Here is a 72089-nt window from a genome sequence, read left to right as displayed (position 1 = left end):
GTGGGTGGAAATTTAGGTCCCATGTCAACTTGCCTTAAAAATTCAAATAGTTTATGAACAATCAAGTATAAAAGGAGGCCTACCCCTCTCATTTGAAAGCTAATGATACCTAAGATCGAATTCTAAGATCTCAATTAAATTATTCCATTCAAGTGAGAAAGAAATCAAGCATCCATCAAGCATTAAAGGAGAAGTGAAGTAAAGTTCAAGCATTCAATACCTCATCCACGATTAAACTTCTATGAAGAAATTCTACATGACATCCTACAACCCTTGTGTGAGGATTCAAGAAAGCTTCATCAAGGTATACATTTTAATTACAAGCATTCAATTTCACATCTAGCCTTTCCCTCAAAAGGAAAGCATCTTGCTGCAAACCCCTATCCACAACCCCTTTTTCTCTCTTTCTATGTGCAATAAATTGACTCAGGAGCTATGATCGAATATTTGGACAAAATTAAAGACAATGAACAAATTTATATTTTGAAGGAGTAAAAAGTGAAGGACCACCTGGTAACCTACCACCATGGTCTTGAGATTTTTGCTTGAGATTTCAATAGTGGATCCAATGTGTCTCCTTGATCTGGAAAAGATCCCACTTGCTTGTCAAAGAGTTACAAGACCGGGGTGACCTACCACCATGGTCTCGACAATTCAAATTGAACTTTCAACATTAGGTTTTGATCCTCTTCTTCTGCTTAGATCCCTATTTGTGGCTTTGTCTAATGTCTGTAACATATTGTTTATTTTAATGCACTTCAATTGTCCACTGCTTATCCCTAAACTTCATAATACAAATCCAAATTCAACTAAAAGGGGATGACAAACAAACAAGCAAATCTAATTAGCATCTCAACCCTTTTCTTGATTGAATTGTGGCTAGATCTATTGGATTTGCCCCTCCTTTAATGTAATGGTTAACTAGGTAAGATTAGTGGTTTTATTATCTTAATAGGTGAAACCCTAATTTTACACCAAAACAATGGCATATAAGTTCAAGAAGTGAAACCTAGTGTCATAGCCAAGGGTGAGTAGGGTAGGTTGAAAAGATGCAGTGATAGTAAAGCACTTCAAACTTAATATAAAAGATATATCATGAGACATGAGGATGTAGAAAGAAGGTCAAATCTAAAAATAGAATGAAAATTCAAAAGAATGTAAATTTAAAAAACCTAATGTAATATAAAAACATCAAATATTGTTGAGATGTGTAGGATTGGATGGTTCACCAAAAGTATACAGGTAAATAAAATTTCCTTAGAGTTAAACGAGGCTAATTATAAATATAAGAAATTAAGCATAATCTACCTAATTTAACTAAATATAGAGTGGGACTTGGAAATAAGATGTGCAATGTATTCTAGGAGAGTAAATAAGAAATTAAGTAGCACATTGTCGATGATTAACGAATGATTGTAAACAAAGAAGATTCTATATTACATTGTGTATGCCAAAAATGAGGCCTATATGTTGGTGAAGTGTCTTGGTGTCTATGTTTGATCCACATCTTGTCAAAGGAAAAGTTTGTGAATTTGGGACAAAATTGTAGTTGTATATCTATATTATAAGTTTTAATTTGTCCATATAATAGTGAATCTTTGTTTTACAATTGGACACCTGATGGATAGGTGTTTCCATTTCTCTTCATTTATATCTAGTTATTTGGTGGTATTTACAAATACCTTAAGGGTTGTTAGTTATTCATAGGAAAGTAAGTTCTCCTAGATCAATCCTTAGAAAGTGAACAAAGATTATAAACAATAGGCAAGTGCTCTAAGCATGTGAATTTGTTACTCTCTTTAATGCATTAAATAATTTTTTTTACTATTAATGGCTTTGATGCATTCAAACAAAGTGGGTTTTATAAAAAGTGTAAAATAGGGTTCACTAGTTTATGCATGCAAACTAGGAATTAAACCCATTTCACATCACCACATTTGGAAGGATAATGAACTCAATAGGATTAACCTCGAACTTATTAGGAAAGGGTTGATCATAAGGTGAACTTAGTACTCCTTGATTGAGCTAAAGGAAATTAATGAAATGGTGTGAATTAAATGCGAGAACTAGGGTTGATGATGTAGAATTGACAAAAATCAATATGCACAAATAGTTTTAGAATAGATATGTAGACATGGAGCACAAATCTAGAAGTGGGAAGAAAAGAGAAACCCGTGGGTGAAATATCGACTCAAAAATCAAGGACAAAGATGTTAGGTGTCCTTGTCACAAAATCATCAGATGTAGATAACGAGAATATAATTATAATTAGGATGTTGTTACGAGCATCTCCCTAAAGTTTCATCGAAAAAGCATTGGACACAATTGCTAGGCACCCTTATCCCAATATTTTTATCTTCAGAGTATGGCCCTATGCATCTTTGTCTCCTCTTTATATATCTATAATTGTTGTATCTAGATCTTGTCACTTGCACACACAAGAGAGAAAATTGTGTTGGGTTTATAGGGGTTTTCCTAGGTCTAACCTTTAATGCAATAATTTAAAGGAATGTTTGAAGTAAAATGTTAGATCAACAATATGATATCTCAAGCTTGATGATGTTGATAATAGTGTTGATGCAATAACATGACATGACAAGACATAAAGAAGATCAATCGTGAACACATGCTTGGCTGAAGATTGTTGCAATTTGTTGCTCCATAATACTTAGATCTGAAGGAGTTATGCTCTTGAATGATGTAGGGTATGGTGGGATGAAATATTGTGTGTGTGATGTGGGTGGATATAAAAAATAATAGAAAGGATACTCTTATTGTAGCATCATAAAATTGCGACCTTGCAATTTTCAATCACATTTGGGTCTTCACATTGGCAAAACAAATCCCTAAGCTTAATTGGAGACCTGAGACATGATCACACTGCCCAAAGCTTGCATTTCCTCGCACCCCACACTCCCTATTTATGCTTCCTGTCCTAAATTAGGGAGGGACAGGGGCATGGCGCCCCTATCCTTGCCCTATTTTGGGCCCCCTTCATTCAAACTTTGCATTGGGCCTTGCATTTTGGAAGCGAGAAAAGTTTCCCTATGTTGGACTATAACGAAAAATTAGTCAATTAACCCTAATTGGTGAATATATAAGACACATTCTCTCTCCCATTTGCATAGTTCAATAAGTTCAAGAAGATACATACATGAAGAGGAAATTACGATCCTAAGTGAAATCAAGCATTCAAGCATTCAAGTGTCCATTCAAGCATCCATTGAGCATCTCAAGTCTCCTTTCAAGGCTAGGTGTTGCATTCAAGTCAAGGATTCAACCATTGAAGTGGAGATATCTGTTGACATTCAATTATACATATCCTTCAAACAACTCTATCAACATTTCAATTACATCCTCCCTTGAGGTGAATTCCATTTCAGTCATTTACTTTCATTACTTGCAAGTACTTTTCATCATTTGGTTAATTCCAAAATTGGGGTTTGACCTAAATGCAAACCCCCAATCCCAACAACATTTCTTCTCTTTTCTGTGTGTAGGTTGCAGGTGCACAACTGTATTTGTAGATTTGGACTCCATTCTTAGAGGCGGGAAAACCCTTTTTGGTGCGCAGATTTTTCGGAGGACCGTGTGCACTTTCAACACAGTCCTGACAAATTTTGCCCAGATTTGTAGGGGAGCTTCATTTTGGGCTTTTTACTGCTAATTCCAAGTGCACAACTTCATCCTGCATTTCTATCTCATCTTATAATAATTTCTTTGCCGCTTTTACACTTAGTCTTAAATCACATAATTCAACCTATTGCACTCTAAAAGAGGGGTTACTTTCACTTTTTAAATTCATTGTCAATTCACTTAGCATTCAATCTCTTGAGATTGGATCTAGTGAATTCTCCCCCCTCTTTTAAATATAATGTGTGTGAGAGGTTGAAGAGAATCTTTTGCGAAACTTTCACTCCTTTCCTTGAGGAGAGAAAAACTTTCCTCTTGATTTCTCCATCACCCTTTTTCACCACATTACATTTTGGTGAACTCGATGTCTTACATGCTTGACATTTCAAATCATTGCATATTTTTCATTTACAAGTTTAATTTTATTGCAAATTTACAAAACTTAATGGTTAATTCAATCAAAACCCTAGTTTTCAAAAAATGGAATTGAACTTGTGTCTTGTAAAAATTGTTATCTATTGTTTTAGATTTGAAAATTGCATTGATTGTCAAATTTAATTTCATCATTGTCTTGTTTAAATTGCAAATCAAATTTACAAAATTAAGAGGTTAATTGTCAAAACACTAATTTTTAAAAATTAATTTGAACTTGTGCAAAACTTGAATTTACATTTAATTTTCAGATTTAGGAATATTTTTAGATTTGTCTTCTTGCCTAAAATTCAAAATTTCAATTTCCCTCCCTTTTTCAAAATTCAAAATTTTAAAATTCAGTGGTTAGGTCCTAAAACCCTAATTTTCAAAATTAATTGGATTTTGTGCAAATTTCAATCAATTTCAGTTTTTTAAACATTCTTCAAGGTGCCCTTGTCCATTAGGTTTGGCCTTTTTCAAATTTGCAATTCAACTTCTTATCTTTTTCAAAACCCTATTAGGGTCCTATTTTCACATTCAAACCTCAATTTTGCCTATCTAAACTTCGTAAAATCAACCAATTTTTGGGGGTTAGCTCTAAAATCATCGTAACTCTCATCCCTAAATTTTTTTGAAAAAGTTGGGAGGACCGTGTGCACTTTCAACATGGTCCCTGGCTTTTTTCCCGAAATTTTGGGAGATTGTTATGACTGTATTTAATTGCTTAAATCTAGAAAACTACTAATTTTCTTGAATTTTGCTCTCTCTAAAATAAAAAATACTTCCCAATTTAAATATCACAACTTTCAAGAAAAAAATTGAAATTAAGTGGTTAATTTTAATCTGCCCTGAGTTTAAAAATTCAAATTTTAACAAAATTAATTTTGAAATTAAGTGGTGTTCAATTGGCCTTTATTTTAAATCTCAATTTCTTAAATTATTTTGGAAATTATGTCATTTCTCCTTTCAACAAAGTTCAAATTGTGTAATCATAATTTCCTTGAATTTTACATTATTCAATTTTGCAAACTTTGTTCCTAAAATTCAAACTTTAAATTTTCCCTCTAGTGCATGTGTTTTACCACTGTTAGTCCTACCTCTACTATCCTCATTAGACAAAGCATTATAGTTAAGGCTTCTCAAGGTTTAATTCTTGAGTAGATGGATCCTAAGTTGGGTGACTTCTTTAATGAAGATAATGCTAATTCTTCTCATTCTAAGAACATCCCTATCTACCCAATTGACGATTCTAATGATGAAGAAGAAGCTTTGACTAGAGTTTCCATAGATCAACTTTCAAAATTGGATAATCAATTTGACAACCTTCAACAATGGATGTCCCAAGAATACCCTAATAGTGAAGCCCTTCCATTAATTGAAGGCCTAAAGCGCATGATTCAAAGTGATAAGAATTGAATTGATATATTGCGTGGCATCACTCATATTGTTGATTCTAATGTCATGCCTATAAAGAGTTGTGCTGAGAACTTAGGTTATTCACAACCTTCTACACAAATAAATCATTCTATTCCTTTTACCACTCTGATGGCTAGTATTCCTACTTTCACTTCAAACATCATGGCTACATCAACTCAAAATGTCATACCTACAACCATTAGTCATGGGGGCAATCCCTCTTCTTCAACAAGCTCTTCATCCTCACCCATGCCTTCAATAAGTATTCCCCTTGTCTCTTACCCAATCAATGTGACGCAAGGGGGCAATTCATCCAATCATTCTATTCCTCCTTTTAGTGTCCCATTTCCTACTCAATCATCTCTTATGCCTACTTACCATAGTGTTCCTCCACCTTATTCTCAATCAATGCCTTCTTTCAACAACATCACACCACCTTCTTAATCAAACATGTCTAACATGAATTCTTCAACCGAAGCAACCATTAATAATCTTGCTCAAACCATGTCATCATTGCTACAACAATTCGCTTCTATGAGTTAATCCAAGTTTAGTGTGCCCACGTTTGGTGTTGCGAGCCCACCTTCTCTTGATATTGTTAGAGTCATCCTTCCTAAACATGTTGAAGTCCCTCAATTGGAACTCTATAATTAAAAAGGCAATCCTTTAACACATGTCAAGACATTCCAAACTTTGTGTACTAACTTTGCTTATGATCAAAGATTGCTTGCTAAATTGTTTAGTAGAACATTGATAGATAAGGATTTACAATGGTATTGCTCTTTGCCTTCCTATTCTATTAATTCTTTTCAACAATTAGCAAATGCTTTTATTCAAAAATTTAAAAACAACATAGGTCCTAAGATCACTTTGACTGATTTAATGCATTGTAAACAAGGTGTTAAAGAAAAAGTGACTGATTTCATTGGTAGATACAAGCATTTGTGTTCTCAAATTTAATTTCAAGTGCCTAATAATGATATTAAAAGAATTTTCATTTTTAATTTGCAAAAAGATATTAGAGAAAAACTTCTCCCTTTTGAGTTTACTTCCTTTCCGCAGTTGTGAGCAACACTTCACAATTATCAACTGACTGTGATTCAACTGGAGCAATCCACTCCTATGTGATGGTATGATGAAAGAATAAGTATCCGATGGAATACTGTGAGGGTGAGGTGGGGGGTGAATCAGTATATTGAAAAACTGATACAAAGTTCCCAAACTCAAATTCAATCTCACAAAGTAAACATATCTCAGTCAAGATCAATATTCATAAGAATACTTAACATCAACCGGTTTAACTGTTATGACAACTTAACATAAAACAACTTCAATCTTGTAAACATAAAAAATGCTTAATCATAACTCAACATATTCATCTCTCAATGCTTCTAGTTATCATGCCTTATCAGAAGTTAACCAAACCAACAAATAAGATCATAACCACAAAAACATTCACCACTTGACACAATTGTTTCTATGTGGAAAACCCAAATAGGTAAAAACCACGGTGAGATGAGACTCACAAGGATAGCAATCTAAACTCTTCTAAAGTTCTCCTTGTTAGGAGCCAAGCCTGTTAAAGCTTTACAATAATTCCTATTAAGAACTAATTCCGGTTAGGAATCACCCGGTTAAGGGATTTACAAATATGCCTTGATGAAAAACACAATACCCTGTTAGGAGTAACCTCATTGGAGGATTTAAGAATCCAAGCTAATGGACCACCTTGTTAGAGGATTTAATGAGTAACCAAGCTTGTTAGAGCTTACCTGGTTAAGGGAGTTCACTTCTGCTGTAATTGTTAGAAAATAACAGGTTTTCTTGATCTGTCTGAGTAGCACTACATTTGCTTGATCAGATCCTTCTAAGCTTCAATATGCCTTCACTCAAAGTGCAGATCCATTCACTGGTTAGGCAACTACACACTCAACAGGTTTCTATCAATCTTGCTAACAACCTTTACAAACAACTTCATTGACCTTAAATTCACATCAATTAGGTCGGTAACACAACAAAAACCTAATTCTCATCATCGAGATTACAAACAAGTTGGTACAATTTTGACCGTTAGAAATCATGACAATCTCTTCACATTCTTCAAGAAAATTCCAACCGCTCCACGATCACCGCTTCATTGGACTTTGTAACTCATCATGCGTTGTGCATTAGATGCAATCCACTTTGCTCCTTCCCTAGACAAAAACAAACATGCCAAAACAATTTGAACTTATCCTCATACAGTGATCACACGTGTCTCCATCATTACCGCTCATCAGATAATAAACCAACAAACTTGATCGGTTAGGGTTTAACAACTGATAGGGTTTACCGGTTACATTGTATAGAAAGGTTTAACCCTTTACACCGGTTTACTTGTTCAACTTAAAAACTTTACATACTGGTTTACAACATCTTCCACAAAGCTTTTCTTACCAGTTACAAGCCAATATAAAAAACAACAATATTAGCAATAACATGAAATACCATTACCGGTTCAATTGACATCAATGACAACATATCATTAATGCAATCTCTATGCAAAATGCCAACAAATTCAAAATGCCAACACTATGGCTTTGAGTGATAAGGGTGACAGTGCTCAACAACCATTTGTGAAGCTCAAACCAAGCAAATGATTCATCAAATTCAATGACAACATCAACAACAACAATGTGAATGCTACAACATGTGTGCCTCCTGTTTCTATTTTTTTTTTAAATAGAAAGATAATTTACTCCTTTGAATGAATCTTTACATATCATTATGTCTCAATTGTTACAAAGAAATGTTATCAAACTTCCTCCTATAAAACCAATTGACCCTTCTAAGGCAGCCTCACCTTACTTTGATAATAATTCTTTTTGTCAATTTCATCGTCAACCTAGTCATGACACTGAGAAGTGTTTTGCATTAAAAAGTAAGATTCAAGATTTGATTGATAATAATACTATATCTATGGTAGGTGTGAATGATAAGGGAAACAAATCAGTAGGCCCTCCTAATCAAAATCTTAATATTTTTACTGATCCTTTACCTTTTCATACCTCTAACGTGATTGAGACTGAACACACCTCTTTCTCTCCTTTTGATGTGACTACCACGGTTCAAAATTTGGTGAATATGGTAGAGAGAAAAATAAAACCTAAGGATATATGTATCACATTTGACCCTAGTGAGACCATTAGAGAACTTGATGGACCTCTATACATAGTTGCAAAGATTCAAGAAATGCTTTGTCGTGGTGTGCTTATCGATCCCTCTTGCATGGTTAATGTCATCACTGAGGAGTATCTTTTCCCTTTATGTTTGCATAAACAATATATGATGACACTAATGTGGTTGTTAAGTTATTTGATGGATTCTCTTGTCCTACCATTGGTTTTATCACACCTCCTATTGAGGTTCACACTAAATCTATGGATGTCAACTTTGTTATCATTCCTTCCTCTGAGAAATTTTGTGTAAAGTTGGGCTATCCTTGGCTATCTTCCATGAAGGCTATTGCTTCTCCAATCCATAAATGTTTGAAATTTACCCACAATGGAGAAATCATAACTATTAACCATAGCTTATTTCGACCAGCTGAAAGAAGCCCAGGTGTTCCTATTGATTTCTTTTGGCCTAAACAATTTTAATCTCTTCCGCCGAGAAGTGATGCTCTCTTTCAATCTTATCAAAAGTGGAAGAGAGATATTATCCTATCCTTAAGCCAACCTAGAACTCCAAAGCATGATATTTCCATCCTTCTTGAAGATGAGGTTCTTCCCTTGATGGATAGAACTAACCTTCCTCCTATGGAAGATTCCCAACCTATTCCAATGGATGAAACTACGCCTTCTCCTAAGAAGGATAACAATATTCCTCCTAAGGTTAGACCTGTACCTCCTCCTCATGATGGACTTGGTCTCCTTCCTACACTAAACATTCCTCCTTTATATGGTGCAGTTCCACCTCCTTTCTCTTATAGAGAGAAGAGACCTGCCTCTCCTCTTGTTCAACCTAAAAGACCTCAACCTAAAACTTCAACTATCAAAGATGAGAGTATTCTTGCTTCAACAAATATTCCTCCTCCTTCTTAGTCTTCCGCTAAGACTCGACGAAATCATTGTGCAAGAGATCTTTGACAAAAGCATCATGCTTGAGCTCGTGAAGTTGTTCCTCAAAATATTCAATCTCCCAAAACTCCAACAATTGACATTATTCCCTTTTCTCCTAAACAAGATGTTGAACCTACATCTCCAAATCATAAGTTGCAAAAAACATGTGATGGTTTTACTCCCATTTGTGTTCGCGCACCTCTTTCTATAAATCTTGATGAAGAAATAGGTGAAAATATTATTCATGATGGCAATACAACTCCTAATGCTTCTGATAGTGACTATGAATATGTTGATGTGGACAAACATTTATCTGTAGAGTTTTCAAAAGCCTTAATCCTAGCTCCTAGAAACGAACAAAGTGACTTAGCATATGAGCATAGTCCTTGTTTGGATCTTGTGATAGCTCCATCTGTTGTGCTCGATGTCGCTCCTCTAGCATGTTTCCCGCCTTCCTGAAATAGTGATCAACAAGATCAGGAGGTGGATGACATGCTAGATTAGCTTCATTAGCACCGTAGATCCTCTACCTCTCTCTCTTTTCTTGCTCTTTTGTGACCATTCCTCTATGTGTATCCATGTTCTTCTATGTTCCCTAGTAATGTCTACTTGAGGACGATGCAAATCATTGAGATCTCTTCTGGTCTCTTTCACGTTGACTCAAAAGACACCTTCTATTCCCTTTCTTCCAAGGTAGTTTCCTTTCTTTGGGGAATGATGACTATTCTATGCATATATATATGATATACATGAGTTATCATACAACATACTAACCTCGAGGAAAGAGGAACTACCTCGTGATTTATGTTTGTGTTTATTATCCTTGGGTTTATTCCTCAATTGGGGGCTAAATCCTTGTGATAACGTACTCTCTCTCTTGGGTGTATCCTACCTTAAATAAATCACTCCCGATAAGGTGTGTGTGATTGCTTTAATGTGGGGGCATACACTCCACTCATATTTTCCTTCTTGATACTCCAAGTTAATTAGTGAACTTGGCTTTAGTTTGTAATTTTTGGTATCCTTGCTTTTCATGACTCATAGTGAGGGAAACCTTTCTACATGAAGTCATGGTCCTTCCCTCTTGATCTTCCCTTTTCCTTTGTCATTTGATGTCGTAAGATCCTTAATCCATTGGGGGCTTGGTGTATCTTGACTCCTTGACGTGGTGAAAGTCTTTTGATCTTGTATCCTTGTACTTTACCGGTAGTATTGGCGTATGCTTATACTCCCGCTAAAGTGGGGGCTAAATGTTGCATCTTAAAATTGCGACCTTACAATTTTTAACCATATTTGGGTCTTCACATTGGTGAAACAAATCCCTAAGCCTGATTAGAGACCTGAGACATGCTCACACTACTCGAAGCTTGCATTTCCTCGCACCCTGCACTCCCTGTTGCTGCTTCCTGTCCTAAATTAAGGTAGGACAGGGGTGTGGTGCCCCTGTCCTTGCCCTATTTTGGGCCCCCTCCATTGAAACTTTGCATTGGGCTTTGCATTTTGGAAGTGCGAAAAGTTTCCCTATGTCGGCCTATAACAAAAAATGAGTCAATTAACCCTAATTGGTGAATATATAAGACACATTCTCTCTCCCATTTGCATAAGTCTAGAAGTTCAAGAAGATACATACATGAAAAGGAAATTGAGATCCTAAGTGAAATCAAGCATTCAAGCATTCAAGTGTCCATTCAAGCATCCATTAAGCTTCTCAAGTCTCCTTTCAAGGATAGGTGTTGCATTCAAGTCAAGGATTCAACCATTGAAGTGGAGATCTCTCTTGACATTCAATTCTACATATGCTTCAAACAACTCTATCAACATTTCAATTATATCCTCCCTTGAGGTGAATTCCATTTCAGTCATTTACTTTCATTACATGCAAGTACTTTTGATCATTTGGTTAATTCCAAAACTGGGGTTTGACCTAAAGGAAAACCCCCAATCCCAAAAACATTTCTTCTCTTTTTTGTGTGTAGGTTGCAAGTGCGTAGTTGTATTTGCAGATCTGAACTCCCTTCTCAGAGGCGGAAAAACCCTTTTTGACGCGCGGTTTTTTCGGAGGACTGTGTGCACTTTAAACACGGTCCCGATAACTTTTACCCAAATTTGTAGGGGAGATTTGTCTCAGCCTTTTACTGCCAATTCTAGGTGCACAACTTCATTCCATATATCTATCTCAACTTATAATCATTTCTTTGTTGCTTTTACACTTAGTCTTAAATCACATAATTCAACCTATTGCATTCTAAAAGAGGGGTTACTTTCACTTTCTAAATTCATTGTCAATTCACTTAGCATTCAATCTCTTGAGATTGAATCTAGTGAATTCTCTCCACTCTTTTAAATATAATGTGTGTGAGAGGTTGAAGATAATCTTTTGCGAAACTTTCATTCCTTTCCTTGAGGAGAGAAAATATTTTCTCTTGATTTCTCCATCACCCTTTTTCACCACATTACACTTATATATGGTTCCCAAGGCATTTCATAAATTAGGTTGACCTCCAATAGTCATACTGAAATATTGGGATCGAGGATCAATTTGCGAGAACCAAGGCACCGACATATTAAAAAATGGGTACAATCTGGGGTTACAGGAATGCTTAGCACCCTTGTCCACCTAGAACAAGGTGAATCAAAGGTGGTTCAAGTGCACTCAAGATTAAGACAAACACCCAAATAACCATGTGATCATATGATGACAGTTTGATAATGAGAAGGCTAGAAATAGGCTTGGACAAGAGCCAGGAGAATACACACTAAAGCAAGGGAAAAAAAGGGAGTATAAAATTGTAAAGGGTTACAATTTATGACACCTCATTGAGCCACCATTTTAGTGGGGGTATGAACTTACACTTATACTTAAGGTACAGGGGGGGGAGAGAGAGAGAGAGAGAGAGAGAGAGAGAGAGAGAGAGAGAGAGAGAGAGAGAGAGATGAACAACTGAGAGTAAAATTACAAAGAGATAAGGCATCAGTACATTCAAGGGAACAAGCCCCCAAGCTTAGGATCCTAACTCACACAATCAAATACAAGGATAGACAAAACAAAGAAAAAACAAAGAAAAGCTAGACAAAGGCAAAACAAAAGAAACACAAAAAAATAGTGTTTTACTAGAACAAAGGTTTCAAGTCAATTATCTGAAGAGACCTTGATGATCAAAATGTCTCAACCACTAATATCATTCTTGGAATGCTATTTCAAGAGCACAAGTGGTCATATGGAAAGAGCAAGAGCATACATCAATTGATATGATAGGAAACCATGATCCAACAAATAGCAAGGTGTGTTATGCTATGGGTTCATGGGGGAAATAGAAAGGAAACATGGATTCCATGGTCTAGAAAGTTGTGTTAGGCTAGGTGATCCATGCAAAAGAGAGAGGGAAGGAACATGGATTTCACAAGCTAGCGAGCTGTATTATGCCAGGTGATTCATGGAAGAGCACATATTCTACAAGACATTAAGTTGTGTTATGTTGTGTGATCCATGTCAAAAAGGAAGGGGAGTCAAAAGGTCTAGCAAGGTGTGTTATGCTATTTGAATCATCTTGGAAAAGGAAGATTACCAAACAAAACACGCTATTTACAATGCAACTGACTACAAAATGGGTGTTGCAATGCCACTAGGACAAGGGTTTGGAAGATCAAACAAGGATAACCAAACAAATACTTGATTTTAAGGAAATCCTACTGTAAAATGGGTGTTTTAGTGACATTTGGACAAGGGTCCACAAGATCAAACAAGGATAGCCAAACAAAGCATTGTTTGTAAGGAAATGCTATTGCAAAATGGGTGTTACAGTGACACAAGGACAAGGGTCTGCAAGACCAATTAAGGATAACCAAATAAAGCATTTTAGTAAGGAAATCTTAGTACAAAATGGGTGTTACAGTGACACCATGACAAGGTTCCACAAGATTGAACAAGGATTAGGGATGCCACACATATTCCCCCCCCCCTTCAGATGTCAACATATTAGCCCTATGTTGATGTCCTAAGGTAGAAAAGAACAAGGATAAACACCTTAATCACCAAGGGGATATCCTTTAAGCAATAATATACACAAACTCCAAGCTAAAGAGTCCTAACTCTTTCAAGAAAGGAAGAGATAGTTGTAAAAGAGATATCTTGCAACAAGTGTGAAGGGATCTGTCACAACTTGATTGAGACCCTAGTTGGATTTACTTGATGTGTCAGACACTGTTATTGTTGGTATTTTGCATATGATGGTTTGATTAATTTTTTTTAATAATGTTGGATGGTATTTAATGACATTAATGGTGGTTAGTTATTTATGATGATGCTATGATTAATATCAGTATTTAATGATGAAAATGTTTTATTAAATTTTTATGTGATAATGATAATAATATCATGATCTGACAACTTTTGTTGAGTATAAGTTGGTTGCAGGTTAACCGTTGAAGGCAGACATATAACCGAGGAGGAGCTTTCTAGCTTGTTGACATTGATCTAAGTAATGGAACCTTGTGCAAAAATAATAATTAGATAATTAATTTGGGGAATTAATATAAATTGATTAGAGAATTAAATGAATAAAATATAATTAATCAAAAATAAATAATCAAAGGTTGATCCGATCAAAAAAAAATAATCAAAGGTTGAAATTAATTGAGTAATTAAATTTTAAAAAAAATTAATTAAATTAGTGGACTAATTAAAATATGATAAATAAGAGATAAATTAAAGAAAATAATTCCTTGAGGAGAATATTCAATGGTTTGGTTTATAAAAATAAATTAGTATTAAAGTAATAATTATAATAGAAATAAATTAAATAGAAGTAATCAATTTATTAAATTGATAAAATGTAAATATTAATATTGACATGCGTAATATTAATATTTAGAAGAAATTATATATTAAGAATATAAATGACATGCAAATTGGTGTTGCATGAAATTAGTTAATTATGCGCAATTAGTAGATTTTCAAGAAAGATTAAAACATGCAATTGAGTTTGTAAATAAATTAGAATTATTGTTAATTTACAAAGTGTTAGAGTATTCGGGTATTTACTTGATTAATTAAACAATATTTGTTTAATTATTTAAGTTCCCTTTATCTCTTTTACACTTAAGCTAACTTTAGGTGCATATAATTAATTATTATGTGCAAACCTAGGTTTTCCCTTTTAGGGTTTCTTGACCTATTAAAGGTTGAGTTCTTTCTTTTCATTGTATGAAGAAGGATTATTATTGAGCTCTCATCGTTTGGAGCATATTTTTCCTGTGTATTCTTTCCTTCTTTGATTTGCTTCATTACTTCTCCTTGTAACAGGTTTTTCAGCTATCAAAGATTATTTGGGCTCATGTGGTGTTGTATTTTCTCAACTCCTATATGGTATCAGAGCTTTAGATCTGCAGCTACCTGTTCTTGTTTTGAGATTTTTGGCTTTGGAAGCAGATCTGGGGTTTCAGAAAGTTTTTTATGCACCTAGGGTTTGACCTTTTTTTTCTGAGCACTTTGGACCTAAATGGACCTCACCATCGTGCTCAGAAGGCTTGAAAACCCCTATGGTCATATAAAATTCAACCTATTTTGGTTCCTGAGCCTCTGGGTGAATTTTTTTCTCCGATCCAGGCCGTACGACCCTGACACGCAGATCGAGAAAAAAATTTGGAAATTTTTTTTTGCCTTTTTATGGCATGCAGGCCAGAATTTTGATTTTTTTAAAAAATCTTCAAAAAAAATTAAAAAATCAAAATAGGGCACAAGAAAATTTTTTTTGGGAAAAAAAAAAAAGGGTTTTTTGGGGGCCCTCATGGTACACAGGGTATTGTGGGGCCCTTGCCTTGTTGCAGGCTCTACCGTCCAACCCCCTGTCAGCCTCAGGCCCTGCGTCACCGGCTCTTTCTGGCCCCCTGCGCTCCAGCCCCCTTCGCCGGCACTGGCCTTCGACTCACTACCGGCCACTGGCTCCGGCCCCCGCAGCTGCTGGCCCTGCCACCCCACCGGCCTGCCGTCGCCGCAGCCCCCAGCCTCCACCTGCAGCCGCCTTCCACTCCCCCACCGCCGCTTCTCGGCCACTGTTGCAGCACCTCCATCGCCGCAGCTCACCACCGCCAAGCCTCGGCCTCCGCTCCGCCCGACCCCCTAGCGCCGCCCGGCCACTGAGCTCAGCCGCTGGCCATCGGAGCTCCGCCTGTCCACCACCAGAGTGCCATCGGAGCACCGCTCTCTGGCCACCGGACCGCCCACTAGCCACCAGACCCCTTTTTTGGCTTTTTCAGGGGGGGGTTTGGTTTTTGGGCCCTATCTTGGACATACAAAGTCATTTTTTTGGAAATGAATAGGCGTCAGAAAGCTGGTTCCGAGGTCGACCTCATGGTGTTGGTAATTTTTTCCAATTTTGCTGTTTGACTATTTTTTTTCCAGTCAAAGTGAGGTCTAGTTTTTGCACTCCGGGAGCCATAAAATGAGCATCCGACCTCCATTTTTTGAAAATTTTATATTTTCGGAAAGCGTGTGCTGTGTACTTTCCAACCATCTAAGTGTTATATCTAGATTCGACTCCATGCATATCTTATTCAATTTTTTTCTTTTCAGCACTCTGGTGGATATCATGGTTGTTTCAGGTCTTGGGATCTCTTCTCTGAGTAGGATGTCTCTTTTTTTGTTCATGTTTCTATTTCCAGTCTTCTTATCATTGTAGCTTGTATTTATGCAAACGCACTGAGATAAAGTGCCATCATGCATTGTTTACTTGGAATCTTGCATATCTTGTGTCTTGTTGTACATGCACTATTGATCAAGTGCCATGAGGGGGTTGATGTTTGCCTTTTGTTTGCCATCTTCCTTTGTCCAGTGAGTGTTCCTTCCATGACATTCGCCTCATGATGATGTGTCTCAGCACCTTTGATGTTCTTGGTTCTTCGTCATGCAGTTTTTTTTGGCAGTCCTTTTCAGTGTTCCTGTCCCTCTCCCACTTCCGCATTATAGGGAGGTTTATCCTGTTGGTTCTACTGCTTCCATGGTTCGATTGATCAGCTCTTCAGGCTTTGGTTTCTCATGCCATCTGTATCTTCGAGTTCAATTGTTTGCCTTGTTTTCCTTCTGATTCGAGTAGTGTCATTTGAGGGCACTCATACAGATTATAGTCTTCTCTACCTGGTCATGTTCTATTTCAGTGGAGGTTCTTCAGATCAGCAGTTATTCTTTGACAGAGTTTGCAGGTTCTTCATGCTTCAGTGATATTCTTTTTCATCTCTTTTTGGAGTAGAGTTTTGTTCCCACGTGGTTTTCTCTATTTCTCCAGTTCATAGAGATTTCATTATATTTGGGTACCTGATCAAGCCTTGTTGCCGAGACCCATCTTTATTGCTTTCAGTAGCTGTTATAGGTTTTAGCTTCTCCCTAAGTCTAGCTTAAGGGGGGGTGTTAGAGTATTCGGGTATTTACTTGATTAATTAAATAATATTTGTTTAATTATTTAAGTTCCCTTTATCTCTTTTACACTTAAGCTAACTTTAGATGCATATAATTAATTATTATGTGCAAACCTAGGTTTTCCCTTTTCGGGTTTCTTGACCTATTAAAGGTTGAGTTCTTTCTTTTCATTGTATGAAGAAGGATTATTATTGAGCTCTCATTGTTTGGAGCATATTTTTCCTGTGTATTATTTCCTTCTGTGATTTGCTTCATTGCTTCTCCTTGTAACAGGTTTTTCAGCTATCAGAGATTATTTGGGCTCCTATGGTGTTGTATTTTCTCAACTCCTATACAAAGTATTAGTTGAGAGATAAAAAAGGAGACGTGCAAAATTATATATTTTAGTAATTAAATTGCATTTTCAATTAAAATAAATTATGAATACAATGGTCATGCATTTGACTTCTAAAAATTAGTTAAATTCGGTATTTCCTAAATTTATAAAATTAATCTATTTTTCAAAAACTTAATACAATTAGTTAAATTTAGAAAAACTAAATGCATGAGATATGCACATGAATTTTTGATTTATTTAGAATCTTATTTTTGAGAGTTCTATGATTAGAACTTAACTTTTATTTAAAACTGGAATCATCCATCATAATTGTAAATTAAAAAAAATTAGAATTTATTCCTTCATAACTTAGCCTACATGTTTATAAATATAGGGAAGATTTTCTTATTCCACATCAAGTTGGCTGGAAATCTCAATTTCTCTCTACAAAATTTGGAAGCCATTGTGTGAAGAAGGACGTCTTTCAATTGTGAGCGTATCTCTCCCCATCTTCTCTCACGACATGTTTAATAGAGTCTTCATTTAACTATTTATTTATGTCTGCAAATAAACTTAATTGATTTCATGATCTGAAATCTTTAATTCTGAGTGTATGTCGAAGCATAGGAAAATAAGAGTAGCGACGAAATTGGAATATGCTTTGTCTGCCATAAATTTCTGTGTGGTGCTATCCCTCTTCTCTCCTGCATGCTACCACACCTTCTCCATGTGTTTGGGTTTGAAGACAATAACAAATCGAGGAAAGATGGGCGATGAAATTCTACAGCCACATTAACCTATCTCTGCAATCCATTGCCTTTTAAGTTCATAAATTTCAAGACAAAATAGAAATTTTTATTGCTGCATTCAACATTTATAGATAATTTCCTTTGACTTATGAATTCTGTCACACGTATCTTCAAAAATAGAAACTGGGTTTTAAGGAAATTTATTAGGTTTTTGCATTTCAAAAAATTCTAATTTTTGTGAAAATTTTAGCAAAATTGGGATCTGGGTTTTTAAGAAACGACTAAAACAGTACAACTATATCATAACTTAATATGATATGTGCTCATCACTGAAAGTTGACTTTTAATTTTGTGATCTTGTAATTCCTTAAATTTTAAAAATATAGGGTTAAAGATTGGCTGTGAAACAAATTTTAAATTAAGTATTGATGTGTAAAATTATTAATAAAATAAATAAAGTTATAATTAGGAAAATATGTATTAAAAATTAAAATAATTTTATTTGAATTCTAATAAACTAACATTTTAAAAATTTGAAAATTTGATATATATATATAGACACACACACACACACACACACACACAATCTCTGATATATATATATATATATATATATATATATATATATACACACACACACACACACACACACACACACACACACACACACACAATCTCTGATATTAATCTGGAAGGGATTAATTTGTTTCTTGTCTATGAGGGATGTTTAAGGAATATGGTGCTTGTTATGGGCTAATCAGGGAAGGGTGAATTTTTTCACATCCCCAATAGGGTAATGATAGCCATCATAATCATATTTATATGTTTTTCTCCTTGCCATAACACATGTAGTTAAGTTCAACAGGGTGGTTGTTAGTTCTACATGAATGCATATGGTTCCATTCTTGCCAGTTGGTACCGACTTGCTAGGGAGCTTCATCGTGAGGGATGAGAGCTTATGGGCATCCAGGAAATGTAAGCTTCATTGGCTGGGCAGATAAAATGCCTGGGTCATATGTTTGTCATCCGGTTTGTAGGTGGAAGATTGTCTAGAGCAACGATGGCGACACATTCGGAGACAAAGAAACAATGAATCAAAGGTTTCAGATAAAAAATTGTAATAATACATGATGTATATTGTATTGTAAAATTGACTAGAATGGTCGCATGTAAAAGTATGTAAAAGACCTATAAGGTCCATGATGTAAAAGTGACAGAAGATCGCCATGCAATGTAACTAACAGAAAGAAAAGAAGATAAAGAGCTACTAACATACTAACCCACTAACATGCATGGATTGCTTTCTTTAGACTAGTTTAGTTTTACTTTTCTACATGCATGCATGGTTATGTTTAATTAGTTGATTTAATTATGCATTTTGCATGTTAATTTAACTCGCAATAATTTCATGCATGTGATTACTTCTACACATGCACACGCTTAATTCGAATCGATGACATTTACGATTTATGCATGTTACTTATTCATCATGTGCATGTAAACTTTATTTTTTGCTACGTCAACTTTTAGTTGCCTATTAATCATGATCTGCATGTGAGTTTCACATGTTAATTGCATGAATGTTAAAAATTCACTTAATTTTTGCATGTCAGTTATCATGTTCGTCGCATATGCATTAATGTTAAATTAATTCCGAGTTACTATAATGGTTAAACTAAGGTTAGGACAAGCAGGTCCTTACAGGATCCTTTTGAGGGATGCATGATGAAAGGAGGAAGAGATCTTTGGTGAAAGACATCTAGCTCTAAGAGGACATCTTTAACAAAAATAACATCTTTTGACCATAGGGGAGGGGAAGGAGACCAAGAATGCACACCTCCCTATTTATAGGAAATGGAGATTCTTGATGAAGAATTGCTTTCAACACCAAGGAGAGATCATTTATAAAAACAAACAATTTCAACCAAGAATGAGGTCCTAACAAAAGAAACACACCCCCAAGTAAGGATGAATAGTTATATGGAAGAAATGATATTGTTGTAAAAGATGAAACTTACAAAGGGAAAAGTGAATCCTTAGAAAAGAGAGAAGAAAAGATGGAAAACTATTCTTTTCCCCCCAAGCATGGAGACAAGAATAAATAGGCTATTATGTTATTAGCCAAATATGATTTCACATGAAATTGTACCACCATGAATGACTTAAAGATCCCCAAAAGGTGAGCTAGTAATGTCACATAGTGAGGAGCAACATAATAGGTGAAAGGAGTGCTAAGGCACTACTTGTGGATTAATAAAAAGAATGAGATCATGGGTAATATGAATGAGGGATCTATCATGTAGATCTTGAACAAATTATTTAAAAGCTCTACAATCACCAAGAGAATAAGAATAACTATGATGAATGACGCAAGATTGGATCTATCACTTGGCTTAAGATTCTTTGTGAAGTATTTGGAAATGAACTTAATATTTTTGTCATATTTAAGTTTCCAAAAGATTCTCTTTGCTATTTTCAAATGATCATCAACATGGATTGGCTTCATCTCTTGTTGTGTAGAAGAATTAGGATTTGGTGAAAGGATTGATAAGGAAGGGGGAGAAATTCCTACACCTTCTCTAATGCATTGTGAAGGACGTTCTATAGGGACTTCGATTCCTTGTCCCATCTTTCCTAGACATTGTCCACTATAGCCTTGTTTAGAAATCATTTCATGGCCAACATCATAACGTGTTTTCAATTGTGAAGGGGAAGGTGTTTAATTATAGACCTCATTGAATTTTTTTGTGTAAGTACATCTTTACTTATGTTATATTAGGAGATAAATCATGAATAAAATACATAACATCATCTTCCTTCAAAACATGTTGATGATTTAGACAAGCTCTAGAAAAATAAGGAGGATATAGAGTGATATATGTACTAATATTAACATGCTTACTATGTCCCTCTTGTAGCAAAGTACCTTGATGAGAAGAGGCTTCATCATTACTCTTTAGTGTTGCATTCCATTGGTGAGATCATTGATAGGAGCATTAATTATTTCCTCATAAATAAAAGATACTCTAGGAGAGGTACAAGTATGATTCATTTCAACATCATCTCTAGGAGGATTTTACTTGAAATAACATCTTTAATGAAATCCAAATATTTCATGATTTTCTTTAAAAACATCATCACATAACAACATGAAACATATATGAAAGCTTAGAGAAATGATTTAAATGTAAGGAAAATCTTCAAAATCCTCATAATACAATACATAAAAGTAATATGCATGAATGCAAGTAACATGAAGTGAAAGAAGCCATTATCCAACATATTATTTTGATAATGATAGCTAATAAGCAATGTAATCACACGTGAAATAGAAAATCAAACAAATTTTGTAAATTCTATTAGGAAAAAATAGATCTGAAAATACCAAATCATAAATATGCAAAATGTTAGAAGTGTTGGGCTCACAAAAAATGTAAAAGGTGTAAAATAGGGTTCACTAGTTATTGCACACAAGATAGGAATTAAACCTATTTCACAACATCACATTTGGAAGGAGAATGAATTCAATAGGCTTACCCTTAAACTTATTAGGAAAGGGTTGAGCAAAAGGTTAATTTAGTACTCCTTGATTGAGTTGAGGGTGATTATTGAAATGATGTGAATTGAATGTAAGAACTAGGGTTGATTGTGTAGAATTGACAAAGGTCAATATGCACAGACAATTTCAGAATAGATATGCAAACATCAAGCGCAAATCTGCAAGTGGGAAGCAAAGAGGAATTTGGCGCTGAAGTATGGGCTCAAAACTATGGGACACATATGCTAGCCATCCTTGTCCCAAAATCATCAGATGCAGACAACAAAAATAGTTTTGAAATCAGGATTTCGTTCTGAGAGTCTCCTTGAAGTTTCATTGAAAAAGCGTCGACACTAATGCTAGGCAACCTTGTCCTATTGTTTTTATCTCTTCAAAATATGGTCATGTGTGTCTTTGTCTCCTCTTTTTAGATCTATATTTGTTGTCTCTAGATCTTGTCACTTGCACACACGAGAGAGAAAATTGTGTTGGATTTATAGGGGTTTGCCTAGGTCAAACCTCTTGTTCTCCATTTTGAAAACTCTCGTTTCTTCTCTTTAAAAGTGAAAGCTATTGCCTCTGTGCTGCATTGGAAGAGAACAACAAATTTTTTGAAACAAAGACAACAATATAAGGTTCCAAATGAGGAAACCTCCTACACTTTAAGCCTTTAAAAGCTTGGGCAGGTGAACCCTTTTAAGACTATTTTCTTACAAAAATAGCAAAAGGTTTACAGAAAACCAGTGTAAATTCCTGTAAACTTTCCTTTTTGACTGGTACACCTAAAACATAAATGGAAATTTGATTTGATCTTTTGAAAAGGATCACAAAATGCACCCAAAAAAACCACAGGTAAACCAGTGCCTTATCTGGGCAATAGAGTCATCTACAACAGATTACAACCTGACAAAAGAAACTTGTACACAAATCACAAGTTCCTGATCTATTAACTCTGAATATGCTTGACATATACATAGTCCTAATCTGAACCAGACTTCATCATCAAATCCACGCCAAAAATATTGATATTAATGACTTTGTTCAAAGTATATTTGTATTTTCCTCCTTGAGGAAAAGACTAAAAACAACTCCATTAGATGCCTAGCAAATCATTCAAATAAACAATCCTTGATTATTTAAATAGAATAAACACCAGTACAATGACATAGAGACAATACGAGTTTGAGTTTAAATTCTTTGGACTGTATATTTCATTCCTTTGTCAAAAGGTTACAAGTACATCATATCTGACTCAAAATTATTAAGAAAATGGCCTGTATTAATTTCGCCAGAGTTTTGCTACAAAATTTGCTTCCCTTTTCTAGGTAGCCTTGGTATCCTTTTATAGAAATCAGGATGCAACAAGCTTCAGACTACCTAGAAGAAAACTCTTACCCTAACTGTCATTTACTCCAAAAGTTACATTGCTGTGCCGTTGTAGTTGAGGGAGAAACCTAACATTCTTTCTAGGATGCGTGCTTCATTAATTCACTGGGCATTCATTTGGAAAATGGACGAAAGGGTAAGTTCCTATTACCCAAAATCAGTTACAACCACTGACAACTTCATAATGCCAGTGTATTATCTCGTGCCAGAGCATTGATGGGTTTTACCTAGGAAAACACACAGCCGTGCACCATTATGTTCTCTGCAAATCTCCCTCGATATCTCTCACCAACTTTTCACTTCAAAACAACGTCGGATGGAACTTGCACACCTCTGCCATTAATTCTTTTAAATTTTGACGCCAACGGACCAGGAAGGCCTTCCTTCTGAACACTTTTCCTTAAGTCACTATGTCGCGGCTTTTAAAGTTTGGACATGTTTCTATTGCGGTATAGCGACAACCATCCAATCATGAAAAACTAACACACCCTTTAACTTTCTTGAGTAACTCACTCCAAATAGGCCCCACCACTTGGTCTCTGATCCGTTGAAAACTTAACCACTACCACTAGTTGTCCGCCGTAACTGCTCGCCCTAACTACTGGTATTAACCTTTGTCTGGGCCCGTCGCTAGTGGTTTGTCACCATGTCACAAGGAATAACCATCGCGCACCTTCATGTTGCGGTATAGCGACCACCGTCGATCTACATCAGACCTGCCCGGTCATAAACCATTCTAACCTTCAAAGCGGGCCCCTTATCTATGTCACTCATTTGCAGACCCCTACCATGTGTCACCTCTGGATTGCCTTTGGATCCACCTACTCGCCACTTGGACCTGCCATTGGACTTGGGCCTACCTTAGTTCTTCTTCTACGCTCTGCCACGTGGCACATCTCGATTCGTTATGAGCCCACCTGGATGGCCACCTCAACTGCCACCTTGCCAGTCACTATGTCACAGTGAATAACTATCGAGCACCTTCATCTCGCGGTATAACGATGATCGTTGATCTGCCTTCAACCTGCTCGATCCTTAACACCTAGGCCGCTCATAATTTCTGCACGTGCTTTGTTGCCAAGTCGTGGTGAGTATTCGACAAGCATATTTCTATCACAGTATAGCGACCGCCGTTGGATCTCTTCGCCCAACCATCAGATCTGTTCAACTTGCTCGACCTTTACCTCTTCGTCCATCTATGCCACATGTCAATCTTTGATTTTCCACCTGATCCACCTGAGCATGGCCTCATCTGCCACTTCAGCGCCACTAGACCCACTGTTTCACTTTGGTTTATTCAACATCAGTCTTTCAGCCAAACTTCCTCCTTCGACGAGTCGTTCACATGTCTCATCGAACTTGCAATTTCATCGATGGCTTTTTTTAATTGGCGGGACCAATTCGGATTTCTTCAATGTACCTTATGTCGATGGAACCGATGCCTTCGATGAAACCATTTAGAGATCCATCGCGGCCAAGATTTGTTTGACATTCATTTGATGACATGCCACCTGTTCTGCCGCGTGTCACCGCTGGACCTTCCACCTCACTAGTCGCCAAGTTGCGGCGATTAACAGTCGAGCACTTTCGCATAGCGGTATAGCGATGGCCGTCCGATCATCTGGAACCTGCTCGCCCGTTAATTTTCCTTTTTACTGCAAACTTTGGCCGCCTTGAGATGCGCGCGCACGCAGGGTCCACTGGGCCACGAGCCACTTCTTGCCAAAAGCCCATAAGCTTTGATACTAAGGATACATGCAGCTGTGCATTTAAATACTAAAATGCTCCTCCCTGCGGCCAATGTGGGATAAATGGTCTACGCTTGGGCCTTTCCATTGGGTCATCGGGATAACATGAAACTAGGGCTACCGATGACCTATGACTTACTCCTGTCTGTCCAATTTTCTATCAAGTGTCGACGTAGGGGAGAACCTTGCCTGCCGATACCTGATACAACTGCTCCATGCCTATGCTTGCTCGTCGGGGTAAGTCTTGCCAATAAGGCAAAAATTCAAAAACTGCCACAAACAACCTCAAATTCACCAAAATTTTATGAGTCCCAACAAAAGCCCTAGTTTAGAATTAACCTTTAATGAAAGAATTGGAAGGAAAGCATTGGAGTAAAATGTTGGATCTATAATATTATATCCCAGTTTTGCTGATGTTGATAATGGTGATGATGCAATGGTCTTTGAATATGTTCACAAGTGTTGATGCAATAACATGACATGATAAGATATAAAGAAGATCAATCATGAACACATGCTTGTATGAAGAATGTTGCAACTTGTTGTTTTATAGTGCTTAGTTTTGAAGGAATTCTGCTCTTGAATGATGTAGGCTATGGTGGGATGAAATATTGTGTGTGTGTGTGGATAGGAAAATGAATTGAAAGGATGCTCTTATATAGGGTTCCCAAGGTATTTCATAAATTAGGTTGACCTCTAATGATGATATTGAAATATCAGGATCGAGGATCAATTGGCAAGAACCGGGGTACCAACATATTAAAAAATGGGTCCAATATGGGGGGATGAGGATGCCTAACATCCTAGTCCATTGGGATAAGGACACCTAACACCCTTGGTAAATCAAAGGTGGTTCAGTGCATTTAAGCTTGGGATAGAGATCAAGATCACCATTTGATTATATGACGACAATTTGACAATGCAAAGGCTATAAATAGGCTTGGAAAAGATCTAGGAGAACATACACGAAAGCAAGGGTACAAAAGGGAGTGTAAACTTGTAAAGAGTTACAATTTATCACACTATAGTTTTTAATAATTTCTTTAATGATTAGAATGGATTCATTGAATGCCTTTAAATATTTATTATATGGCATCAAATTATGCCAAACAAGTGTTTCATCAAATCAAAGTGGGCAAGTGAATAGAACCAACTTACCAAATTAGAATTTGAAATTTAAAATAAAAAAGAACAAGTTCATGATTGTAAGATCGCCCCCTTAACCACATAACTATTCCAATATAGATAATTGCTAAAATTTGGATTATAAATAGATAAAATAAATATATAAAAATATGTATATGAAAAAATAGAATAAAACTAGATTTATAAATAAGATAAAACTAAACTTATGTGTGAGAAAATGCATAAAAATATAGGAGAATGAATCTCACTTGTACAATTTTACAATTTAGAATGGCATGGGTGTGCAATTTTTAACATTCAAGGATAATCGGTTTAAGTAAATACAAATTGCACCACGAACGAAAAACCTGCTCCATGAAAAATTAGAACAAAAAGCAACCATTAGTTTGGCACAGGGGAATCGTATCGACAAATGGATATGGATACACAACCTGCTCATACGCTGTGGCTATTGCGATGGCTGTCGCAATTAACCCATCCACTTGTATTGTGTGTTCCAGATTTCCACATAATATTCACAGCCATGGAATTGCTAGTAAGAAGAAGTTGAGGGTAATTTCATCATCAGACGTTGCTCCCTCAGCAAACAGAGAAGCAATTTCAGCAAGGGATAATCTTCTGAATCTAATTTCAGGCGAGGAGCGTGGTTTAAAAACGCAAAAAAGCCCATCAAAACGCTCCCAAATAATAAATGCAATTGATGCTCTGGCTGCATTTGGAACAGACACAGTTACTACAGATTCTAAGCTTTCCGGGACATGGAGAATGATGTGGACTACAGAGAAGGAACAACTATTTATTATTGAGAAAGCCCATCTGTTTGGAACCCAAGTTGGAGACATTCTGCAGGTCATAGATGTTAACAGAAGCACCTTGAACAATGTCATCACTTTCCCGCCATCAGGTTCTTTTGTTGTTGACTCCACCATTCAAATTGTTTCTTCACAGCGAGTAAATTTCAGGCAAGTGTTGCTTAGTAGACCCATTTCAGTACCTCCATCCACAGGGACTCAAATCTTATGGGCTTCTTTTTGAGCAGTTGGTTATGTTTTAAAAAAATATATGGATTAGTTTAGAGGCTAATATTCGTTAATACCTTGTTTTTTATAATTCAAAATCCTTAATTTAACAACAATTTTTTTCCATAATTACGATCATTTCTTATTATTGACCTCTCATTTTTTTCTTTTTATTTAAAATTTGAAAAGAACTGAAAATAAGTATAGAAAATCAAGTCTTAAGACAAGATCACTAGCTCTATGTGTGGTTTTCGGCTTGTAATTAAGACAAGTCTACAATGCTGCTACAACGCTGAGAGCATTCTTTAGGATAAGGATTGATTGAACAAACCAAAAGTATAAATGTAATTCAATTGTTTGGGATTTAATTGGGAAAAAGTTAGGCAGAATTAAAAAAATTGGTTTTCCATCCAACATGAAGTCATGAACTATGGTAGAAAGGAGCTTGTATTATGTAATATGTATCCCTAAGTTTTTGAAAATATTCTCAACTAAAATAAAGATGCAAAGCAACTTCTTTTCACTTTTTGATCACCCAAATCCTGGAGTGGGCAAGGTGAGAGCATAAGCTGTCAAGATTATAATTAAACAGAAAGCAGTAATAGAAAGAAAAGCATTAGGTGGCAAGCCAACCAAAACCACTTATTCAGTGGGATGCATATGTAATACTCAAATAAGTAAACATTCATTTATTCAGTGGGAATTGCAATAGCACCTCTGCTTTTTAGTGGAAAAGTTAATGGGCACATCCACTTGTTCAGTGGGAAAGCTTATACAATATTGAAATGTTAAACCAAACTTCTTCCACTTATTCAGTGGCGAGCAATTACAATCAAATCACTTATTCAGTAGGACAAGTATCAGCAATAAACCTAAGAACAATCTCACTAGTGGTACTACCATCCAGTGTTACAATTTAGAATGTATGAAAAAAAACTTTTGCCAGTGTGACCATCCGAAGCCTTACAATGTCAATACATTTGCATCATAAACATCATAATAAAGGAATAGTTGCTGATAACAAGTGTTGATTAAAAACTTAACTGCTGTAACACCCTGAATAAGAGCCAAATATCTCGAACAAGCCCATCCGATCTTAGAAACACAACAACAAATACTTTGAATCATCATGTAGTATGTTGTTGCAGGTCTATTGGTACTTGCTTAATGCTGTACTATTGATAAATCAGATTGCAATAACTGCTGGTGAAGCTCTGCAAACTCAAAAAAGGCAGAATACTAACACACCCAAACACTCCAGCAAGTTATAACTGATATGTCTCAAACACTTCAACTAAACACCTTCAATTCACCTTCATGTCTCAGAAAAGGATTAGGGAATCAACAAACACTAAAATCAGTCATAGACTGAACAACAACAGTGTACTATGCTGCTGGAGTAGCAGGTACAACAAGTTCGTTGGCCTTCACAGATAATCATTCAATCTTTTCCCCACTACAAAATACCTTGAAACCATCATTAGATCGCTAGGTGCCTCAATTCAAAGATAAATGAATAGCAGATAGGGGCGATTGATCTCCTCATTTACACCCCTCATTATGAACTGGTATGGCCTCCTAAGATTAGGTACGACCCTCCCCAAGTTTCATTAAACTCTTCAAATCTGTTTATCTAGCACTCATAAATATTTTCAGTGATCAACAACGAATAATAGCAAAATATTTCACTCACAATGGAACTCATAAAGAAATGGCTAGGAAAAGGTGTACGGCTTACCAGCTAGAAATAACTAGCATGAGTCTCTGGTTGCCCTTCAAGGAAATAACTTCAACCAAAAACCTTCACAAATCTTTACCAATCTGAAACTCTAAAACACGTCAAAAACATCCATGAATGAATCTGGAAAACTGAAGCTTCGATTTGTAACAATGGTGATCCCTAAATGAAATCATACTCACTAGCTGGGAGGGTTTTCATCCCTAAAACCAGTAATCTTGAGAGGATTTTGTTTTAAAAAAGATTTGGAAGCTCTCAGGTTCATTCCAACAGCATAATAATTCAACATTCACATGTTTAATCTCAAAATGAGCCCCAACATCTCCTTATATAGCTTTTTGGAGAGAAATAATCAATTTAAAATTATAATAACTCCTTAATTTTCCCTCACAAAGACCTTTTCAGAGAATTAATATTACTTTTCAGGAGAGAAGATCCCCAAACCTAAGCGTTCAACTTAAAATATAACTTAACACTTTTCCAATGAGCTATTACACTATGTTGTCCTTTTAATATTTCCCAACATTAGACAACTTAAGCGAACGAATTAAATCATAGTTTGAGGACTTGGCAAGTACTTGGCAGGACTTGCCAACTCATGAGTACTGATGTTGGCTGAGTCAAGTCAACTAGGACTCATGAGCCGAGTCCTGGTGAGTCTCAATGAGTACTCGGTCGAGTTCCAAGCTTTGACTCGTGAGTCCTGGGCTTGAACTATAGGGTCTACCTGTAGTTGCAACCAATAGTCTTAAAACGAAAAAAAAACTTAATTTTTTTTCATTTTTACCTCAATCTCGTCCATTTCACGGAGCTGAACAATGAGAGAGCAAGGGAAGGAGTAGAGAAGACAAGCATTTTTTATTGAAATACTCACAAGTAATTTTCTTTTTTTTGTTTTTTGTTTTCTTGATTTGAAAATAAATAATACTTGAAAAGGTAGGGAAAATGATGTCAATTTTTTTTCCATTTCCCTTCATCCCATATTTCTTAACATTTTTAGTTTATTATTGGATTCTATTTTTTTAAAATGAATGTTTATCATTTTTCTTGTTGCTGATTTTTTGCAAAACCATACTGATTGTTTTGTTTTCATGTTAAAACAACAATGTCAACTTCAAGCTCAACACAAATGAGTGGTAGAAAAGATGCTGCATGGAAGTATGGGATACTAGGAGCTATCAACGACCACGTCACGAGTGCTGAATGCAAGCAATTGATGACACGTGAAGATATGCAATAAGGCGTCCGAAGATATTTCTAGAGAGATGAATGCCCTACTTGCTGAGTACGAGATGAAAAAACTAGAAAAGCAAAAGACAAAGGAAGCAATAGTAGCAGTGTTGAGTCATAATGTATCTAGTTCTATGCCTACAGATTCCTTTGTTGGCTCAAGACCAAGCTTTCTTCATCCACATTCATCTATTGGTGAGAGTCCCGAGGGTTCTTTTTTTACTTCTAGCTAGTGTTGAATTTATGGTGCTCGATTAACCACGGGCACTGATTTGCCCTCCCAGCCATAGACAGTACACGATTGTCTCCCCCGAGCACTGCTTATTCTCAATATAGCAGATTGTGTGTTATATCTCTATCTCATTCAAGAGAGAAGATTAATCTTCCTTTATACCTTTTGTGGTGCCCCTTCATGAAGGGACGCCACTCTTCCAAGTGGCACCAAATATAATATTATATATATTATTAATATAATATAATAATTATTATATTGTCATATAATATAATAATTATACAATATAATTATATTATCACATAATAATATAATTATATTATCTCATAATAATATTATCACAATAAATATAATATAATTATATTATCACAATATAATCACAATAATAATATAATAATTTAATTATCAATTTAATTACTATATTATCAATAATTATTAATATAATTATCATATCACAATAATTATATTATCACAACCTTTATGTTGTCTATGTTGGCCTGAAGGAATCCGACCATAGCATCAACACTCCCTCTAAGCCAATTAGGCTGATTAGGCCACTTACATATTTGTCTTCCTTAGGCTGGAAGTGATGACTGACGCTGCCAATCTTCAACACTCCCTCTCAGCTAGGGAGGATACTTCCAGCTACACAAGACATATCACCTCATCGAGATGTCAACCACAATGGCTACTCTCATAGGGTAGATCCAACATGGACAAGAGAGGCATATATTAAATATGGAAAGTTGAATGACTACTTGCATATTTATGAGTTGGCCCTTTGAAGGATCCGACCTTAGCTATAACATCATCAACAGCTAGATTCCTTCATCATCACCGAATTTCTTTGTTCCACAATTTTCTAGGAGCACAACCTTCACTTGAAGGTACCGCTTGGAATAAAGAAAAACACCACGAGGCTAGGATGGTAGCAACAAATTTTTAGTACTATAATAATTTACCCTTCAATGTGGCAAACAACCCATATTGACAAGGTTTGGTGAATGCATTGATAGTTGTAGGTAAGGGGTTTAAAACTCCAATAGCTAAAGATTTGAGTGGGCCATTGCTACAGGAAGCCATAAAAAATACATGGCTTTTGGTTGATGATCAAAATTAAGTATGGTAGAGAAAAAGGTTGCAGCATCTTATCAAATGGATGGATAGATGGATGAAACAGGACTCTTTTTGACTTTTTAGTGACTTCTAATGGCGCATTGGTGTTCTTGAAGCATATAGATGCCTTTCATGAAGTAAGAAATGTTGAGACTTCCTGCAATCTATTAGATGGGGTGATCCAGGAGATTGGGGTTGAGAATGTTGTCCAAATTATCATGGACAACGCAGCTGCATATGTAGCTGTAGACAAACTACTTATGGAGAGGCATCCTACAATTTCATGGACTCCTTGTGCTACACATTGCTTGGATTTGTTGTTAGAGGACATTGGGAAGATTAGATGGGTCAAAAATGTGGTTGAAGATGCTAAATAGATTACCAAATTTAACTGCAACAATACTTGGGTCCTTTCTTTGATGAGAAAACACACAATTGGCAAGGACCTTGTGTTATCATGAGTGACATGATTTGCTAGCCACTTCCTCACTTTGAAAAGCATTCTTGCCGCAATTCCTCATCTCAAGAAAATGTTTGTATATGATGCTTGGTTGGAGTCTCCATTTTCCAAAAAAGTTGAAGGGGAGAAGATTGCAAGAACAATTTTTGGTGACACATTCATAAAAAATGGAGAGTTAATCAGGGTAAGTAACAAATACAAACATAAACTTTATACAAAATAATCTATTTGCTGTTTTTTTGTAGGGGTTAATTTTGCAATAATTTAAAATTTGTTTTCAATTTTTCAGGTGATAGAACCTTTGGTTAGGGTTCTTCATATAGTGGATTGAGAGGGCATGCCAATAGGTTTCTTTTATGAGGCCATGGATAAGGCCAAATAGGCCATCCTGCATTACTATGGTGAAAACAAAAAAAAAAATGAAATCATTTGGCGCATCATTTATCTTAGATTGACAAACCAATTCCACTAGTCGATGCATGCCTCGGTCTACTACCAGAATTTTACTTCTCTAATACATTTAAGGCTGATGAGGAGGTCATGGAAGGTGTTATTACATGCATGGATAACATGGTGCCAAATCATGATATGAGAGATAAAATTCTTGATGAGTTGGAGGTAAGATTTACTATATCTTATTTATGAATGTGGTAATGTTGACTATCTAGAAATATCCATTTTACGTACATAATAATTATTTTTCTATATTTGATCTATCTATTCAAGGTCTACGAGGGTGTGGAGGGGAGACTCTTTTCTTCAGCTCAAGCAATTCAAAGGAGAGAAAAACAACAACCAAGTTAAAATTTTAGTTCAAATCTACATTGAGGTTGATGAGATTCAAATTCTTGCAAGTTATCATTATGTGTCACAAGCCATCTTCAAGTTCTCCACGTTGGTGTTGTTGAAGGTTAAGTTTAATACACAAAGAGTCCAAAAGTTCAAAACACACTAGCCTTGTACAATGATTGGTGGGGCTCATGTGGAATATTTTGTTGAGTTTCACTGAGCCTATCATGGGTATGCCAAGGTTCATTGATATAGATCAGCCATGGTTGGGCCAAATATGTGACAATATTGACTCCATGATAGAAAAATAAGGGGCATAATAGTAGTTAAAGAGAAAGACCCCTTAGAAACATTTTACAAACATCCACAAAAAAATATATCTAAATGGTGGAACAATATGACCATCCTTTTGTCTCTTCAAGTGTTTTCTTCTTGTAAGCACTATAGCACAAGATGCCATATTTGCCTAGGATGTTGCCACCATATGGAGACACTGAAGTTAGTGAAAGGTACAAGGTAACATTCACATTCACAATACTCTTTTGTGATCCAAATGTAGAAGAAATAGTTGTGGGTGGTTTTGGATAACTTATAGCTTCAATGACTCACAACTTTAGTGCTCTTTGAGACAAGTAGGACATACATGGTGGTACTTCCATGTCCAAGGATTTGTTTCCTGCAGCTTCTTACCATCAAAACTCCATCACATGTATGCATTTCATTTAAAAAAAAATTTATTAGCCTTTCTTTGGCAACTATAATTGTAAGTGTTGCATTGGCTTTGTCTTTCGTCTTTACAAATCGCGAGTTGCTATTAAGCTAAGTGGAACTGAAGTACATATCCCTTTATCCACTCAAATGCAATAAGTTGGCTGCAAACATGGCAAAGGAGTTAGTGTTTATGCATTCTAACTTGCATCTTCTTTCACACGAGAAAGTGGAGTTCACGAAGGGTTAATGAGGCTATACCCTGCTCCTATATACTTTAAATCCACAACTTTCCTTAGTCTCAATTGAAGATGAGAGGCACAAAGTTGCTATGCAGGATTTGCATAGTGGATATAGTGGGAGTGGCATTGAATTAGTTTGTGCTTCAAATGAACCAATTGATGACAGTGACACTCTTGATGAAGAGCTATGTGATGATTATTGATTTGTATCAATTTTCCATGTGCAATTGCTCTAATACTAAGTTACTAGGTTCGCCCTCTTGGCCCCCTGGTCCTGGTTTGGTTCGGTCCTGGTCTGACCTGCCTGTGGTCCAGACAGGGTCCGTGTTCCATAGGCGTGGTTCGAGCTAGGACGAATCCGGGCAGACCAAGGCGGAACCAGGTCGAACCCGGGCAACTGATGGCCAAAAAATGTCTTTTTTTTGAAATCCGTCTCTTAAAAAATGAAAATAAAACCCTATAAGTGACTTTTAAAACATAAACTTGGCTCATTTCTCCTCATTTGTGTTGCAAACAAAAATTTTTTGCTAGCAGGTTGAAGAAAGGGTTTACTAAGTTTGGCTTCCAAAATCAAATAGGAGAAGTTGAAGACTGATTTTTGAAGCTTCAACAAGTGTTGCAGCATCATTTCCACACATTTGCAAGATCCCATTGGCTGAAATAGGTAGGTTTTTGAACATTTTTTTCAACTATTTTTGTTTCACAAATTGTCAAATGTGAAACATTAATTGTTTTAAGTTATTTTTTTTTTGTTTTGAATTTGTTCATATTATTTCTTGCCATAGGAACTAGAATGGCATCTACCTTTTCGTCCATTGGCACAAATGAACAATCAATCTCAAAACAAAGAAATGATCCAAATTCTCCCCTATGGAAGTATGTTGACATTATAAGACCGCTTCCAGGAGGTGGGGGATTCCGTTGGAAATGCCAAGGATGTGGTGTAGAATGTAATAGTTCATATTTTCGGGTCGCAGGCCATTTATGTGGAATATCAGGAAGATGCATCAAAAAATGCCTTGGAAAAGAGGGTAAACCTATACCAGATGAGATGGTGATGACATATATTAGAGAGCATGGGACAGGAGAAGAGAGAGAAGCCCACAAATTGAATCAAACTGCACAAAAAAAACAAAGGGAATGCAAGCCCCATCTAATCCCAATGTTGTAGTAGAAAACCACCCCTTCTTTTCCATAGCTGAACCTCAAAGTGAAGCACCCTTGACACACAAAAGAGCAAAGGGGCCTTTAGAAACCGCATTTCAAAATGAGAGTCGAGACATTGCTGACCAAGATGTAGCAAGGTGCATATATGCAAATGGGTTGGCTTTCAATGTCCTCATATTGGAAGAAAATGTTGAGAAGTGTTAATGAAGCTCCAAGAGGTTATAAGGGCCTGGGTAATGAGAAGGTACGTGGAACCCTATTGGAAAAAGAGGTGAAGGGGGTTGAAGATGCATTGAAACCCATAAGGGATTCATGGGCTGAGACAGGTGTATCGATTGTTTCAGATAGGTGGAAAGATTCTAAAAATCGTCCCTTGATCAATGTCATAGTGATGTCCCCTAAAGGGGTAATGTTTTTGAAAGCTGTGGATTGTGAGGGCCAAGTAAAATATGGCCAATTTATTACAAATATTCTCATCTCCACCATTGAGTCAGTGGGACCCCGCAATGTTGTCCAAGTCATCACGGACAATGCAAAAAATTGTAGAGCTGCTTGTTTGCTGGTTGAGGAGTGCTATGATCACATCTTTTGGACACCTTGTGCAGTCCATTCACTCAATCTTATGCTACAAAAGATTGGGAATAAAATTAAATGGATCAGAGATGTGTATGCAGAGGCTGAGGACATCCAGATGTTCATCACAAAGCACCACATGTCTCAAGGGATTTTTAGATCCTTTTCGAATTTGGAGCTATTAAATGTAAGAGAAATAGTAATTTAATTTTACATTTTCTGATTTTTAAAATTTTCAATGTTCATAATATCATTGTGTAAGCTATTTTGTGTATTCTTCTTTAAAGTTTGTCTTTATTTTTTAATTATTTTGGCAATAATTTGTGTTATAGGTTGTTGAGACTTGTTTTGCATCAAACACAATTGTCTTGAGACGACTTTCGAAAGTTAAAGTGGCACTTTGCAATATGGTGATCAACACAAATTGGACTGTATGGAAGCAAAGTAGTAGTGAGAGGGCAGCGAAAATTAGGGACCGGATATTGAATGAGTCATGGTGGGATCTTGTGGCATATCTCCTTAGTTTCACTGAGCTCATTATGAGCATGATTTGCTATACCGACATGGATAGGTCTTGCATTGGTGAGATTTATGATGGCATTGATTCAATGCTTGAAAAAATGAAGTGCGTTATAAATGCAAGAGAGAATGACCCCGAGGAGAAGTTCTTCAAACAAGTGGAAGCAAATGTTGTAGAAAGGTGGAATAAGATGACCACTCCTTTGCATCTTCTTGCCTATGCCTTGACACCAAAGTACTATAGCAATCAATTTCTTGATAAACTAGGAAGGATTCCACCATGGAGAGATCTAGAAGTATCTGATGGGTACAAGGCAGCATTCCTTAGACTCTATCCTGATGATGATTTGCGAGATATTGTTACAAATGAGTTCATAGAATTTGCAAATGGAAATGGTCTAAGTGTTGATGCTCTTCATCATAGATCCAAGAAGGATGCTCATAGTTGGTGGTACTTCCATGGCACGTACTTCCATGGCACATGCTTCCAAAACCTACAACCCCTTGCTGTCAAAGTTTTATCACAAGTAAGTTTAATTAATTAAAATTTATCACAAGTTTATTTATAGTTTACTTTGTCTTCATAGGTTGCTAGTTCATCTACTTCAGAAAGAAATGGGAGCACATACTCTTTCATCCACTCAGTAAAGCACAATAGGTTGCTATCAAAAAGAGTGGAGAATTTAGTATATGTGCATTCCAACCTACATCTTCTTTCACACAAGCAATGTGACTACAACCAAGGGGAAACGAAGATGTGGGATATAGAGCCAAAGCATACTGATTTGGATGCTTCTGCTTCTCAGCTTGTTGCATTTGATGACTTGGATAGCGAGTGCAAGTGGCATTGGCATTGGTCCATCTAATGTCAATGTTAATGATGAGGAGGACGAGGAGGAGGAGAATGAGGATGATGAATTAGAGAATCCATTTGATGATTAAACTTTAAATTGTTGAAAGTTGAAACAATGATACTTGAATATTTTGTCATTTTGATATTAAACTTGATGTATATGATTTTATTATGGTATGATCATGATGCTATGATTACAAGTTTATGTTGGTTTTGTTGTTTATATGATGCTTAAGAGCACAAAATATAAGTGAACATGTATGACGAGCTCTCAAAAGCAGCATCCAAAAAATCTCTAGTGTCCATAGAAGTGCCAATTCAAAATTGTTTGCAAATGCTGGGATAAAGAAAATTCGTATGGAAGAGGGGCAGTGCTGAAATCTCAAGAATATTTAACATAAAAAATCCACGAGATATTAAAAATTGAAAACATTTCAAAAACTTTTTGAACATTTAATCTGTTATTCTGCTACAAAATCTTACTAAGCTCACAAATCAAAATTTGAAATTTTCTCTTCTAATTCTTTTACGAAATCTTATTCTTATCTTTATCGTCTACTTAACATGACGATCTTATATTATAAACATAGTTTTATTTAATCTTAACTTCTATTTTATTTCCTCCCAAAAACTCTTTGTTGTTGTTCCTCTTTTAAGTTAGGATTAGTATTTTTAAACCTTTTTCTTTTTCAGTAGTAAGGATTGCTACTCCTCCTTTTAGCATTCTGTTGTGGTTGTTTGACAATATATATTTCAACATGATCCCTCTTGATGTCAAATGCTTGTGTCTCCAACTATGTCTTCAATTTTGGGTGTATTATCTTTCTTATTCTTTTAGCCATGATATCTGCCAGTTGTTTTTTTGACTTGCAAAACTTAATTTTAGCTTTCTTGTCTTCTACTAACTCTCCTATAATGCCTATGTAATTGTGCTTTAGTTCTATGTGTTTTGTCTTTGCATGAATACTAGATTTTTAGTTAATTGTGTTGCTTTATCATTGTTACACAATATTAGTGTAGGATTTCTTTGTTCTCCTAGATCTTCCAAAACTCTTCATAACCGAACTTCTTGTGTACATGTTTCTGTTAATGCAACATACTTTGCTTTTGTAATGGACATTGAAACAGTATTCTGCTTCTTTCAATTCCATGTAATCAATCTATTTCTTAATGTAAAACAATGTCATGAAGTGCTCTTTCTATTATATTATGATCTTGCCAGACCTGCATCTCATAACCAAACAATTTGAATCTTCAACTAAATAGTAATTGATTCCATGATATTTTGTTCCTTTCGAAAACCTTAGTATTTGTTTGTGCTTTTAAATGTCTTTTTGTAGGTTCACTCATATAGTTTGAAGTCAATGATACTGCAAACATAATATCTGGTTTTGTAGTTGTCAAACACATTAAATTGCCAACAATACCCTTGCATTTCCTTTCATCTATTTTTGGAGATCCATCTTCTTATCATTTTTTCTCCAAGTGCAATTGGTGCATGATTGCATCAACTCCTTAACAATCTAACATATTAAACTTCTATATATCTTGCACATATTTAGCTTGAAAAATAAAGATCTTACCATGAGATTGGTATACCTTGATTGCATTAGTCCTGAATTAGTCATTTCATATTCTTTCATCATTGCCTCTTTGAATCATTTCTTCATTCTGTTTGAGCTGCTTGCAGAGATTAAGTCATCAACATATAGACATGCATAAATTGTTTCATTACCTTACTTGAAATATCATGTAGGTTCATTATTTTTTCTCACATATTCATTTGCTGAGAACCATGTAACAATTCTTGAATACCATGCTCTTGGTGCTTTTTTCAGACCACATAAGGCTTTCTTTAACTTGTAAATATATCCTTCTTTTCCTTCTTCAAATACTTGTGGGCCGAACCATATATAATTCCTCTTCAATGTGTCCATTTAAAAATGTACTTGTCACTTTTAATTGTACTTTCCATTCATTTTGTGTTGCTAATGATCATATCAATCTCATAGTGGTATGTCTTGTAACAGATGCATAGGTCTTTTCATACTCTATACTATACTTGCACATATCCTTTTGCAACCAATCTAGTTTTGTTTATTTCAACAATATTTACCATCACTCTTGTACTTTGTCTTGTAGAGCTATTTTGTTCCTACCACTTTTTTGTTTTTTGGTAGCTTTATAAGCTCCCAACTTTTGTTTCTTTCAATAGCATTTCTCATCAATTATTTCTTTAAGCTATTCTTTCTTCTCAACTACTTTAAACTTAGTAGGTTCCATTTCAATAGTTGAATACGAACACATAATTAATCAACTCATCGTCTTCATTACTTTCTTTAACTTGACTTCTTGTCAATCTTCTTACAAGATTCTAATTTAACATTAGATTTGGAGGATGAGTTTGAACTACTTTCTTACTTTTTGTAATAACATGGCTTGAACTTGATGTAGATCTTGAACTTTCAATTTTGTCTTCTTGATCCCAAACTATTCCTTGACTTATTGTTTCTTTTTCTTTCTTTAAATGATCTGCATAAACTTTGCTTTCTACGCTGTAACTTGTAAATATGCGTTCCTTACTTTTTGTATCCAATTTCTTTCTTTTCTCATCATCGATGTGAACATAAGCTAAGTAGTGTGCTTTGCTTCTGGATTCTGTTGTATAAGATTTATTTGCATCAACGTTTCAGATCGCACTCCATGATCCATCATTAGGATGAGAGAGCTGCTGTAGAAAGAAATCCTGAAGATGGATCATGGAGTGTGATCTGAAATGTTGATGCAAATAAATCTCACACAGCAGAATCCAGAAGCAAAGCACACTATTTATTATGGACTGTGGAAATCTAATGTCTCTCATAAGCTAAGTAACCAAATATTTTCAAGTGTGTCACTATAGGCATTTTTCCACACCAAGCTTCATACAATGTCCTATTTCTTACCACAATAGTTGAGCTCCTATTCATGATGTGAACAATAGTGTTAATTGCTTCAACCCAAAATATTATCCATACTCTTTACTTCTAGAATGCTTTTTGCTAACTCTTTTATTGTTTCCTTCTTACTTTTTGCGACTGCATTTTGCTGCAGTGTTTAAGGTGCTGTTAACTGTCTCTTGATTCCATTTCTTGCACAAAATTTGTTAGATTTTCCTAAACTATCCTCTATTTGTTCTTAAACACTTTATGTATCTTCTACTTTCTTTTTCTACCATAGCTTTAAGTTTAAACATTATGAAAGCTTATAAAGATTCACTCATATTCTTAAAAAAATAAACCCATATATATCTAGTAGAATCATCAATAAATGTAATCATGTAGTGGTTCATACCTATGCTTGCCTTGGATATAGGACCACACAAATATGAATGAATAAGCTCCAATGGCTGATTTTCTCTCCATGCGCTTTCAGGAAACCTATACATGTGGTGTTTCCAAGTGCAACCTTTGCACACTTCCTTTCCTCGTGCTTGAATCTTTGGTAATTCATGCACCATATTTATTTCATACAACATGTACAGTCCTTGAAAATTAAGGTGTCCATACCTTTGGTTCTATAACCAACTTGCCTCTCAATACTAGCATAGCATAACTTTAGTTCTTAATTGGAACATTCGATTATGTCATCTTTGTGATAACAATCATTTTTCCTCCTTGTCTCTTATCATAGATAATACAAACTTAATAATCAAGTACAAGTTTAAATCCCTTCTCAACTAGTAGATCAACACTCGCTAGATTATGCCTTAGTTGCGGTGAGTGGTATGCATCAACACTGTTTTCTTTTCTTTGTTGATTGCTAAATTCAATTTTCCTTTTCTACAAACTTTAAGTACTTTATTATCACTCAATCTGTCTTCACTTTAAATTTTTTCACCAATCTTTGAAAATGCTTCTCTACAACTCGTCATATGATTAGAACAACTTGAATATAGAAATCACTCCTCATTACTTGTGTTTTCAACTTCATTGCATGAAAGAGACTAGTGTGGTGGATCTCATCTTTAACTTTCTTTGGACTTTCATTTGTATTCTATGTGTTCTTGCACTTAATTTGATCTTATTCTTCTGAATTATTGAATCTATGCCTCTCTCTATATGATCAAGTCTCTTGCAGGAGGAACACTGTATTAGTGGCCTTCTAGCACTAAATCTATCATTGCCTCTTGAGAGCCTCTAGGGTTAGAACCAAACTTCGATATGAGTTCCCTCTCATACTGGCTTAAGGAAAACTAGTATTTGGTCCTTGTTAGTATTGACTTTTCCTTTGACCAAGTGCTTGATCTAGGCTTCCCATACACTTTACCTTCTCTTCATGATAGGTAATGATCCCAACAAATCTTCAATCCTTTAAGTATCTAAATCTTGCACTCTTCTAAAGTAATAACAATGTGCATCCATTTGGGTGCAAGACCTATCAAGATCTTCTTCACAACCACATCATCTTTCATTATTTCACCTTATGTTCTCATCTTATTCACTACACCTATTACTCTAACAGAATAATCATCAATTTTTTCATAATCTTTTATTCTTAAATTCTCAAAATTCATGCTTAAGGTTCAAAGCTTTGCAAACATTCCTCTATACCTTGATGTGAACTTTCTAAAGTTGCCCATGCTTCCTTTGTTGTCTTGCAATTCACAATTTTTGGATTAATACTCGGATCTATAGCACTTTTAAATACGGGCATCCATTTTCTCTTCTTTCTTTGCTCTTTCATCTTTTGCATTCAGTGCGTTCCAATCTTGAGGTTCAACACATCTACTTGCTATTATATGTCATACTTATTTCCATATTAATAATCTTTACAACAGATCTCTCTTTCAATAATCAAAATTCTCACCTTTTAACTATGTAACTTAATAATCTTTCCAACAGATCTCTTTCTATAATCAAAATTCTCACCTTTAAACCATGTAACTGGCACTGTTGCATTGTTTGTTGGCATTATAACAAACCAAACAAAGCTGAGAATTTCTCTCAGATTAATTGAATCTTGGGCTCTAGTGAAAGAGTCTCAGATCTGAACTTGTCTGGTGTCTAATTTGCATTGATAAACACTTTTACTAAACTTGCTCTGATACCATTGTTATGATAAATCGTATGGAATAGGGGGCAGTGTTGAAATCTCAAGAAACCATAAACATGTAAAGCCCATAAGATCTTAAAATCTTTCAAATTTTTTTTGGAACAATATTCTGTTTTCATATCAAATCAAATAATGTTTGATCTCCTATTCTGTTCAAACATCTTGGTGAGCTTACAAATCAAATGTGAACTTTTCTTATAATTCTGTCATGAAATCCCTTTCTATCTCTGCTATCAACCTACTTAACAATTATATAAAACCACCCTACTTAAAACAATGATCTTACACTCTAAACATAGTCTCTTTTAAAAAAGCAAAAATTCGTTCCCAATTTTAAATTCCTATTTTTATCCCTCCTTTAAACTCTCTGCTGTTCCTATTTTAAATCGGGGTCACTATTGTTTTCAGCAGTCAGGATTCCATTCTGTTATGGTTCTGTCGCGGTTGTTTAGGCTGTGCCTGTTTGCAATCAGATTGTCCAACAAAAACATGCACTCATGCGTTAAATTAGATCATTGGCAGCCTGCTTCTTTCCTAATACAGTTCTATACATTGAGAACCAAATAAATTGAATGTTAAAATCCCATATTTGAAGAAAAAAATGCTATTTTGCAAAGTTTAGTTTGGATATTAAAGGGGGCCGACAGACTATTTTTTAAAAGGAAATAATGAGGGGCATTTGTTTTGAATCTTGTCCTATATTTTCTATCTATGTTGATCTCTTCTTTTGGAGTCAAACTATTGACTTATCTATATAAATGGTTTGCAGGTTCACAAGTGCAGTTCTCCAAGGTGCAAACTGGAAGATTCCCCTGCCTCCTTTTGGTCAGGGCTGGTAAGTTTCTGTGACATACTCATTCAATCATTACTATTTTTGGCATTCAAATTTCTAATTTCAGTTAGACTGTCAGTGTGGAGGTGGTGTTAATTATTAACATTTTTATAACATAATTTAAATATTCCTGGGAAGTGAAATGGGCATGAATTTATAGTCACGAATTGAAACTACTATATTTCGTGTTAAACTACTGAAAGCTTGCAGAAGTAGAAAACTAATGAGAACTTGTTTTCTTAAATATCTGTTAAAAGGAGTTGTGTTTCTGTGACACATCCTCCAATATTGTTGTGTTGCATCGACAATCCATGTAAATGGAAGTATTTTTAAACTATTCGAAGTAATCAAATAAATAGAAAATAATTGTATTTTATAAGTTAAAACCATTCAGCGGAATCAAATAAATAGAGAACTATGAAAACTCAATTTATTCACCAGGAACTAACTAGTTCCCTTTTCATAATAGGAAATTACTTTTGTAGAAAAAATGCAGTCAATATCTTGTGGTTTGAATTTTTCTATTTAAATAGAATTTATGATTTTTTCTATTTTTCAGTGTCTGAAGCTCTTACCAGAATGCAGAGGGGAAACTGATATAAGTTTATGAAAGTTGAATCTCAAAAGCAAAGTGCAGCTACGTTCTTCTGGAGACTCTGAAACAAGAATCCTTTGCGTAAATGTCCAAATTTACACAAAGATTTGAAATCTACAAAGACACTTGGAATTATTTATTATATGATTCCTAGTAATATAATAAGAACTCTTGAAAATGTTAATATCTATAGACAAGGGGTTTAATGAGTAAAATTAAATTATAATATTATATTGTGTGCTTAGTGTTACCTAGAAAGAGAAACAGAAAGGAATGAAAAAAATATCAACTGTCCTCAAATGACAAAAAAGAGATTGGTAGGCTGGCAAATACATAAGTACAAGATCTGGAGGAGTTGCAAAGTCCTTCCTGACCTTTATGAAGGATTGAATTTCTATAGGGTTCAAAAGTGGTCAATATCATATAAAAAATTAATGCTGCAAAGTTGTGAAGCACAAGATACCATGCCATGGTTATCAACATCCTTGCCAATTGATATCATTCTCTAAAAGCCTATTTGAGGATGCCATCTAGAGAAACATTTGTTGTTATGAAGTTGTTATGTAAGCTTGGAAGAAGTTTAAGTAGTCCTTGATGATGAAGATGAATCCTGACTAACAACCATGGGTGGACTCCTCTTTGAGGAGGGATCAAAGAATTGATTAATGCAGTGTCATCTAGAAACATGGAGCACATTGCAATGGTCATAGAACTGTACATTTGCCTGCTCAGGGTTTGCTGTTGGCTTATCCCTGTCCAGAAGGCATATTTCATAATCCCATAAGTTAATGGCTGGAAGTACTTAAGATTGGATAGGATGAGATAGGTTTTCAAATATTGCTTAATATTAAGAGTTAAAGAATGACTTAGCTACATCTCAAAATAAGGAATTAAATTGCCTCTGTTTCCATTCGTAAATTCAATATGGGAAAGTGAAATGGATGAATACTAGATATTATAGTAATTATAAACAAAGTAAAGTGCATCGAAATATTGAGCAAAGGATTGTTCAAGTTGTTCCAAGAATCACAAGTAGACAATATGTAGTAGCTCATAATATGCTGGAATATGAAGGACTTGATAGTACGCAGTAAAATAAAATAACAGTCACAAACAAAGTAAAAATGCCTCCATAGATTGATAACCAAATATCTGAATATGTTCCACAAAGAAGAATGCTTAAGAACCCTTCCAACATTATATAATCTCATGCACCTTTACATTCTTTGAGGCAGTGATTGCTTTAATTCTGAGGTGATATACATCACTTTTGTAAAGATGAGATAATTTGTTTGTGCCTTTGCATACTCTTGTAGGCATGACAATATGTAGCATCTTCTATTCATATGCTTTATTGCTGATGAAGAAATGTATGTTTTACAATTTTAATTGACCTGATTTTTTTTGACCAAGGCTGCATCTGGGAATGGGTTTGACTTGTCATTTCTTACTAGTTGGTCATGACTCCATAGCTATTCTCATGTATTTGTTTCTTCAAATTTTTTTATTTGAAATACTATGTATTTATCTATTTGAAGGTCATTCAAAGCAATACCTTTTTCTTCTTGTTTTAGGTCATCATTATCATATTATTTGCATTTTAGCTTCTCCTTACACTGCAATTATATATGGATGTATACATACACACTACACCAATTTGTAATATGTCTAGCCTTAGTTAGTTGCTTAATTGTCAACCTAAGTTGCTGGTTTTAGTTCAAATCTTGGTTTGCGTTCGTGGATCCAAAAAAATATCTTGGGGGGTGTTGTGACGTATTCACACATCGCCCCATTGCAAATGGGGACCCCTACTTTTTGCTTTCTGGGGCTTGTTTTTCTAGGTCTTTTAGGGTTTTGTCTATTAGCCTTTGCATGCTGAGTGTTGCCAGAGGGATCACTAAGATAGCAGGCTCTGTTTAGCTAAAGGTGAGTCAGTGGATGCTCCGGGTTAGGGTCATCTTTGAAAGTCTCCCTTAGGACAAAGTTTTGCTCTTGTTGCTAATTGTGTCTTGTTTGAGTTTCAGGAGGTCAATGAAGCTTGGTGAGTGAATATCATCTTTGAAGATCTGAATTAGGTCAAATTGGTGAGTGATGAAGTCTAGAATGTCATCCTGATCTTCAAATGTCCTGAAATTTGGCTAAGTCTGGAATGTCATCTTGATCCTGAAATTTGACTAAGTCTGGAAAACTGAAGAATCCTCCAAAAACTAGATTTTGCATTGTAACTCCTGGAGGTCTGAAACCACTCTCAAACATCCTGACAGTATATATGGAATATAACTTAAAGTATAAGTCCATATATGAATCCTGACGGAGAGACCAAAATGTCAAATTTTGCTCTTGAACCTTCCAAAGGGTCCAAAGTGAATTTCAATTTCGCTCTTGACCCTTCCAAAGGGTCCAGAGTGAATTCCTCTATAGGTCATTCTACTTTGATCCAAACTTAGAACTAACTCATTCCCAGGCATTATTGAGGGCAAAACACTTATTTGGAGTGAAGAAATATGAAAATGAAGTCAAGATTTGAGCATAAGGAGGAATTTCGCTCCTGATCCTTCCAAAGGGTCCAAAGCGAAATTCATATGAGACCCTTTTTTCTTCACAAAACCTTGAAGTGAATGCTAACTTGGACTGGATGATGATCAGGAGAGGCCTAATAAGTTATATCCAAGCCAAAGAAGGGAGGAAAAAGGTGAAAATGAGCCTAAAATGAGAATTTGCCTTTGAGAAGAGCTTTGAGGCTATGAAGTGGTAGAAATCAACCCAAAAGGAGAATTTCGCTCCTGACCCTTCCAAAGAGTCCAGAGCGAAATTCCCTATAGGTCTTGTCCTTGGTCTAGGTCCAAAGCAAAATCCTCAGTTTGACCCCCTATCTTGCCTAAAATGACGAAAACGACCTTGTTTTGAGCTAAAAGGATGGCAGATGGATTTGATTATTGTGAGAAGTGAGTTTGATCAAGCTTGAAGGCAAAGAGAAGCAATGGAGTGTGAAATCAACCTTAGTCAAGAAGTTCGCTCCTGACCCTTCCAAAGGGTCCAGAGCGAAATTCCAAGAACACACCCATTTCTTCCTTGTTTGGACCAAGATCTTAGTTCCTTGGGAGTATTTGGAAGTAAATCAACATGTTTTTCCTTAGGAAGTGAATGAGGGCGAAGGGAATGAAGAATCAAGCCTCAATCTTGAATTTTGCTCCTGACCCTTCCAAAGGGTCCAGAGCGAAATTCCTAAAATCTACCTTTTCCTCTCAATTTTATGTCTAGCCAAGTGTGGACCAAGATTGAAGATGTCCCTAGGCATTTGAGTTGCTTATGATCACCAAATGTGAAGGAATTGAGCTAAGACTAGAATTTCGCTCCTGACCCTTCCAAAGGGTCTAGAGCGAAATTCTTGAAGGACACCTATTTTCCCTTGGAGATGGTCAAATCCTTGGTTTTTATGGCATAGATAGGTGTGGAGTGACGTGTCCTTTCCCTTTTGAGGTGGTTTGGAGTTGAAAGAATGAAGAAATGTGCTCAAAACTAGAATTTCGCTCCTGACCCTTCCAAAGGGTCCAGAGCGAAATTCCCAAAATCCCTCTTTTCCTTTCCATTATTGTGTCAAGCTAAGTGTGGATCAAGGTAGATTGAGCTTGGAAGGACCCCTAGGCATGCCTTTGAATTGATTGTGGCCACCAATGATCAAGATTTTGAGCTTAAACTAGGATTTCGCTTCTAACCCTTCCAAAGGGTCCATAGCGAAATCTTAAATAGGTCCCGTCCCTGGCCATGATTTTTAGCGAAATTCTCCTTTGTAGCCATTTTGAGGGTCAAACAAGTGTTATATGCATGGGAGATGAGAGTCCAAGTATAGAGAGTGAAAAGGATAGACCTTGGTGAAGGAAAACAAGCAAGTCAAGAATTTCTCTCCTGACCCTTCCAAAGGGTCTAGAGCGAAATTCTCAATTTCACCTAATTTGCTCATGATGAAGGTCAAGTGATGGATTCCTAGGCTTTGGTGGAGAGAAGGCTAGCATATGCTTGTCTTGGAGGCATTTTGGAGTGAAGAAATGATAGAATTTGAGCCTAATTTAGGAATTTTGCTCTTGACCCTTCCAAAGGGTCCAGAGCGAAATCCTTAAAAACTCCATTTTGCTCCAATTTTGCATCAAGCTTGGTATTGGTTGAGATTGAGGGCATCCTTAGACATGCATCTGAACGAGTATGGTCACAAAGTGAGAAGAATTTGAGCCAAGAATGCAAATTTCGCTCCTGACCCTTCCAAAGGGTTCAGAGTGAAATTCCTAAGTGGTCTAATATTTTGCCTAGGTCCTTGAGGAAAACATATTCCTTGGCAATTTTGGAGGTTAATGACTTGATCTTGGTGAGGTAATGTTGAGAATGAGGTTTGATTGAGCAACTTTGTCAAAATTTGCTCCTGACCCTTCCAAAGGGTCTTGAGCGAAATTCTTATAGGGCCTGTCCCTGGGAAGGATTCTAAGGCAAATTCTATCTCGATGCCTTCTTGTTAATAATTTAAGATAAGAAATGCTATGAACAAGATAAATATATCATGTGTACTTGATTATCTTTTGGTTTGTGTTGCAGGTGAAAGAAAACCAGGACAAGGACGACCTATTCTAAGCCCATCATCATCAAGGACACTCCAAATGCATGGAGGAAGACTTCAAGTGTTCGAGAAAAGCATTGGGAGATTTCAAGTGTTCAAGGAATTGCAAGCTTTCTCCAAAACCTTCGCTTCGCCACACTAATGAACCACAAGATGACAAAGAAAGGCTTTGCCAGCACGTCAAGACGAGATATGCTACCGGAGGAAGAAGACTTGACCATAAGGAAGCCTCATCAAGCACAGGGGAGTCAAGGAAGTACATCATTCATCATGTCAAAAACAGAGGAGGATCAACCAAGTCACAAGCGTTAGACAAGGTGGCATCCCAGTCATCATTCCTCCAGTCGGATTGGTCCACCTCAGCATGACCAGATTCAATGTACCTAATTTATCAGTGATGGCACAAACTTCGGTGTACCTACCCCTGCTTCCTATTGGTCCTCACTCCTGGAATGTAATTTTCTCATTGGCTAAGGAAGTTTGTTATAACAAACCCTAATTAGGGTTTCTATCCTGTAATCCTAGCCATTGATTCTAAGTCAATCAGAGCCATCAATCTGTAAAGGGCTCTCTATATAAAGCCCTGGCTCCTCATTTGTAAAGGTTAATAGTTAATAGTCAGAGAATAGTTAGGAGTTAGCAAAAGAGAGATAGTCAATAATTAGTAGTTCAATAGTAGATAGCATTTTAGAGTAGAGTAGAAAGAGAAGGCAAAGATTGTTGCCAAGAGATTGTTGCAAAAGACATGTAAACTTCATTGAAGGAGTGGTGAATTCTATGTGTCGATTCTACAATTTGCATGGTCTCTATACTTCTCAAATTTAATTTCATGTTATTAGACGAATGGAAGAAATTTGTATGGTCAATGGTGAAATTTGTATATCCATACTACTAGCGGTTTGTTGATTTCAAACTTGCCTTGCGTAGTCAACTGGAATCATTCAGCTTAACCTTAACTTCAATTATCGCTTCTTCATTGATATGCATCAACCTGGCAGTGTCTATGCTTGTAGCGGTGATCTAAACATCATAAAGCTTTCCTTAGAAGATCTTCACTTACCTTGTGGAGATGATCCTAGCATGTCAAAGCAAGACTTAGTTAAAGTTTCATCAAAGGTCATCCATTGCTCCTACATTCTTAGTGTTAGAATTAGATCCTTCTCCAACCCTTATCCTTTTCCCTTTTAAAAAAAATCAAGGATTAGTAAAGACCCACGTTCCAGTGATATCCAAAGTAAATCAAACGCTCAGGTCATCGAATGTAAGCCCCCTTGTGATTCCAGCAAAATCACATCATACCATAAGAGCTTATCCACACGTAGAGACCCTACATATCAGAACCTTGGAGCTACTCCGATTGATCCTTTTGCGAGATCTTCAACATTCGGGGAAGCTTTATTCAAAAGAGGATAAGGTACCTTTAGGTATTTTATTCTGTGTTTGGTCGTGTACAAAAGACACATTAACAGGGGGTTGGGTTTGTCCATACAAAATACAAAAAACATGTAAAATTTTAAATCAACAAAACCATCATAATCAAATCTTATTTAAAACATAAATGAGAAATATTATAAAATATTCATTGTTCAAACATCAAATTCAATATTAAAATAATAATATCAAGTTCAACTATCAATTTTTCAATGTCATGGATTTTCCAAATCATCATCATTGACATTAGATGATGTAGGAACATTTGAAGAACAATCAATGCCACTACCACTCTTTAGTAAAAGTATGTTTGCTTTTAGACTTCTCAAGTGCAACGTGGAGGAATGGAAGCATCCAAGTTAGTATGCTCTAGCTCCATATCATGTCCCCAATGAGGTTGAGGGGCAATGCCCCTTGCGGGGTCTGAGGGAAATGCTCTTGGCAGTTTCCTTGTTGTGATATAGGGTAGGGTTGAGGGGTAGAGCCCTCGTACCAAGCCCAATTGAAGACCCTCAAAGCCACACAAACCTTTGTGGCACACCATTTTCATAATTTTTTGAAAGGCAAAAAAAATGCTTATAAAGCCTAAAAATAACATTTTTGGAGTGTTTAATCCACATTTTTCATGTGTGACGCTAGTCAAGGGCTCAAACTCATTGTTTACCCAAATTAATCACTAAAAATCATTAAAATACTGCTAGAAATTTTTGAGTTAACTTTAGGAAAATTCATTGTCAAAGGAAGGTAAAAAGAATTGAAACATTTTTTTTTTTGTCAAAAATATGATAGGTTCTTTACGACTTCATTGGGATTCGTTTGGATCCGCCTTGGGTTTTCTTCGGTTCGTTTTACTCTCCATGGCCACTCCCTACCAAAATTCACAGGGGAATTGGATTGGGTTGTGGATCTGGTTCGAACTAGACTTGCACCAGGGGGATTTGATAATATAGAGTCAAACCTATAGTCCGAAATCCATCTATCAACTTGGTCTAAATGTACTTTGATTTATTTAATTTTCTTTAGCAATTTTGATGATATGCTTGCAATGCTCAAATGGCAAGATACCTAAGGCTGCATTTTGTTTAGGACAACTTTTTGGCCAAGTGAGTCCATTTCAACCATTTTTTTCAATTTCATAGGTTTATTTTACTAAGTAAATCTGATTATTATAAATATGTGTTCATCATATGTTATTCCTTCAAATACTGTTTGATTGGGGGTTCAGTTATCTATTTTTGAGGAAGTGTGAAAAGATATTGCTGAGTGCTGATGCTAACATCAATATACATACATTTTTGTAATTCTCTAGAACATGGAGGATTCAAGAGACTTGATCATCATTATTCTTAGGGTGTTGTGTGCAGCATAAGTGAATTGTCTATTAATAATGCAATCATCTATATTTTTATCACTCATTAGGGATAACATGAATTGAGTAGCTCTTCTAAAGTCAATCATAAGGGATAGGCTAAAACATGGGCTTTGCAAACATTTCATGCTATCCTATGAGCTTCAATGTCACTTTGTATGTCATTGGAAATGTTTGTTTTAATGCTAGAGTTCGAATGATTTTTTACCTCGTTTTTTACCATAGAAGTTTACGATATGTTTGTTTAGTCTCGGTTCTCGATGCACATTTTATGGAAGTGCTATGTGGTATTTTTGAATATTTTCCTCATCTTTGGCATTCTCTTGCTAGGCATGTGTGACACATTCTAGAGTGTTCTTGGCAGTCTAACTAGACACATTTGACACTTTTGAGAGTGTACCTGAGATCTTGTTCCTTAAGGCTTTCATAATGAATAAAGTTTCAACCATGGTGACAAGGGCATAAATGACCATGATTGCAAGAATGTTGAGATGGCTCACTCCTCTAGTGTATAACCTTGCTTATAGAGCAAAAAATGTCGTTCAATTGAGTGTTGAGTTTTTCTTTCTAATCTATCTTTATGGTGACTTTTTTTTTCTTTGTTTTGGATTTGTAACGAGACCAATTAGCAAGATTAGAATTGCAGTAAGAGAATATAATATTCAAACTAGCAAAAATGATTTGAGAAAGTTGCACTGAGTTCTTTATAAATAAAAATATATGGTTCTAATCAAAGTTCCTAGACTCGGACTTGGCTCGGACTCGGCAAGGCCGACTCGACTCGTGACTCGGCTATGACTCGGCAATGGCTCGGCAAAATAAATAACCCTTGAAATTAAGAGTTTTTTAACAATTTAAAACTTGTTTCATGCACTCATTATTGAATAAAGCCCAATTATAATGTGTGCTAGCTTGTTATGCCATGAAAGGCATGCTGGTAGAGTATCTACTTGTTTGGGGCTTCTGTTTAGTATTTTCTTTGGCCAAATTGAAATTTTGGGAGCACCAACATGAGACATCGTGAACATCTTCACTTGGAAACTGTAAGGAGTGCTTGTGTATGGTAGCATTAAATAGTGTGCTTGTTGAACTTAGGTTTTACCTTGGGACTATAGTTGACCTTGGTCTTTCTTGGACCTTTTAGTTTTTAGGCTATATATATGTTGGATGGAAGGGGGAATTGTGAGGCCATAAGGGTTTGAAAATATGCTCCTCAGAGACTTGTCCCTTGCCAAAAATAACCTTGTGCCCCATGGGGGGATTTTTTGGGATGTGGGGACAGGTAGGAAATGTCCCCAACACACCCCCTTTTTTCAAAATTTTAAGAAACATTCCTGTTGTGAGGTACTCACACATCGCCTCATTGCAAATGAAGACCCCCACTTTTTGCTTTCTAGGGTTAGCTCTTTTAGTTTTGTTGTTGGTCGTTTTAGTGTCTTAGCCTTTGCATTGAAGGGATTGAGTTTCTCAAAGGTCATCAATTCAGGTGGATCTCCTCAAGGTGGACTGAAGGAGGTTAGGTCAGTTGAGTGATTAGGGGTTATTTAGATCATTCCTAGGGTTTTTGTGTACTATCTGGTCACCCTTCAAGTTGCTAAATCAAACCTTGGTTGAATGCATAGTGTCCTCCTAGGTCTCGTCCCTTACATCAAGGTCAGAGTGAACTCGCCTTAAAAGTCTGGAATGTCATCCTGATCCTGAAATGGCCTGAAATTTGACTAAGTCTGGAAATTTGAAGGATCCTCCAAAAACTAGATTTTGCATTATAACTCATGGAGGTCCGAAACCACTCTCAAACATCCTGACAATATATATGGAATATAACTTAAAGTATAAGGAAATGTCACTTATACTTAAATGTTATATTCCATATATGAATCCTGACAGAGAGACTAACTTGTCAAACAAGTCAAAACATTGACCTGTCGTGGCCGAGTCTTGGAGCTTGGACTTGGCGAATTTTGCCATAACTCGCTTGACTCGTGAGTTAGGCGAGTTATGGTCAAAACTCGCCGAGTCCGAGTCCCGATTCAGCAAAACTCGCTGAGCTTGGCTCGACTCGCCAACTCGGCGAACTCGCCTGACTCGTGGCGAGTTTGGGAACTCTGGTTCTAACATCTAATTACATGCTAGAATATATGAAAGCTTGTTGATGGTCAGGTTTGTCTAGCAAGGTCACTTTTAAATAGAGGCATGATAACTATGGATTTGTAGAATTGAAAACCTTTGATCAATCTTGCACAATCCCTATATGTCAAAAGACATGTTTAATGACCTCATCTACGACAAAGTGTGGGGATCAGAGTAAGATACCTCTTTGATATGACAAATATGATCCAATGCCAATCTATTTTGGATGATGAATGAGGTAATGAATTATTAGATCCGATTACAATTTTTTAAATAGCTTACCTACTTGGGTTTGGAGTTAGATTTGGTTTTTGGAACATGGTGAGCAAACGAATTTTTAGCAGGTTGCTTTGTTTGATGGATGAGTTGCTAAGCTTCACCGATTGACTTCTGGACCATGAAAATTACTGTGGTATTCCTCATAAGACTATTGAGCCAACCAAGAGCGATAATTTGTGGTGTTGGAATGTGATGTGTTACAGCTTGATAATTGAGACAACATGGTGACTCTTATCTTTTTCCAAATAATTGGTAGCTACCAAAATTGTATAAACCAAGAAGCTCTCCAATTGCCATTCTGGAAGTAATAGGAATTATATGTGCAGTCCCAGTGGCTTGAGCTTCATGATTATTTCCTAAACCAGGTGTCAGCAATAGCGCTCCTAGTTGCCATGCTCTTGCCTTTTCAGATACTGTGTTTTTTGGTCTATATTGGCACATTCTAAGGTCTGTCTTCAGATGTTGATTGTTGGTATCGAGATTTTTTTTTTAACTACCTGGGTATTGCTACAATCCTAGAGCATCACTGTCACAATCAATTTGGCTGTTTGAGGCTCTTTTTTGTCTTGCGTCTTGGAACAGGCACCCGTCTAGACTATGGACAATTGCATTTGATTGAAAGTTTGTGTTTATAATCTACTGTTAAAGATATGCATGTGCATTGTATGTGTAGTAGTCTAAGAGCATAGGAGTTCTCAATTGGCTTTATGCTTTGCCAACATTTATAAGCATAGGCACTGGGACCTTCTTATTATTAGAACGTTTCTGTCATATTTTATGACTATGCCTTGTTTTGTTTTTCTTGTTCACTCTGCTTATAATAGTGGCATATTAAATACACAATATTGACTCAACATGACTGTGGGAAAATGGGGCAAATGAGGGAAAGACATTCAATATCATATTCTCCCACTATAATTTGCAATCTTTATAGAAGCTAGTTTCATAACCTTGTATCCAAAATGCCCAGTTAGTTTTTGTAACCTAATATTTTTTTTTGATCGGTTTGTAACCTAATATTTTTGAGATAATAGACACGAACTCTGTCAAATTACATAAACATCAACCTTATAGAGTGCTTAGAATTAATATTCTAGTGATGCATTTTTTCCTAAATCTACTTTATTATTTTTGGTATGCACATCTTTAGTCTGCAAAAAATGAAAATAATTCTTTGATCTCATAACGTATTGGTGCAGAGGTATATGCTCTCAAGCATTGAAAACATGATATCATAAATAGAACACTTAACTTTTCTGGGGCTTAATCTCTTCTCCTGACAAAAATCATTGCACTTTTTGCAGGTTTGAAACAGTATATTTAGATGAAAAAATTCGTGTTGCAAAGGATATTCGAGGAGACTATCTAGTTGTTGATCAGGCTTCATATACATGGGAAGAGAAGTGACCTGTAAAAATTCAAACTAAGTGATGCTTGAACAAATCCCCAATATGTGCACATTCATCTTCTTTTCTACTTGATTTTCAGCATGTAGCTTATTTATTTGCCTTAATTCCATAGAAGAAAGTTTGTATTGATTGCTTAGTTTGAATTTGTTAGTACTTATTCAATAGTTTATATAAATTTGCAATTGAAGATGCATATTCTTTTATTAGTATCAATATGTAGATTCTCCAATGCATGTTTATTTCCAAGTGTGTTTATCTTGTCTCCTATAATTTTGGTGTTGAAAATTCATATCATGGCAATAGAAATCAAAAGCGAATCAAGGATTCATATTGTCCCCTATGAACCAATTTGGTAAAAATTTAGATATCTCCCACCCAACATATTGGGTAAATATCTATATTGAGTGTTCCATAAAAATCTTGATCAAGCTGGTATCAAGGGTATAAGTGCCGACAACATGCCTATTTGATATGGACATGTCGGACCATATGCAAAAAGCCTTGGGCAATAAATTTGGTCTTCTTGAAGCCCATGGAAGGGTAAAGTTACAATGGAGACACAATTCTAGGTTATTCTAGACTGCACTTATGGAGTGGTAGATTGTCTCTATTATTAAGGGCATCCTTTCTATTTGGACATCTTTAAAACCTGTTGGATATAGCCATAGATCAAAATTTGAAAACATATTGGTAAATAACAGAGTTAACAGATCTTTTGACAATCATATTCTTTTTGTACACAAGGAGAAAACTTGGTGAAACTAAAGAGGATATTTTCCTTAATCTCTGAGGAGGGGAGAAAATCTCATAGTTAAAGACATCTATCATTGGGTTTTGGCTCCCTTAGCAAATGCCTTTTAATGAGTTTGGTAACCATTTATGATTTCATAATGTATAATGCATTGTATGTATCTGAGTGGATTGGAAAGTGGAAATTAGCTTTTATCTTCATAACAACATTTTAATATAATATTTTATCACTCTTCAATTCATGACAGCGCCGTCAGCTGGGAATTCATGGGAGTGGAAGGCATATTTCCAAGCCTTGTTTTGATCTCTCAATTACTCATGCAAATTTCTTCTCAGCAATGTGTGAGTGGGAAACTCTTTTCTAATAGTTGGAGTTCAGAATTTGTGTATACACAAACACAATGAAATGATTATTAAACAAAAAAATGTATGTGAAAAGCAAATAAAAAACAAACAAACCATTCACACAATGCCACCACGGTTATACGTAAAAGAGCCTTTAAAATGAGAATTACCATGCCCTTTTGGTAATATAGCTACTGTTTTTTTCATATTTGCTAATTCAAGATTTTTGAATGCCACTTTTTTCGGTGACGTTATCTTCAAGCTTTAATGGTGTCATTGTCCTCTGTGTGAGTCTTTGCCTCCATGGTTGCAAATTGTTTGATTTGTGATTGTTATCCCATATATTTGAGATTTTCTAGTTTAAAGATGTAAGAAAAGGCACTTGTGTTAAGGAAGTTGCTTTACTATACAACATGAATGGAAATATGTTAAGGACGATTTCATTACTTTGCATCATCTCAAATCCATAAGGGAAACACACAAAGTATAAAGAAGAAATACTTAAAGAAACATAAGTATATGTTCATGGCCAGTTGTTTCAACATACATTGTGAGATGTGGCTTTGCATCATTCATATGATTGTAATGAGCACATAGATAAAAATAAATCAGAGTGAACAAACATAATTTGAAGTATGTGAAAATATATTGAAAGTATAAGTAACAAACAAGATTAACTTACAAAGTGAGTGTAGCATTGTTATCAAATAAATTTTCTTCCCAACACCATGGTTAGAAGCTCTCTAAAAATGCCAAGTGAGAATGTGCCCCTTAACAAACATGCAATTCGGTAGAATGATCTCTAATTTAGGTTTGCGATTGATTTTGCATTAAAGTAGTAGCTGTTGGAGTAAAAAAATCATACATTAATTATTCACTTAATTGTATAATTCACTAAATAATCTATGCCTTAATTAGCAATTAATTATTGATATTTATTATTTAGTTAATTAATTAATTAGGGATAGTTAATTAATATTTATCTCCATGCATAATGCAAACTAGGAAAAGCAAACTATGTTTAGATTTCGGGAGTTTCATGCATTTAATTAGTCTATTATGCTATTTGTGCATACATGACTGATTCATGCATTCTGTTTTAACTCCCAGTCTATTTTGTAAACTCCACCATTTAGGGTTTCTATCTTTAGAATTAGATTTCCTTACAAGGATGTCATATCCTTCTTTGTAACTCAAGCAATTTCAAAGCAATTCAATCAATTTCATTGCTATTGTCTTTAATTATTTTGTTGTTCAATTTTCTTTGTGTGAATTAATGCAATTAAGCGAATAATTAGTGTATGAATTATTTACTCCAACACCCCTCTTGAATGCACAACTCAGACGAACACGAAGGCTTCATCTAGCAAAGGAAAGAAACATAATCCAAAGACCACAGGGAAAGGAAAGGATTTCAGTTCACAGAACATCTTTGGTTCACCTTCTCCTAAGGGAGAATCATTGAAGAAAGAAAGACCTATTTCATGTGCTTATTGCAACAAGCCATGGCATGATGAGTCACAATGCCATCATAAGAAGTTTGATGGATATGAGAAACAGATTTCAGATTTGACTGCTCTTCTCGCAAAGAGCAATATTCATTCTTCTTCTGACAAGTCTTCTTCTCCTTCATTCTAGACAGATGGACAGTCCAATGGAAAGGGTCATGCATTATGTGCAACCACTAGTCCACCCTTTTCTTGATGGCTACTAGAGCCAGGTGCTTCACACCATATGGCATCTTCTCAAGATATTTTCTCATCTTTTTAGGCTTCTCTTACACCACACATCTTGATAGGTAACAACACTATTATGACATTATGTGGGAAGGGTTCTATTGACATTGATGACAATACTTTCAGTGATGTACTTTGTGTATCATCTTTGTCTACTAAACTTCTCTCTATTTATCAGATTGCTCATAGTGGGACAGGGAAGACAATTGAGTTCACATGAGATTCAATGCACATCAGAGACAACGAAACTGGAGACATTGTTGCCACAAGGATAGTTGATCATTCTTCCTGCTTGTACTCCTTTTCTCATTTTGGTCCACCTTCTCCATTGTCTACGAATCACTCTTTTTTTTTTTCAAGAGAGCATGTTGAGGTGAAGTTAGGTCACTTGAACTTATGTGTTGTTCCTGAGACCAGTGTTGTGACTTCTACACCTCCACCTCCTGTTGAGTTAGCATCTGTTCAACAAGATTCCTCTTGAACACCGCTTGACATTGTAGCTCCATGCATTGAGCCCACTACTGCCGTTGTTGAGGACATATAAGATGATTTTCATTCCCTCTCAGATGACAGATCCAACACATCTGTTATCCCACCATCATTGGAGCTTCCTTTATAGGATCATCATGCATTCTCCTTTGATCAACATCCATGCCTTCCAGTTTTGCCTTACATATAGGTTTTTCCTCTTCTTTGTCTGTTGACTTTGTTTCCTCCACATTGGAGCCACATTGGTTTGATCATCGACACAGGGGTTCTATCATTCTGGGGGGCCTTTGGAGCCTCGTTCCTCTTTCATGGGGGGTTGGTTGTACATATGTTCTTGACAGAGTCTCTTGAGACATTGGTTTTGTACTTTCTTTTTTGTTTATCTTTTGGAGAGGAGTTTTTTTCCCACTGGGTTTTCTCTTTTGCGTCGTTTCTGAGAAACTTCCACGTTTGTTCATGGGTACCTCATTAGGCTTTATGTCGGGACCCATCTTGCATTCATCTTTGCATGCTCTTTTCCTACATCTTTTTTGCCTCTCTCCCCAGTTGTGCATTAGGGGGTGTTGGAGTAAATAATTCATACATTAATTATTTACTTGATTGCATTAATTCACTAAATAATCTATGCCTTAATTAGTAATTAATTATTGACTTTTATTATTTAGTTAATTAATTAATTAGGGATAATTAATTAATATTTACCTCCACGCATTATGCAAACTAGGAAAAACAAACTATGTTTAGATTTCAAGAGTTTCAGGCATTTAATTAGTCTATTATACTATTTGTGCATACATGACTGATTCATGCATTCTGTTTTAACTCTTAGTCTATCTTGTATACTCCACCATTTAGGGTTTCTATCTTTAGAGTTAGATTTCCTTATAAGGATGTCATATCCTTCTTTGTAACTCAAGCAATTTCAAACCATTTCAATCAATTTCGTTGTTATTGTCTTCAATTATTTTGCTATTCAATTTTCTTAGTTTGTGTGATAGGTATTCTTGTAGAAGACAACTGGGCTTGTGGGATTCACATTTCACGAATTCTAACAGTAGCCATATGTTGAACACAATTATATGGAAGTTAAAGATGGTCCTGTTTCTTCTATGTGGGCCCTTGGTGCTTCCACTTTTGGTTTCCTTTTGAGGGTTTTTTCTCTTACTACTCAGTCCCATGGATCTCTTCTTGAGTCGTTGTGCCCTCCTATGGAGATGGAGTGGCTGCTTGGTGTTTGGGTGGTTAAGGGGATTTTTGGTGCTTCCTCTCCTGGTTTGGAGGACCTTTCTCTTGAGGCTGGTGATTTTTTGGTTGTTGGATCTTTTCTCTCAAGCTCTTTTCTGTCTTCTCCTATTGAGGTGGAGAGTGTGGCGGTGCTTGTTTGGATGGATGCTTTCCTGATCGGGCCTCTATTTCAGCTCAAGGAGGTTGAGGGTACCACTTCAAAACCCTTTGAAGTGGTTTTGGGAGCCATTTCAAAAGCTAGTTTTAAGGTTAGGGAAGCCTTTCAAAATCCCTTTATCTCTAGGCATCTTGTTTTATTTACCTTGTCTTTTCTTATCTGGCTGGTTGTTGATAGTTTTCAAGGGCCCAGTCCAGATTGTGGTTGTTTTTGGTTATGGGCTAGTCATGATTTTTGTTGTCTGAAGTCTCTGTCTCAGGTCAAGGGAGTCGGAAACATCCCTGTTGTTTGGCTGAGGGTGCATGCTAACCCTCATCATAGTTTGAATCTTTAGCCTAGTTGGTGTAGCCAAGTTGATTTATATTGATTATATCTTAAGTGTTTGGCTGGTTCTTCCTGCTGGTGTTTGCTGGCTTTTGCTGGCTCAACTTTGTTTGGGTTGTTGGTTTTCTTGGTTAATTTTCTTTGGCAGCGTTGTTCTATGGGTTCCAGATCCTGGTAAAATCTGAGGGGTTCGGGTCCCTCCAAAACCTGTTGTTTGGGGTTTCAGGTCCCCTCAAAACCTGTTTTTCCCATAATAAAAAACATTAGATGCATCAAACCATTATAAAGAACCATTAATTAGAGTATCTCTAAATACATTCATTAGGAAAACATCATGTATTGTATGTGATCATAATATTTACGTAAAAATAATCTTATTTATAAATGTGCATCATCATGTCCATTAAATGCATCTATCATTGGTTCTTTAATGATATGATCATTGCAAATTAGTATAATCCAATGTATCAATAGACCATGAATTGGTAGGTGTACGCACGAGAGTGTCAAAGGATGTAGATGAAGGGTTATTGTCAATCATTTGAAGGATATCATCATCATTTGGAATACCATTGAATGAGTGATCAAATCAAATAGAGTGTGATCACATGAATCATCATCTATAGATATATCAATGGAATAGACATATGCACTTAGAACTAAATCTCTATCATAGGCTATGAAAGAGTTGAGATCATAATAGATCACATGGGAAAATGTAGTGGATTCGTTTAGAGTGGATGAGAATGTCTCCATGACTAAAAATGGCTTAACAATAATAAGATCTAACAACAAAAACTACACAAGGATGGATCATGAATTTTAAAAATCAATGAAAGGATAAACCTTAGATAAATCAATAGATATACAAAGACAGTTTAGATCTAAAAGATAGATAACCAAATTAGAGTAATATAATATTTGAAAATTAAAATTTAAAAAGGAAATATAGGAAAAAATTCTAAGTTGAATTCAAAAGTGTAGATTGAACAAAATGTACGAAATAAAAACATCTGATGATTAATTTTAAAGATTTAATTGAATGATTAAAAAAATGAAGAAAACAATAGACGTAACAAAATTGGAGCAATTTTATATTTGAAAATAAAAATTAAAGGAGGAAACTTAGAACAAAAATCTAAGTTGGGTTCAAAAGTGAAGATTGAACAAAATGCAAGAAATAAAAGCATCTAATTGAATGATAAAAATTAAATAATTATACCTAAATTGATTAAGCATTGAAATAATAAATTGAAAGAGGTTAAAAACAAAGTTTACTTTAGTGGCGAATAGTTCACATTGGCGACCTGGAAAATGGCGAATATATTGTACCGACCGGGGGTTGCCATGTCTCCAGGAATTTATAAATATTCATCAAATGCATGACCCAATCGCCCATTGTTTTATGTAATTAATGTTGGCCATTTGGTGGAATTGATTATGTGTTGCATTGATGTTTTGTCATTGATGCCAACACTAGCTGTCAGGATGCTTTACCAGTAATCTTCTGGTCCAGGTAGGTTGTGTGGTTTCTGGTTAACTTGGATCCGACATGATTCGGTAGGCTCCGGTATAGTGATGGAATCAACTTGTTTATGATACTTATACTCATATTTGGTTAGTTGGTTTTGGTCTGGAGATCGGATGCTATCGTGCTTGCTTAGAAGATTGGTTTCTGGTTCCGGCGAGGGTTTCACCGACAAAGCTTTTGATAGAAATCTTTGATGAATTGCATAAGTGGTGTTGGTGCAGCTTCTGGTGGAGTTTTAGGATGCTGTTGTTGATCATGTTCGAAACTTGGCGGTTGAAAATCGTTGCTGTAGTGTGTGGACCTATACTTGGTCCCGGTTGATCTAGGTTATGGACTGGCTTTAATGTAACGTGTGGATAGGACCTATTGATGTATTTCCAGGATGTCTTATGTGTTGATATTGTTTGTTTGGTCTAAGACCGACATGGTTTGTGATTATGTAATCGGTTTATTATCTGGTGGCTGACCTGATTGTTTATGGTCGGGGTTTTGTATATATAGATGTAAGATCTCATTGTAGATCATCATGGTTAATGTTAGAGGTCATGGTCAAGAAATTTAATGTGCGAATAATGTAATATCATTTAGGTAGAGGAGTTGGTCGATCATTGGAGATCGAATTGGGTTTATGTAAGAGGATTTAGTCCTCCAGTATTGAGCTTAATCGAAACTGTACTTAGGCATAGGAGATGCTATCTTTTGCAGTTCAACACTTCTTCGGATTGTAGTCTAGATTTATATGTAGTCAATGAGACTCCTTTTGTGATGAGCAGTGCGCTCTAGGCTGTTGGCCTTCCTGCAAGTGCAGGCCCCTCAATTATAATTCACATACTTACTGCAGAAGTATTATCTGACCGTGGGTAGGCTTCCCACCATGGTTTTTCCCTTTATTGGGTTTTCCACATACAAATCTTGGTGTGATGCGGATAGTATTTATTCTGTGATTAAAGTTTATGCTTAATTGGTTTATCTGCTATTTTGGTATTAATGTTTTGGGTTCCAGTATTAAAGTTTAAATTGCTAATGGTTCTGGTAATCTGTGACAACTGATTCACCCCCCCTCAGTTGTCTTTTGGTTATTTGAACTGTCTAACAATTGGTATCAAAGCTTTGGTCCTCTTTGATGAAAGCTTAACCACTTGAGGAAGATCCTATGACGACCAACAGTTCAAGTTCATCCAGTTCTTCTAGAGCTATCTTTCAAAGGGATATTTCGAGGCTTGATGGAACAAATTACACAGTATGGAAGATTCAGATGGAGACTCATCTAAGATGTCTTGGCAAAGAGATTTAGGAGATCACACAGAATGGTGTCACACCCTATAATCTGGGATCTGACAATCCTCCTCCGACAAACCTGGACAAGGAGCTTGAGAATGATTGTAGATCAAGAGAAACCCTCTTGTGTGCACTTTCTGATCAACAAATAATGGGATTAACCAACAAATCATCTGGAAAGGCTATATGGGATAAGTTGGAGACTCTTAATGAAGGTGACCCTATAGTGAAAATTGCTAAACTTGATGGTTACTGGGTGAGATATGAAAGCCTGAAGATGGAAGAAGATGAAAGGTTTACTGCATTCATGGAAAGGGTAAATGAGATTGTTATGAGAATTCAATGTTGTGGTGGAACTTTGAGCGAAGATGAAATTGTTTCTAAAGTCCTGAGAGCCCTAGCACCGAATTACAAGATGAAAGCTATTGCTATTAATGAGTTGAGAACAATGACTTATACATCTGTCAACAAAGATACTTTGGTTGGGAAACTATTTGCTTTTGAGCTCGAAGAATTTGGACCTTTTGGAGCTGTGAAGACTTGTTGACGTGTATTTTATACACCATCATACACAGAATAAAATACCAATAGGCATCTTATCCTCTCTTGAGAAAATAGTCTCTAACTGCTGAAGATTCGCGTAAAGGATCAGTTAGGAAGACTCCAAGGTTCTGTTAGTAGGGTCTCTACGTGTGGACAAGCTTCCAGCGGTATGATGTGATTTGCTGTTTCCTTCAAGGGGTCTTACGTATTCTGAAATTTCAAGATTTTACTAAACTAAAGAAACTTTTCAAAAATAACAAAAGAGTAGGGTTTGAAAGAGGTCTAGTCTAATCTAACCCTAAGAATGACTTCGTATGGACAAGACTTGGCAAGATTCAACCAACTTCAATTTTGCCATAAGATAACAACTCAATTGAAATTAGTGCGATCTTCTAAGGTAACAAAATGATATTCAATACATCAAAGATCAAAGACACTACCACGAAGGTACATATCCAAGATACAATAATGATTGAAGATTAAGGGACTCAAAGTATTCTCCAGTCGACCACGCAAGGCGTTCCTACAATCAGCAAGAAGCTAGTGGTTTGGATTACGAATCCTACCAAAGATCAAGTCTCACACTATGTCCTTCAAATTAACACACTACTTTGATTGAGCATGATTCAAGTAAATTAAACAACCATGAAGATAACCAAGAAAGTTGCAACAAAACACCATAACTTCAATATTTCATTGATTTCCAAGTCATCATGTACAACAATTGCTTGAATTCCTCTCTTCAAAACTCAATCTTGCTACAAAATAAAATTGCTTCTAACTTCTAATCTCTTAGCTATCTCTCTTCTCTATTACATCAACTATTGACTATTAACTATTACCAAATGAAATGAAAAATGGGGGTATAAATAGCATCCCAAATTACAATGAAAGGTCTAGATCGAAAGTAGATCAACGGTCAAGATCATGACACCTAAACCCTAATTAGGGTTTGTTACAAATGGCCTCCTTTTTACTGAACAATATTAAATACATAGCCAAATATTAAATTTGGCACAAAAAACTAGGAGACATAAACCAATGACAAATAAGATGCCATGTCATCTATAACAACCTTTCATCTAGAATATTATTCCCTTTCCAATGTTCTTTTTTGGCATATGCAATGAATCTTGTCACGATTCCTTCGATTTCTGCAATTGGAATCTCGGGAAGATTCTTCATACTCTCTTCCAAGTGGATGACCTGATCGAATGCATCTAGAAGAGCTGCGTCCCAAGTAGATTCAAGTTCCTTTGTTCTTTCAATCAGGAGCATGGTGGCAAACATTTGATCATATTGCTCATCTGTAACATTTACGTCCTTGCAAAAGATGACCTTGATTCTATCCTCTAATTCCTGCATATCCACATTTGTCTCGACCTCGATCCTTCTGCCAAGAATGGTACGAAGTACCTCAAATACTCTGTCCTGGATCGGATTGATCACCTCCTCAACTCGGCCACATCTAACACTAATGTCCTCGAAGAAAACACTCTTCATATGGAGTAAGGTTGACCACTGAAACAAACTGTGAGATTCTCCATCCAAGATCTTCTCTTGCGCTAAAACTTTCCTTGATGTGTGTCTAATTACCTTCAAGACAGGAATGATGACATCCTTGGTATGGGCAAATGCAGCTACTGTTATCATCAAATTGTGGATTATCTCAAGAACTTGGATAGCTTGATGAATAGTCTTCATCATCCTTGTTACAAATTCTATGGCCACTGTATGAGATCTATCCATCCAATTACTTGTACGTTGGACCATGTTCCTGAATCTTTCTGCCTCATTGATTGATTGAAGTGGAAGTGCTTGCACTAGTGATCTAGCTAGATCTTGACGTCCCAAAGGTTCATTGATGTGACTGAAATATGTCCTCCATGCACCGACCTCTCTCTCAAGCTTTCTGTTCTTCTCCATTTCTTCTCTGAGCTTGTCTTTCAATGCCTCAAATGAATCAGTGGCATCATCTAAAGTCTTCTCTGCTGTAGATGGTCCTAGCTCAAATGTCTGTATATCATATTCCTCTGCTAGGATCTCACCTTCATATTTGTCTACTGCCGGTGTAGCTATCTGCAATTTCCTGGATCCAGTCTCATCTCGAATCATCTTGGACATCTTGGTAGCCTTTCTCTTCTCTGTTACTTCATGTGAGCGTCCAACAAGGCTCTCTAAATCAATTGCATTGTCCTCGTCCTCTACTACGATCACCTTGGTTAATCTTTCCTTCAACCAATCTGGGATAATCGATCTTGTTTCTTGAACTTGAATCTCTTTGTGCACTATTTCTTCTTGTCTGGGAGGAGATGTCATTTCATTGTCTTCTTTATCTTCATCTAAATCATAATCTTGGAGAGATTCATCTGGTGAACCATGCTGTGCCTGTCCTTCTTCCTGCCTATCATTCTGTACCATAGACTCCATGGATTCTTCCACTTGAATTGTTCTCTTCTCAGGTCTAGAAGATGTACCGGATGATCGATCTCTGTTAGCCTCTTGTTTCTTCTTGGAAGATTCTCTCTTTCCAGGTCTCTCTTTCCTCTTCGAACCTCTTGGATGGATATTGCCCTCATTGGCACATCGAAGGTTACCTTCACCTGAATTTCTAGGATTAGGATTGCCTTCACTCACACTAGCTCCACCTTCGGCTGGTTTCTCTTTCAAAGTGAAAGTCATAGCTATGCCTTGTTCTCTCAACTTCTGATGTTGTACGTCAACCCATCTACGAGTACAAGACAAGACTGGTGCCATCAAAGTATCTAAATCCACGACCTCGGGCTCATTCCAATCTAACCTTATTGTTTTGCTTTCTCGATCATAGGAAGACTGGATATGTCTGCCACTGTCTTGAGCTTGGTCGGCCACTCTGTAAATCCTGCATTACCTGATGAAATCCAAAGGCAATCTCGAATGCATTTTCCGTTTCACTTCAAGATCATCTAAGAGATTCATCATAAAATCTTCTAATTGGTACTCATGCTTAAACCTTCTGCCGACTGTCTCCTCTAAATGTCCATGTGGATCAAAGCTTTCTCTTAAAGCAAAAGATGAAAAAGAATACAAGGCTAACTCCTTCTCTGCGTCATCCATGGCTAAAGCATTAGGACATACCTCAACTGAATTACCCAAAATGATAGGTACTGGAACTCCATTCTGATGTCTGTGTCTGAATGCCTTTGCATATGCTGCCAACTGTCTCGTTACTTCAAGTAACACAATTCTGTCTCTCGGATATCTCGGCAACATGTATGGAGGTAAAGGACATCCATGCACCCTAATATAAGTGAACTTGGGAAACTGAATGAACCAAGCACCGTACCTCTTTATGAATTCTTGTGCATCCTGAGATAACCTGTTGTGAATTCCACCTTGCAACGTCCTTGTGATGTGCATCGTGAAGGTATCATTAACTAACTTATAGTTGCTCCCTGGCGGATGATGCAAGTAGGCATAGGAATCACAAGCTCTGACCTCGCTGGGTCCTCTTCCAATCACTCTTCTGTGAGGTAGTCCTGCGTACTCAACACTCCTGATCAAGGCATAAATGACGTATGAACTCATATGGAAGGACTTAGTAGCCTTGAGTCTCCTCAACTGTACGTCCAAGCAATGGCTAATCATCCTAGCCCAATGTATCGTACCTTTCCCTTGAACAATCACCTGGATGAAGTAGAACATCCACTTCTCAAAATAGAAGGCATGAGGGGCTCCTGTAACTCGGTTGAGCATGGTAATCAAATCTCTGTACTCCTCCTGGAAATCAATCCTATGTGGTGTGTTCGGGACCTTGCTCAGACGGGGACGGCTCTTGAGTAACCAGTTCTTATTGATAATGCTTAGACAAGCATCTGGATCATCTTCGTACATTGATCTGGCTCCTTCTATGCTCTTGTATATCATGTCCCTGTGCTCTGGAAGATGGAAAGCTTCACTTATAGCTTCCTCTGAAAGGTACGCCAAAGTGTTTCCCTCATTGGATACGATCGTTCTGGACTGTGGATCATAGTGACGAGCACACTCGATCATCAACTCATGGCACTGAACAGCTGGAGGAAAGCTGGCCGCCTTAATGATGCCACTCTCGATTATTCTCCGGGCGACAGGTGATGGTTTGCCAATGTAAGGGACCTCTCGAAACTTCTTCGTGCTGAAGTTACCCAAGTTTGTATCTCCAATGTTGCTCCACTTCGACACGATCTTGGTCTCCACTTCTTCGGTCTTTTGATCTTCTTTCATGAGAGCTGAACGACTGGTGGATGCTCCCGCCTTCGGGGTCGCCATACCTACACAACATTTCATAATGAGAAGCTAGATTTTGCAATAAATAACATAGATTAGAGGGTAAATTTTAGGAAACTTCATGATAAGTCTTTGAGTTATCATTTCCTAAAATAAAACGATTGACGATTAAAACAATAAAACCAAATCGCCATACCTCAAATCGAGAGCTAACTCTAGAATGCAAAATAAAAAGGATTCGCCTAGGCAAAATTGACGTATAAATAGTCTTCAACGCAATCTCTCCTTTTAAAATATCAATTTCGCCACCTTTTGAGTCTTTGACGTGATCTCCTCTATCCTTGGCAAAGCAACGTTCCTCTTATCAAGTTCACCACCCTTCAAATTTTTGATGTGATCTCCAATGGATTTGACAAGCTCGCACAAATGGAAACCTCAAGTTCGCACCACCTTGCTTGGAATGAAATTTGCTCCACCTTGGATATCAATTCGCACTTTCCTTTGATCGCATATGAGATGAAAATGATAATGTGAAAATAATGATTTTCACCTCCCCTTTATAGCGCTCACCTCTTACCACCATATAGGCCGACTTTGGTAAAATAAAGCAATTTTTAAACGATTTTTTAATAAGTAATAAAGGCCGACCTCCATATCTTAGCGCTCTTTTGATTTTTTAATTAATAATTAATTAAATGCCTTTGTTTTTAAATTATCAAATTCAATTTTTTAAAGGCAAAATAATTAATAAATATTAAGCGCAATATTTAAATGCTAATTTATTGAATTTTCAAAAATTATCGATTTAGCATTTAAAATAAATTCAAAAATATTTGTTTTGGGCGCCAAAATTTGAAAATGAAATATACATACCTCATCGCCCTGGTCCCTGACTGAGGGACAAGAGCGATCCATCAATTTGGTCTTGATCTTTGCATTTTTGACGTCCAAAGTCTTCATCTCCACGTTCCAATCGACATTTTAGCTGGGTCCTTCAAGTTTGATTGACTTGTTTGTGCGAAGGAATGTCGTTAAATGTGATATCGCCCTGGTCCCTTGGAGAGGGACAGGAGCGATCCTTGTCTTCTAGCTTGAAATTTATTGTTTTTGATTCTAACTCTTCGTTCATTGCCTTCCAAATGGCGTTTTAGACCCTTTGCAACTTGTTTTGACGTGATCCTTAAAGGATAACATGTGTCTTGGCAAATATCGCCCTGGTCCCTTGGAGAGGGACAGGAGCGATCCTCATAATTTCTCCTTGACCTGGCATCTTTAATTTCTAATCTTCATTGTAGGGCGAATAATAACATTGTTTGTTCATTCCATGCTTGTTCCACTTGATTTTTGCAAGGCATTTAGACTTTAGAAAGATTATCGCCCTTGTCCCTTGGAGAGGGACAGGAGCGATCTGGAAGCTCTAGCCAAAATGTGTGATCTTTCAACCTTGATTCTTCGTTCATTGCCTCTTGAAGGACGTCCTTAATCTCACGTGTACTCGCCTTGACATGCATTTAAAGGAAAATGAAGGATCCTATGCAAATCGCTCTGGTCCCTTCCTGAGGGACAGGAGCGATATAGTCTCTTTGTTCAATTTGATGATCATTTAACGTTTAACCCCTTTGTACATGATCTTCAAATGACACCTTATACCTTGTGTGATCTCGAAAAACTTTGGCTTGACATGAATTTGAAGGAAAATGAAGAATCCCAAGCAAATCGCCCTGGTCCCTTGGAGAGGGATAGGAGCGATATAGCTTCTGTGTTCAATTTGAGGATCTTTTAACGTTTGAAGTCTTTGTATATCACCTTCTAATCATGCCTTGGTCCTCATACGACCTTGCAAAACCTTGACCTTACGTGATTTTTGAGGGATTTGGCTAATATAATAAACATCGCTCTGGTCCCTTGGAGAGGGACAGGAGCGATCCTTGTGTCCTTGGTCAAATTTGTGAACTTTTGATCTTGGTTCTTTGTTCATCACGTTCCATATAGCATCTTTGACGTTGCCTATCCTTGCCTTGTCTTGGTTTTGAGGGAACATGGGTATTTTAATAAAAATCGCTCTGGTCCTTGTCCAAAGGACAGGAGCGATATAGGCCTTTTGCACAAATTGGTAGCATTTTAACGTTCAACACCTTGGTATATGACCTTCAAAGGACGCCTTGAACCTTTTATGACCTTGTAAAACATTAACTTAACGTGATTTTTGCATGAATTGGCCAATATATTCAATATCGCTCTGGTCCCTTCCTAAGGGACAGGAGCGAACTTCAAGTCTTTGGGTTCATGCTTGCGTTCTCCAACTTGCAATTGTCCTCATTGGGTAAAACGTGATCCCTTGATCTTCCTTAATCACTTGATGCTTGTTAATCTTTCGAAATTTATGTCTTTATGCAAATTTCGCTCTGGTCCCTTCCTGAGGGACAGGAGCGAATTAGGTGTCTAAGTGCGGTTCCTTCAATATTGGCAACTTTGGACACTTCGTGCTTGATTGAGATGTCTTAAGACGTCCTTGCCTCCTTGTTCTTCATTTTGGAGTGGCTTGAACTTGGAGAAATAGCAATATAATCATCATATCGCCCTGGTCCCTTGGAGAGGGACAGGAGCGATCTTGCTCTTGTAGGCTCCACATCACATTGCTAACCTCTAAAATTATCTTCAACGGATTCGTAACATTCCATTCCATTCATCCATGCCTTGGGTTTGATTGTAACTTAGCAAGAAATTTGTCTTAGACAAAAATCGCTCTGGTCCCTTCCTGAGGGACAGGAGCGAACTAGGCATTTGAGGTCCCTTGTTGACATTTGGTAATCTTCAATTTATCTTCAATGAGTTCATTTCACCCTGTTTCTTGCCTTCAAACTTATAACTTGCTTGATTTTCGTCTGGATTTTGCCTTATGAAGAATATCGCTCTGGTCCCTGGGAGAGGGACGGGAGCTACAATGTACTTCGCCCTGGTCCCTTCCTGAGGGACAGGAGCGATTTTGGCATTCTGGACCACTCTCCTTCATGTCGGCACTTCAAGTTATATTCATTTGATAAAACATATCTCCTTGGACATCTTCAAATCGTCAAATCATTAAAATCCTGCAAGTATAAGGCAATATTTGATTTGTAGCTCCGGTCCTTCACTGAGGGATAGGAGGGATTTTGCTCCTATAGGCCAAAATAACATGATTTCATAAGTTTAATCAATTCACGAGGCAAAAACAAATCATTTCAAATGCCTGGGATCAAAAATCAAAAAGGTCAAAATTTGGTCAAAATTAGTCAATTGGACAAAATTCACATTTCACCTTCAACACTTAGACAAATTTAAGCTCTGCACTCAAAAATTCCAATTGAAAATAGACCATTTTGACGAAAACATTGCATTCAAAATTTGCATTCTACGAGAGAAGGCTCAAAAAGCTCTCAAAATTGACTGGATTCTGGCCTGAAAAGACGGCAATTAAAACCCTAAGGCTTGACCCTAAATCCAGACAATTAACTGACTAACAAAACCCTAAAAGCGAGCAAAAAGAGGGGGTCCCCATTTCAAATGGGGCGATGTGTGAAATGATCACAACAAGACTGAACCTGCTTTTCATGCATCTACATCTACAACCGGTAAACAAGACTGGAAAGCTTTATATGCAAAGGAATTGGAAGATATGAAGAGAGAAGATGATGAGTTTGAGCAACTTGAAGCACTATTTGCTAGAAGAGTACCTAAAGGACCGGTAGGAAGTAAGTATGAAGGAAAAACAACTTTTAAATGTTTTGCATGTAATAAGATTGGTCATTTTGCATCTAGATATCTTGAAAGAAATTCAATATTTGAAGAAAGAGTTAGAAGATCATTTAAGCCTAACCCTGGATATCAGAACAAGTATAAATACAAAAAAAACATAAACAAATCATGCTACATAGCAGATGAGGAAGGCATTACTGATTCAGATGATGAACCGACAAAAGACTCTGCTAGTGGATCCGGGAATGGTAAGGAATGGGTGTTCCTGGCGATCAAGGAAGATGATCCGACACTGAAAGATAATGTACCTGAAGAGAAGGCACTTGCTACTAAAATTGAAGACAAGGATGAATGGGTAATTGACAGTGGTTGTTCACATCATATGACTGGAGATAAAGGGAAGTTTATGTCTTTGCAAGAATGTGATGGTGGTCTAGTTAGATTTGGAGATGACAAGGCATGTATGATCAAAGGAAAATGAACTATATCATTGGATGGTAAGGAGTACACTATTGACAATGTTTATTATGTTGAAGGTTTGAAGCATAATCTTTTGAGTGTAGGACAATTGGTAGATAAGGGATTTCAATTACAGTTCAAGGATGGAAAATGCAAAATCATTAACAGATCTGGCTTGGAGATTGCAATCGATACACAGACAAAAAGTAATATATTTCATTTGAACTCCTGTGAGAAGACGTGTTTGATTACACAGATTGATGAGAGTTGGCTATGGCATAAAGGCCGCGTCATGTGAATTTTGATTGCATTGTGAAGATCAGTTCAACTAAGGCAGTTAGGGATATACCTAAGACTATGAAGCCCTATAATCCAGTATGTAAAGAATGTCAAATGGGTAAACATGTCAGAACCTCTTTTAGGAGTATACAAGATAAATCAAATGATGTTCTTGATCTTATTCATACTGATTTGTGTGCCTCTGCTAGAAAGGTGATAGATATTTCATGCTAATCATTGATGATTATTCTAGAATGATGTGGGTTACTTTTTTGAGAGAAAAATCTGAAGCATTTGAAAAGTTTAAAATATTTAAGACTAAAGTGGAAATTGAGACAGGATTGAAGATTAAGTGTTTGAGATCAGATCATGGTGGGGAATTCACATCCGGTGAGTTTAATAACTTTTGTGACAAGCATGGTATACGAAGAGAATTTTTTGCTCCCTGGACACCTCAGCAAAATGGAGTTGTGGAAAGGAAGAACATAACTATCTTGGATGTTGCTAGAACAATGATGATGGAAGCTAGTCTACCTCATATCTACTGGAGAGAAGCAGTGAGTACATCGGTTTATACATTCAACATAGTACATATCAAAGGAGAAACCGGTAAGACACCTTATGAATTATGGTTTGGCAATACACCTACAGTTAAATATTTTAGAATTTTTGGTAGTAAATTTTATATTAGGAGAGATGATATTATTGTAAAATTTGATCCTAGA

The 72089-nt window shown here is 36.3% G+C and overlaps 1 protein-coding gene across 1 annotated transcript; it reads left to right on the top strand.

Annotated features, from left to right (window-relative positions):
* Positions 1 to 26258: 26258 nt before the first annotated feature.
* Positions 26259 to 54437, top strand: LOC131071800 (probable plastid-lipid-associated protein 11, chloroplastic). Its single transcript, XM_058007758.2, has 3 exons — positions 26259 to 26819; positions 42367 to 42432; positions 54144 to 54437. Exons 1-3 carry the CDS (start codon positions 26314 to 26316, stop codon positions 54244 to 54246), a joined length of 675 nt encoding a protein of 224 aa, XP_057863741.1. The 5' UTR covers positions 26259 to 26313; the 3' UTR covers positions 54247 to 54437.
* Positions 54438 to 72089: the final 17652 nt, after the last annotated feature.

Source organism: Cryptomeria japonica, chromosome 6 (genome assembly GCF_030272615.1).
Source record: "Cryptomeria japonica chromosome 6, Sugi_1.0, whole genome shotgun sequence".
Taxonomy (NCBI): domain Eukaryota; kingdom Viridiplantae; phylum Streptophyta; class Pinopsida; order Cupressales; family Cupressaceae; genus Cryptomeria; species Cryptomeria japonica.
Note: the sequence above shows the minus strand (reverse complement) of the source record. Positions and strands in the feature narration are given on the sequence as shown.

Bases quoted from the DNA above. Each gene is read 5' to 3' on its own strand.
- LOC131071800 (XM_058007758.2), top strand. From the start codon at position 26,314: ATGGCTGTCGCAATTAACCCATCCACTTGTATTGTGTGTTCCAGATTT. The intron at 26,820-42,366 runs GCAAGTGTTGCT...AATGGTTTGCAG, and splicing joins TCACAGCGAGTAAATTTCAG to GTTCACAAGTGCAGTTCTCC. The intron at 42,433-54,143 runs GTAAGTTTCTGT...CACTTTTTGCAG, and splicing joins CCTCCTTTTGGTCAGGGCTG to GTTTGAAACAGTATATTTAG.